At 42.6% G+C, this 71,666-nt stretch overlaps 3 protein-coding genes and 7 non-coding genes across 11 annotated transcripts in view; 6 read left to right on the top strand and 4 right to left on the bottom strand.

The window, feature by feature from the left end:
• The window catches only part of LOC142385902 (zinc finger protein 862-like), a 2,162-nt gene extending 690 nt beyond the window's left edge, over positions 1 to 1,472 (top strand). Inside the window, exons 1-2 of the mRNA XM_075472586.1 lie at positions 1 to 577; positions 1,039 to 1,472. The exon at positions 1 to 577 is cut by the window's left edge and continues 690 nt beyond it. Coding sequence (XP_075328701.1) covers positions 1 to 577; positions 1,039 to 1,472 — 1,011 coding nt within the window. The remainder of the gene's footprint in view (positions 578 to 1,038) is intronic.
• LOC142385539 (uncharacterized) overlaps positions 1 to 4,735 on the top strand; it is a 12,076-nt gene extending 7,341 nt beyond the window's left edge. Inside the window, exon 2 of the mRNA XM_075472154.1 lies at positions 3,540 to 4,735. Within this exon, the coding sequence (XP_075328269.1) occupies positions 3,540 to 3,911 (372 nt within the window). The 3' untranslated portion in view covers positions 3,912 to 4,735. The remainder of the gene's footprint in view (positions 1 to 3,539) is intronic.
• Positions 4,736 to 5,083: 348 nt separating this feature from the next.
• LOC142385535 (uncharacterized) lies at positions 5,084 to 23,539 on the top strand. 2 transcript variants are annotated; one of them, XM_075472150.1, is made up of 4 exons: positions 5,084 to 5,183; positions 16,305 to 16,403; positions 16,938 to 18,887; positions 22,261 to 23,539. In XM_075472150.1, the coding sequence occupies exons 2-4, from the start codon at positions 16,386 to 16,388 to the stop codon at positions 22,630 to 22,632; spliced, it is 2,340 nt and encodes a 779-aa protein (XP_075328265.1). In that variant the 5' UTR covers positions 5,084 to 5,183; positions 16,305 to 16,385; the 3' UTR covers positions 22,633 to 23,539. The 2 variants fall into 2 exon arrangements, with proteins under 2 accessions (XP_075328265.1, XP_075328264.1); XM_075472149.1 differs by lacking the exon at positions 5,084 to 5,183 and adding an exon at positions 7,160 to 7,328.
• An 8,822-nt stretch (positions 23,540 to 32,361) lies between these two features.
• On the top strand, positions 32,362 to 32,433 carry trnae-uuc (transfer RNA glutamic acid (anticodon UUC)). The gene has a single exon. It is a non-coding gene; the product is annotated as a tRNA-Glu (tRNA).
• Positions 32,434 to 35,244: 2,811 nt separating this feature from the next.
• On the top strand, positions 35,245 to 35,317 carry trnam-cau (transfer RNA methionine (anticodon CAU)). Its single transcript has one exon. It is a non-coding gene; the product is annotated as a tRNA-Met (tRNA).
• A 571-nt stretch (positions 35,318 to 35,888) lies between these two features.
• trnam-cau (transfer RNA methionine (anticodon CAU)) lies at positions 35,889 to 35,961 on the top strand. Its single transcript has one exon. It is a non-coding gene; the product is annotated as a tRNA-Met (tRNA).
• Positions 35,962 to 39,521: 3,560 nt separating this feature from the next.
• Positions 39,522 to 39,594, bottom strand: trnak-cuu (transfer RNA lysine (anticodon CUU)). The gene has a single exon. It is a non-coding gene; the product is annotated as a tRNA-Lys (tRNA).
• Positions 39,595 to 40,311: 717 nt separating this feature from the next.
• On the bottom strand, positions 40,312 to 40,422 carry trnal-caa (transfer RNA leucine (anticodon CAA)). Its single transcript has 2 exons — positions 40,385 to 40,422; positions 40,312 to 40,357 (listed from the first exon to the last, which is right to left on the bottom strand). It is a non-coding gene; the product is annotated as a tRNA-Leu (tRNA).
• Positions 40,423 to 43,499: 3,077 nt separating this feature from the next.
• trnan-guu (transfer RNA asparagine (anticodon GUU)) lies at positions 43,500 to 43,573 on the bottom strand. Its single transcript has one exon. It is a non-coding gene; the product is annotated as a tRNA-Asn (tRNA).
• Positions 43,574 to 63,613: 20,040 nt separating this feature from the next.
• trnag-gcc (transfer RNA glycine (anticodon GCC)) lies at positions 63,614 to 63,685 on the bottom strand. The gene has a single exon. It is a non-coding gene; the product is annotated as a tRNA-Gly (tRNA).
• Positions 63,686 to 71,666: the final 7,981 nt, after the last annotated feature.

Raw genomic sequence — 71,666 nt, 5'->3', positions numbered from 1 at the left:
CGCCAACTTACAGCTGAACTCCACGACGAGGACATGGTCAGCCTCAAGCAGCCTTGCGCAGTGCGCTGGCTATCCCTACACAGGGCGGTGAAGGCCATGAAACACAACTGGCCAGCTGTGGTCATGGAGCTAACTGAAGAGGCCTTGAGAGGAAATGCAAAAGCGCAAGGACTGCAAGGTCAAATCCAGAGCTACAGCTTCATAGCCCTGACTCACGCATTGGCCGATATGCTACCTGTGATGACCAAGCTGAATTTAGTGTTTCAGAAAGACGACGTCAATCTCTCCAGTATCCGACCAGTAGTGCAAGCATCTGTCGCGGCATTCACACAGTTCCGAGATGCCCCGGGTCCAGAAGAGGAAAATTTCCTGGCAGGCTATGAAGACGGCAAGTACATGGATATAAAAGTGACCAACGCAAGCGAGCGCTCAATCCAAGCTTTCAGAAAAGTCAGAGAACGGTTTGTTCAACATCTGATAGATGCCTTACAAGACAGATTCCCCGAAGACTGCTTGGATCTACTTCACTGCTTCGACACCCTCCTCAATCCTCGTAGATATCCTCCATCACAGAATGGTAAGAAGGAGCTATTCTATATTATATTATATTATTATATATTATATTATATTATATTATATTTATTATATTATATTATATTATATATTATTATTATATTATATTATATTTTATTACATATTATTATTATTATTATATTATCATTATTTATGTCTGTGGCATGCGCTCACTTAACATAGGCCTACCCAGTCCTACAATAACAAGATATTTACAGTTGGTTTATTAAAAATACTTTTCAGTAAAAGTTAACAACAATAACTCTCATAACAAATGATAATTTTATTAAAAATGTATTCATTCAAAATGCTTAAGTTAACAATTCCTGTAATGAATGAATAGCACAATGAAAGAAATAATGTCTCATCTTAACATTCCTCACTTACCGTAACAACAAAAGTTCTAATAACTCATCATTGTCTCCTATTTGCTTCTTATTCTTTCTTTTTTTTTTCTTTTTTTAGCTCTTCAAGAATATGCAGAACCAGCGATCAGAACGGTTGTTTCCCATTTTACAACTGTTGAGTCTGCAGACACCACTCCTCTTATTAATACCATTGCCCTGCGACGAGATGCCCTCGCTGTGATGACAGCGCTCCGTGGCTATGGGGGATTGCAATTCGCCACAGCCTGTGAAGTCCTCATTCGGGACTTCATCGAAATCTATCCAGAGTGGGCCAAGCTCGCCAAAATAGCTTGTGTGATCCCAGTTTCCAGTGTTCCCGCAGAGAGGGGGTTTTCGCTGCAGAACCGAATCAAGACCAAGCAGCGAAGTCGCCTCTCAGAGCACAAAGTTACGCGCCTTATGCGCATCGCCAGCTGCGGAGAGACATTACAAACTTTCAATTTCTTGTCGGCAGCTGATAATTTCAACATGGCCAAAAAACGTAAAAGGTAGTGATGTAAACCAATGAATAATTTGATGGCCTCATGCCTATTCATTTTAAATTTAGGCTACCTTAAACCGCACCATATCAGGTGCACGTCAAGACCGTTACTATAAGTGTTATAAGTCTTAATTGTATGTGGGTAAGGGGGGTTAGTTCATTAAACCACAAAAAAAGTTTATTTTTTATTTTTTTGATATATGGAAGAATGATTGGTTCATCAGATACGTCTCTTAATATTAACTGCACGGGGTCGTTTGCGCAACAGGGGTCGTAAGGCCAATAAATGTGTTGAATTATTTTTTTGTGTCAAATTGTCATTTTTTAAGCTATTAGTCACTTCAAATTTTTCTACACTAGCCTAATTAGGAACGATGGAATATTTGACCGTGGTGTTATCAAAATGTCCGGAAGGTGAAACCTCGGACGGTCACTTTGACCGGCAGGTTTTTTTTCTAACGGAAACCCTGCTTGCCACATACATTAAGTTGTTTTGATGTAATTTGTGTGATCGCATGGGTTGTTGCCTGCTTATCTGTATTTCGGGGTGCTCAATTTCCTCTCCTCTTGGGCTCTCTTTGGGTTATGTTTCTTTGGGAGTTTTTAATGCAGGTTTGCGTCCTCCCACACAAAAGCTGCAGGTTGAGTTGCTGCCCCTTCCAACGCGGATGCATCTTTCAGCTTTCCCTCCAGTTGATCTTGGTTTATTCATGGTGTTCAACCATCCTAATGATGGAATTCCCTGGCGAAGAAAGGTTATCATGGTTGTAACGTGCATCTGTTGATACTCTTGTATTCATCATCAGTGATAGTACCTTGGGTCAAACAGGGTTTTGGGTCTTTCAAGTTAAACCCCATCCTCCAGGACCACCTGTTTCAATGTTTTTGCAAAAAGCATAACGTCCAGTCTAAGACTTTTCTGATGTCCTTAGTAAATCTGAGCTGCTTCCCCAGGTCCACCCGCATCTGCTTGAGTATTCTGCCAGGAGCTGGGATGTTCTCCTGTTCTAATGAATGTTATCTGGTGTGATGATGGTTTGAAGAGTTTCCTGTTGTTGATGGCACTACAAATGGACTCAATGACCACATCCAGCAACTGGACAGACACAAATCAAGATAATATGTGGTTCTGATGCCTATGCTGACCTCTAATGAGCAACACAGCTCCTAGGTTTAGAACTGACTGACGTTTAAAATCAAGAATCTGTTCTGTATGTTTGCCCCATTCCCGCCCACAAACAAATGCCCCAGGTGTTGAAGGCAGTTGCAGAAGCAGTCACCTCAGCTATTCTCTCTAGCAGACACCGCCCCAGGAAGAGTCCCATCCCCTTTCTTAGCGCTGGAGAGAAGCCCCCATCCCACCCGCAAACAAATGCATGTTGGCTGTCCACAGCTTTAGATTGGCAGCTGAAAGTGGACCTTGGAAAACAGTTAAAGGTCCCTGAACACATCACCCAGACAAGACGAGACTGACAGACTTGGATATCCACTCAGATGCCACCAAGCGGGTGACCATGTCGGAGCTAACTATGACCCCAGGAAGATCACTGATGATGCATCCCAGCGCATCCTAGAGATGTATCTAAATTCCTGGACGTCTTTGGACCGTGCTGCTTTCATATCTCGATCTCGACTAAAACACCTCTTCAAGCGGTCTCTGTTTGCTTGTTTGGTTTGGTTTAGGATTTCGATGCCAGATTATTGGCACTAACAGAGCAGAAGCACCACAGTTTGTTTTCATTTAGCTAAATCAGTAAAGTAAACACAGCCCAAAGTGCAGAAATCAGGACATTTCCTCAGAAGAATTGTGGAAAGTATTTGTTCTTTGTGCTAAGAAGGAATTTGACTTCATCAGGCATCAAACTGTGATCTGTTTTCTAACTGAATGCTCCCAACTTCTAGTTTTAACCTCCAGATATTAGACTGAAATTAAACTCCTAGCTTTCAGTTTCCTACAACATTGGCAGATTTCTATCTTCTTCTTTGGTGGTATTGGTTGAGTTCAGAGCCGGTGTGTTCATTGTAAAAAGCAGCAGGAAACCCTGACCTTCCCTGTCTTTGTGTCTTTGTTGTTTCAGAAGCAGAGCGGCTCAGATGGAGCCAGTTCTGAGCCCTGTGGGCACCGTCCCAGTGGTGAACAGGACTGTTGTCAGCAGGGTGGCTCATCATTCACCACAGCAGCGGACCTCAGAAGACACCAAACAGTCCAGAGCAGACAGAAATCATTCAGCTGTGGACAAAGTGAGAAAAGCTTCCCATCAGCAGGTCAGCGCACGCTTCATGAGCGTGTTCACACTGAGGAGCAGCTCGGCCGCGACACCAGTCGGTCCGCTGCTCAGAAGCCCTCCCACCCTGAATATGAACTGTTCCACTGTTACCGGTGTGCTGCAGTGTTCGTCTCAGCATCTGCTCTGTCTAAACATCAGCAGGATCACCAAGAGCAGGAATAATTCCCAACATGAAATGGCTGCAACGCACTCGCTGCGTCTGAACGGACAGAGAGAGCCTCTTCTGGTCCAAACTTTAAAAGCCACAGTTCAGAAATTAATTTCCTCTGAAAGTTGTAATGTGCCACAATAACAAGAATCTGTGAGAAAAAATGATTAAAAACTGTTTCTATTAGTATCTGGAAGCAAAGCTGGATGGACAGAAATGGTGTTATTACTGCAGGAAGAAGCATTTCTGACTTCTTCCCAGCAGAACGCTCGTATTACACAATGTATACAGATGCAGTTTGGAGTTCCAGTGAGATGACTGCTATCTCCAGCTCTGACCACTAGGTGTCAGTAGTTCAACAATGTTACCTGAAGGTTTCTCAGCATCAGGTTGTCTTTTATTTTCGTTGAAGTTGAAGTTGAATTTGACAGGATTTAACATGAAGTAAGTTCACCAGGATAGTGGCAAAGAGTTTGTTTTCTGCTTTTATTTCTTTTTCAATTTGTCATAGTATACTAATTAAAATTTTTTGACTTAAAAGTCTAAACAGTCTCACCATGACATTTAGAAACAATATTAATGATAACATCTACTGTAAATACATCCATACAATGATAATAGAAGTTTTTTACTGGATGGCACCATTTTTGTCCTTTTTATTTGTATTTATCTTTATTTAGTCTGACTATTCTATGATTTTTAAGTTGATGCATTTTAATATTTTGTTGTCAGATCATCTTCATTTGAATACATTTCTGTTTATTTCCCTTTGATTTGTTTTCATTTCATTCCTTTTTCTCGTCATGATTTTTATTTCTTTGTTCTATCCCTGCATCAGGTTGTCTTTTATTTTCAGAAATTTTATTTCAATATATTACATTTTATTCTTTTCTTTTCAATTTTCTTTTTATTTCATAATCTTTGAATAACTGTCTTTTTATAGTCATAAATACTTTAAATTTTACATTATTTCATGTCATTCTTTCCTCCTCTTTGCCATATCTCTTTTCAATGAGTGACTTTTGACCCTTGTAAGGCACCGTCTTGCAGCAAAGATCGTGTATTTGTAGAAGGATGTCTTTATATTGACGGTTCCACCTGGTTCCAACAAGCTTCCGTTCCTCGGATCGTGAAAATAACTCAGAGTGAGACCTCTTCATCACTCAGAAACGCCTGATTCATGAAAACAACATCATCGAGCTGGATGCAGACACGGAGTCTTTAAAGGATATTTAACGACATTTATCACCGCGCAGCTCTTGGTCGTTGAGTTGTATCACATCAAGGTAACTATCAAACAGTTTGAACACCGACAGCAACCGATATCAACATTTAGCAGCTAGTGAGCTGGAAACCTGTCATTTAGCTCGTTAGCCAGCTGGCGGCGCTGACACCGAGGCGTGGGGAACTCTCAGAGGAATCTGAAGGGACCCAAAGTTAAACAGCAGAAGATTTGGAATCCCTTATTTCTAAATAATGATGTTTCAGACTGGGTGGAACTCAGTAAATTTTATTGTCAACCAGGTCCGTATCAGAATGACAGAATGATGCATCAATCTGGAGAGGATCCTTCATCCCAAATCTCCCAGAATCTCTGACTTACTGTGGGGGGGCTTTTCATTAAGTAGAATCTGCCTGTTTTGGTGACCTTGAAGATGTTGCATGTTTCCCATCAACAGGCACAAAGCCCGGATACGGAGTGTGCGTATCTATTGAGCCTCCTCTGGACACACTAACTGGGGAGTGTGTTGTTCTCAAAATGTCCTAATTTAGCCCGAGACCCCCGACACAGCTGGTGGTTATCAGTCACTACATATTTCTTATCGTTTCCTAAAACTCCTTTGCACAGTTGGTAAGTATCAGACTCTTCATAAAGTATTTTTATGAGCCCTGGATAGAAGCATTTTTGAACAGGGAAACGTAACATCCTGTATTAATGTTAAGACCTTTATTTTATAAGCCAGACAGGAAGTGGTTCTGTGGTTGACCTGGAAGTGAAGGTGAGGATTAAAGGTTAAAGGAGCCAGCCAATGTTGAACGCCACGTGTGGTTCTTTTGTTTTCTTCAGTAAATAAAGTCAAGACGACCCTCGGTTACATTTTTAACTTTTTTATTAATTCATCTATAAAATACACGGCTTACATCATCTTATATACATTTTAAAGGAGCATTTTTACTTTGTATAATATTAAGGGGCTTTGGTAAAGGAAAGAAAATCTTTATGAAATACAAAAAATCTGGGTTTTACATTCATATATTTACATTTCTGTATGAAATATTTTCTGAATAATACTATGTTATTGACCAGAAAGTCCCATTCACTATTAACCATCATAACACCATAAATAATGTATTTTAGGGAGAAGGGTTGGAGACGGATCCCCGTGTGCAGCCAGTCATGTACATCAATCCAGAATGTTGAAAACATACAATGAAAAAACAAGTGATCAGAAGTTTCATCCTCTCCACAAAACACACATCCATCCGATTCACAACCAAATCTCCGTCTCAGTAGCTCTCCGGATGGATATACACCATTTAGGATTTTAAAGTGAATTTCTTTTACTTTGGGATTAATGGGGAATTTTAAATATTTAGAACGCAATGAATATATGTCTTCTTTGGAGAAACTTTGTTTAATGGAGTTACGAAATGACAATAAAGGGTGCGTGACGTCATCAAATATCTTTCTAATTGTTTTATTAGGAATCTTAATAGTCTTAAAATGACAATTTCCAACAAGAATAAGTGGAACATTAGGAGTGATGGGAGTGGGGTTGGAAACAATCCCTTGAATTAAATGTAAAGTAGGTTTAGGGATGGCTTTTATTATGGATACAAAGAAGTTTCGATTGATGATCAGATTATATTTGAGGCAAAAATGTTCATATGTCTACGTGACTTCCGCATTCCTTTCTTTCTTTTTCTTATTTTTTATTTATTTAAACATGTCACATTGACATTGGCTTGAATTGGACTTTATTATTTAAGTGCCTTAAGATGACATTTGTTCTTTTTGGCGCTATATAAATAAAACTGAATTGAATTGTCTTGCCTTGCTGCTCTGTTGTGGTGCCTGATGTTCCCTGGTGTTTTTGCTGTGTTGTTGGGGGGGCGGGGTTCTTTATCATAGAAAAAAAGGGCTGATGCCAGTATTGTTTGTGGTTGTTATAGTAACCGTGCCTCGCTTCCGTTTGTCCCGGTTGCTATAGTAACCGTGCGTCACTTCCGCTGTGGTTGTGTCTGCAGCTGTTGTCACTAAATGCTGGCGCGCTGCTCCATCTGCGCTGTGTGATTCATGTGTATCGTCCTCCATTTTCTGGCGCTGTGCTGAGCCAGCGGGGGTTGAACGCCTAAACGTCTAAAGAGCAGAAGACCACCAGAGACTTTTGTCTTCTTGGTTTTTATGGAGCTTTGAAGCAGCTCCGCAGGTAAGTTTTCCATCTTCATCGTTAGGACGGTTCGGCTCCGGTTCAGTCTTCCTGTTTGGAGCGACACGGTCCACACGAAGCAGTGTTAAAAACACCGCCAAAACCAAAAAATGCGCTGTGTTAGCCTTCCATTATCGGCATGTTTCTGATAAAGATGGAGGTCTCCGAGTACAAGTGTTTAATGAGGTTAATATATCCAAAGTGTTTGTTAATCTGGTTGAGTGGCATCTCTTTAGCTGCAAACAGCATTTTATTTCTGTTTCCCTCCTTCTATCCAATGTTCTGCTGTTTCTGCTCTATAAGAGTTTATCTGCAGGGTTAGAAGCTGCTTCTCCTGCTGATATATTGTTCCACTCGTACGGCGCTCTGCTCACTGTGGCTGTTTTTAAATGCGCCATAAAAACAAACCTTGACTTGTCTTGTTATGACTCAGTCTCCCTGCAGCTGTCTTTTTGTTCATCTCCTAATAATCCAACTCATTTAAAGCTCTCTATAAAGCACTTTGCTGCTTTGTTCACAGAGCATATTCATTGTTTCATAGATCTGCTGCAGTTAAACAGTTCAATGATTTAGTTCAATACTACAATGGCTTAATGAGATCAAATCTAAATGTTGATGGTAACTATTAACTCAGAATTGGTGAAAAGAGGCAGAGGAGAAATATTTAGAGCAGCTAAATGTTTAAAGTGGTGTTAATCTGATCTCTAAAAGGATAAAGGCTAACCTTTACTGCTTTAAGATGCTAACAAACTGTCTGACATCTGACTGTCTGGCCTTGCTGTTAAATCCTGATAGTTTAACATATGTCATATGGTCTGACTGTCTGATCTCAGTCCTGCTTCAGGTGGAAATCATAAAGTCTCAATCTGTAGAACATCTTCTGTTCAGATAGTTTTTAATGAAAGGAGCAAATATTCTGACCGCTCTGCTTGTGTGTTTGACTTTAGCTCTTTAAGAGAGCTGTTAAAGCTTATTTCAGCAACAACTTGTATGAATGTCTCGTTTTAAACATCGTGTTCTTCCTGGATTTATTTTATTGGACATTTTATTGCTTCTTATCTCTTCACTGTGATTCTTGCATTGAAAAGCTGTTTTCAGATTATTTATGCACTTTGGTATCTCTCCCAATCATATGCGTGTTAAAATAAATAGATGAATTAATAATAATTGCTCTAGTACAAAACTAAACTTCCATTATCATTGTAAACTCACCTACTAAATAACTCTATGTAGCTCTGTTGCTGTTAAAGTGCCGGCCAATGATCACTCAGAGTCTGTAGAGGTGGTGGGTTGGACACGGACTCAAAAGATGTAAAAAGCAAAACTTGGTTTATTAACAACTTAAGGTGAGACACTACAGGTGAATAGGATAATATTTTAAATTAATAGATATCACCATGAAACTTCCTCAGTTGATTATTTATACAAGTATGAAAAAAATGAAAAAAAGAATAAATAAAAAAAAAGATTGTATGTTTAATTATGCAAATTAGGCATTATCTCATTAAATTTGCGTATATGTCAAGAAGCTAGATCTGAAGATATGATAAAGCTGGTGCAAAATTCTTTTTTCATTTTGTTTACACACAGAATGAAAAGAAAATTACAGAGGGATTTCAGAATATCTGCTTTCATTTACTAGGAAATCAAAATCTACTCTCCATAGCCTAAAAAACATTGATTTTCGCCGTATTTTTTTTATTATAATGTCACATAAATCTGGCCAGGAATGATTTATCAACAAATCCTTCTTTAGATATCTTCAGAATACTGCTAAGTGTATAACTGGAAAGTTTGGTGTTAGTAGGTGGTCCATAGTCTGAGATACTGGAAAAATACAAAATACTGATTTTGAGAAAACGGCATTTAAATAATTAAATAGGGGAATTCAATACATTTGTATTAGAAACAATTGCTCAAAAACGGAATAAATGCTCAGGCCCTTAGTAATACTAATATACAATAAAATAATCGTATTAATAAAGAATACAAGCTCAATACAATACAATAAAAGAGCGACATGTATGAGCAGCCGCTGTCATCAACTCGGTTTCCTAACGACAGTTTACGGTCAGCTGTGCTGCTCCCAGATGGTTCATCAGCTGATCTGATAGATTTTCTTTTATTGCATCTTGCAAAGCACAATTGTTGCTTTTTTTTCTTTGAAAGTTGCGGTGTTATGGGGCATTTTCAGAGCGTCAGAGTCCACCACGTGATGCGTCTGAGCGAATCCCGTTAGCAGAAACTAGCAGTAGCCAATGAGATTTGGTCATTAGCTATAAATCTGCCTTTAGACATTCCTGATTGGTTACTGATAGAAAGGAAGTGCCATTATTTGGGTGACATATCATTGTGCAGGAGACTCGGAGCTTTCCGGCTATGACAGACTTCAGTAAATAGACGAGGCTCGGCATGGCGCGTAGGAATGCTAACTTTTTGGTAAATTCGGGCGAAACATGCTATAGCAAGTAAACAAAATCTAATAAAATAAACATTTTAATTAATGTTTTCAACGTTTTCTTTATAGCAGGTTGAAAGAACACATGTCTAAGGAGTAGACTGGCCCAAAATCTCAAAATTGATGTCTAATTGATGACTAAGCAGCAAGAGGAGGAGTTCAGCTGGCGTAAGATGTCCTCCAGGTCTTTGCTGTTAATGGCTTGGAACTGTGTCACGGTGTTTAAACGGGTTTTCGGTGGAGACGGTACATATGCTGAACCTGCTGCTGATGGACCAACTGCTTGTCTAACATTTTGGATTTTGTCTGTGAAGAATTTGGCAAAGTCATTGCAGGCCATGGTGGAATGAAGTTCAGTTGCCACTAACACAGGAGGGTTTGTTAGCCTGTCAGCTGTAGCCAATAAGGCCCGAGCATTAGCACTGTTTTTGGTGATGATGTCAGAGAAGTAGGACTTTCTTGCATTCCTCAGTTGTAAATTATAAGAGTGAAGTTTCTCTTTATAGATATTATAATGAAGCTGGAGATTTGTTTTTCTCCATCTGCGCTCAGCTTTCCGACACTCTCTTTTCCCATTTTTCACCAGTGTGGAATTTGGCCATGGAGACTTCTTCCTTCCAGAGATAACCTTCACCTTAATGGGAGCAATAGCATCCATAACATTTAACATTTTAGCAGCGAAGCTACTGACGAGCTCATTGACTGAAGCCCCGGACAGGGCAGGTGTTAAAGAGAAGACCCGGTTAAAGATCTCACTGCTGTTTTCAGTTCTACACCGTTTAGAGATCACTGCTGCTGAGACATTTGTGTGCAGTGAAATCGTACTCTCAAAGAAAACACAGGAATGATCAGACAGATGAGGCCTTCAGCTGTACAGCCACATATTCAAAGGACTGAAAACTTCCAGGAGATAACTGCTTCCATTGAAATGATTCATTAAATAAGACTGCCCCCCTCCTCCTCTCCTGCTCACTCTGGCCTCGCTGATAAAGCTGTAACCAGGAGGGGTCGACTCAATGAGAACAGCAGCACTGTTATTTTGCTCTAACCAAGTTTCAGTTTATCTGGTGGGGGCAGATGGAGTTCCTCCTCAGGGTTTCTGCTGGGCTTTGTTTGTTCCTCTCTATGAGATAACTCCTGGTTTATCTCAGTCTTGGCACCGAGCACAGATGGATGACGTAGGAAGTAAAATAAGTTGGAGGTGAACAGTTTCACCCCTGACTTGTTCAAATTAAATCCATTTGCCTTAAAAAGATGCCTGCGTTCCTAAAAAATGTTAAAATGATTAATAAAATGCACTAAGTGGTCAGCACATGCTGATAAAAGCCATTTATTCAGAGCCAACACCCTGCAGAATCTTTGCTCTCCTCCTCTGACGGGTGGTACAGGTCCACTGATGAATACAGCTGCATTCAGCGAGCTCACTGCGTTTAATAATCCAACAAAGTCCCGTTTCACAACCTCAGATTGTTGCTGGGACACATCGTTTGACCTTGTATGCAGAACGATGTTTGTCACAGATGGATATTCATCTGCAATTTCAGGAATTCTCTCCTTCATATCGTTGACCATATCCCTGGGAAAGCAGAGGACCTCAGTGTTCTTACCGCACATCCTTTGTACATCATTTACAGCAGAGTCAGCCACAATCAGAGTTTCAGGCCCAGCCTTTAGCTTTCCCTGTGGCCTTTTACTGTCTGACAGGTTTTCAGTCCTTGCCTTGCTGCTTTGGGATGGATGGTCATCCAATAGAGATCCAGAGTCCTTCGATAGTGGAGCAAATCTGTTCTGCAGTTTCACACTCGGTTGTTTTGGAGGTTTGTTGTTAACCTTCCCATTCACGGATGTCCAGTCCTGTTTCCTCCCATGTGCAGGGGTAGAAGAGCTCCTCTGTGTGGTGGGAAGTAGGGCTGAACGATATGGACAAAATTTCATATCTCGATATTCATGCCAGATATCTCGATATCGATACGATACGATATGACTACGGGTTCGGTGAAAACCAAGCATTTTTCAGAAAAATAAAAACATCATAAAACAAAAGAGTGCAGTTTTATTGATTAGAACTCACTGCCATCAAGCATAGTTTGCTTGGGCCTCTTAAGGGATGACGTAGAGGTCCCCGATGTTTCTTTCAATGTCATACACTCATCGTGCAGCACACAGTGGTGTTTTTTCAAGTGGTGAAACAAGTTGGTTGTGTTCCCTTGCTTTGTCGCAATTTTCGCCAAGCACGACCTGCACAACACCTCGCTCTGGTCAACATCATCCTTTCTAAATCCAAAATACCTCCAAATAATGGAGGATGATTTATGTTTTGGCACAAAATTAGATTCTGCACTGCCACCGGCCGAAATATCTCCTGCGCTCATGTCACTTTTCTTTCGTTTTGATTTCATTTGGGAGCTAATGTGCCCTGTTAGCACTTAAGCACTTCGTGGATACTACTGAAACGTGAAGATTGTGACAAATTTGTTTTGTTTAGATCAACCACTGTCAGAGATCGCATGAAACACAGATGCCGGTGCCTTAGCTCTGTGTTTTGGTAACCCAGCTTGACCGTCGGAGCCCAGTCCACTGACTCCGTAGCCAACAACGCGCTGGGGCAGCCTTCAAAACAAAGCCCAAACGTAGCCCGTATTACATTACTGTTGATTGGCATTTAACAACATAATACTTTACTGCACTACTACTAAACAGTTAGATTTCGCACATACCTTTGACGAAGTGGTCACCGCAGACACGAGCATTTGCAGATTCAGCCCCTCCAGTCTGTAAACGTAGGTTAGCTATCCACTTTTTGCGGCGTTGTTCTGTGAGTTTTTTCCATTTCCCACCTCTATGGGCGATTACCTTAGGTACTCGATAGTAACCCTTTCCCTTCTCTCGGTTAGACCGATTGCAACATCCAAAAACGGCACAAAACTGAGGTATTTTGGGCAAAAAGTGGCAGACAAAACACAGTGTTTTCAATGGGCTCCAGCTCAGGTTGCCCACCACCTGGGTTTGCGCGCTTAGAAAAATACGGAAGTGACGTCAAGTGAAACCCTCCCATTCCCCGTGAATGTGTGTGGCTGTGTGCGTCTCAGTTTACTTCTCCCTCACTCCCACCCTCCTATGTTTGTCATTGGTTGGCTTCAGCTGTCGATCCACAGCAAGTGTGAAATAAGCTTTGTGGTTGGCTGGCGGTGGGGTGCGTTCAAGCGCAATCTTAAAAGTAATGTTTATGGTGACTGCCGGAGCTGTATAAGCAGGGCGAGCGCGGGGGAAATATATTGTTTATATCATTGCTTTTTCGAAATTACTTTCTTGAATGTTCATATCTCGATATAGATACGATAACGATATATCGTTCAGCCCTAGTGGGAAGTGAAGGCCAGTAGGTTTCACATATTTCAGCTCGCTGTGCCCTGCCTGTGATACGTCCTCCCACTTCCAGGAGACATGATTTACTTTTTGGTTTTGCACCGAGACGGTTCCAGGGAGGATTATTATTGGATGATTTATTATAGTGCACAGAGTCTACTTTCTTGGTCGCGTTATCTGTGCTTCTTAGCTGTGTGTTAGCTTGCTCGTCTCCACTATTCTGAATCAATGGCAAGGTTGTTTCATTTCCACACAGTCCATTTACCTCCACATTTACTTCTAAGCGATGGATTTTTGTCTCCAGTACTGCAATCTTCTGCAGGAGGCTCTAGTAGTCATCTGTGGAGAAGGGAGGCATCTTGCTGCTAGTTAGCCTAGCGCTTAGCACCTTTCCAGGCTATTTAGCTTTAGCTGAGTGCTAGGTTCCCGGACACTGTAAATCAGGCTTCAGCTGTGTGTAGGCCACGCACACGGAGCGCTGAAGATAAAGGACTATAAAAAATATTGCTGTTTCTGTTAAAAAAACTTTAATCCCAGAGATTTATAAGTGTCCAGAAGCTATCGCAGATAGGCTCATATGGGAAAAAAAAGGGGAAAAAGCACGATAAAATCAATAAAATAAGCAAAGCAAGCAGAAAGCAGGTAGAGTAAGCGCCCGCTTTAAGCGTGCATCTGCTTTCCCAGACTCTTCATCTAACCCAGTTATTTAGTCCCACTATGTCACCTTGAAGTCTTGGACATACATTGTGTTTATATGAGCAGTGGAAAAGTACAAACTAGGAACATAGATTATTTAGTAAAATACAGAATGTGAATTCATAATGTCTAATAACAAAGCTAATTTTAACAGTTTCTGCATTAAATCACACAGCAGATGTCCAGCTGTTGATGGCAGCTAACGCAGCTAATGCAGCTAACACAGCTAACACAGCGTAAAGCTTTCAGCATGGTTGCTGCGATGGCTCGCGTGAGTAGTGTTGATGACGTCACGGTTTCGTTCCGGCCATTTATAGTGGCGCGAGTCGATGCGCCAGTAGTTGCAGTTTTCTCGTCACAGAGGTGTCGCTGCTACAAGAAGGTTACCACTAACTACTCTACAAGGAGGAAAGTGGAGAAGAAAACAATACCACTGTAGCACTGTCAGCAATGATGCTGCTGCTTAGAACCTTACCGGCCAAAAGGGGCCAAAGAGAAAGATTATTTACATAATAGCTGATGAGCCTGCAGAAGTTGATATTTCAATAGATGTGTTCTCACCATTATAGTCTGATATAGTACTTAGAATATTGTTATAGGACTTTTAAGTGTATTGTGTTACCCTTTGTTTGTTTGTTGTTTGTTATGAAATAGTGTGCTTCAATGGACACACTTGGGAATTATCGTTACCTTTCAAGATGCAACAATAATAATAACTAGAGAATTTCTGAAGAAATTTATATGGGTGCCGATCTACTGCCCGCCCTATCAACAAACCCTTTAGTTCAGTTAAAGTTGAGAGTCTCCTGTCACATATACACTTTGAATGAGGTCTCTCTGATGTCATATGGCTGAGTTATGAGGCCTCCAAAATAGGGCAGTTTTTGGTATTTTTGTGCCAAAAAAGTGCTTTTATATCGATTGAGGCCCAAAATTTCTAAGACAGGTATGATGAAGACAGTTATGTCATTTTTATCAAGGTCCTGTTTAAAACAGAGCTTTTATGGCATTTTCAAAATGGCCTCGGTAAGTGCTTTTCAATGCATTTTCCCATTGCATTGTGGGTATTTTCAAACTTCCCCTCACTATCAGTTTAAAGGAGAAACGCATATCAGATTTATAACATGAAGCTGTTATAACAGGGCATCCATCTTGGCTCTGCTCTCATAAGCAGTCTTAGAACAGAGCAGGCTCCTAATGCGTTGCTACGGAGATGGAACCAGCTGTCTATGTTAGACAGAGAGCAAACTGACATATGTGCACACACTATGGCTTCTTAAAAATGACTATAATTTTGACTTCAGCCTCGAACAAACGGTCACTGTTGCAAAGTAAAAAATTGTATCCGAATAATTCTTGAACCGTCAGCGCCCCAAGAGACGGCAGTTTTTAAATAATTTTTCACCTGAATTTGAAACCCTTTGGTTCAGTTAAAACCAAGAGTCTCCTGTCACATATAAACTTTGAATGAGGTCTTTGTTATGGTTTATGGCTGAGTTATAAGGCCTCTAAAAAAGGCCATTTTGACACTCGTTGAGCTTGCTGCTAGACTAGTAGCTAACCGAAATTCATGACGGAAACGGAAAAGTAATAGTCCAGCACAGGAGTAATATGTGTGTCTAATGCCTTCGGCATTGGCACCCATAATAATAGATCGGTTTAATATAGCGTTTAATACTCAAAGCCGCTTCGAGTAAATGAAACAACAGCAAATTCCTAACGACATAAATTATTTACAAATAATTGCACAAAGTATTTTACATGACACAACCGTCAGCCGTGAGCCTGTTTTCCAGTTGGTCCATCCGGTTTGCCTTTTCAAGCCGCGGCAGGAAAGGGGGGGGGGGGGCAGGATGAGTACATCCTCCGTCTCCTTCTTCTGAACAGAGAACTGATGAATCTGAAATATCAGTTAATAATTGTCCAAATAAGAATTTGTCATAGTTTAATGTATAACTTTTTTCAGGTTAGAGTTAATTTGACATGAGATTGTTGTGTTGTTACGGTTCAGAAACAGGACTTTTATGATTCTAAGGACTAACTTTGTTTCTTTGCTGCTTCTTTGACCTTTGATCCCCAAAAACGACGCCTATGAAACATCTTTCTCAGATACTCTAGTTTCACCAGTAGATCTTAACACCAGTGTTATATGGAGAACTGCGTGTCCATCAGGGGAACGCTAACAGCTCAATAAAGGGAGTGGACTGGTCATTTGATAATATATGAGGTCCCAACTGGACATGTTCCCTCCACAACCTGACCTCCACTGAGTGGAATGTAATGGATTTATGTACTTTATCCTTAAAATAAGGAGAGTGTGCTTTTTCACTTTATCTTATCTGTCCCAAAGGATCTTGAACTTAAAGGTCCTCTCCCAGACTGTCTTTGTCAAACATACTGTTTTGGCTGATGAACATGAAACAATGATGGGGGCTAATGAATATCTGATGCTACAGGTGCTCGGTGGGATTAACAGATGACGAAGGAGGAACATTGGTAGACATTTGTTTTCTCAACTCAACCACTACGGATGGAAAATGGCTTCTTCAGAAGAGGTGAGACGGTTTCATTATGATATAGTTCCCAAAAATGTATTCTGGTCGATTACATATCGGTCACCTGTGTTAGTGCTACAGACCTCTGAAGAGGGAGAATGTTTAGGTTTCGGAGTTGAGGATGAACCCATGATGCTCTGATATCCCTGTTTCTGATCGGATGATCTTCAGTTATCAATATTTAACAGATTGTTTACCTGCCTTAGTGTTGTAGTGTCCATCAGAGTCCTCCTGATGGCAGATCTGAATGGAGATATGTGCAGTATCCCACTGTGTAACTACAAATTCATTCAGTATTCAGTTTGACTCTGTTACGGGATCAGTTAATAATCTATATAAAGATATTACCAAAGGTATATGAACTCAGGATATTTCCATGTTTGTCTGGTCAATTTCAGTCATATTGTGTCATAGATCTGTTATTACAGAGGTGTTTCTTTCTAATAGCAGTGAGAAGGAGTTGGCTCATGTTATTGAGATGCTAAATAAATATACACTTTGTTCTTCATGTTTTTTTTTTTTTTGTCTCTTCAGGAGTTTAAAAGCCCAAACACAGTGGAACCTAATTCCCTTCAGGATAATGATGAAGATCTGTCAACAACAGCAAACAGAGATAAACCATACAGCTGTGACCAGTGTGGGAAGGCTTTTAATCATAAAAGTGACTTTATAAGACATCAACGTATCCACAGTGGAGTTAAACCTTTCAGTTGTGGACAGTGTGGGAAGGCTTTTACTCAGAAAAGTGCCTTAATAAGACATCAACGTATCCACAGTGGAGTTAAACTTTTCATTTGTGGACAGTGTGGGAAAGGTTTTTCTCATAAAAGTACTTTAATAAGACATCAACATATCCACAGTGGAGTTAAACCTTTCAGTTGTGGACAGTGTGGGAAGGCTTTTGCTCGGAAAAGTGCCTTGATATCACATCAACATATCCACAGTGGAGTTAAACCTTTCATTTGTGGGCAGTGTGGGAAGGCTTTTACTGATAAAAGTGCCTTAATAACACATCAACGTATCCACAGTGGAGTCAAACCTTTCAGTTGTGGACAGTGTGGGAAGGCTTTTACTAATAAAAAAGCCTTAATAAGACATCAACGTATCCACAGTGGATTTAAACCTTTCAGTTGTGGACAGTGTGGGAAGGCTTTTACTAATGAAAGTGCCTTAATAACACATCAACGAATTCACAGTGGAGTTAAACCTTTCAGTTGTGGACAGTGTGGGAAGGCTTTTACTCGTAAAAGTGACTTAATAACACATCAACGTATTCACAGTGGAGTTAAACCTTTCAATTGTGGACAGTGTGGGAAGGCTTTTACTCTGAAAAGTAATTTAATAAGACATCAACGTATCCACAGTGGAGTTAAACCTTTCATTTGTGGAGAGTGTGGGAAGGCTTTTACCGATAAAAGTGTCTTAATAACACATCAACGTATTCACAGTGGAGTTAAACCTTTCAATTGTGGACAGTGTGGGAAGGCTTTTACTCTGAAAAGTAATTTAATAAGACATCAACGTATCCACAGTGAAGTTAAACCTTTCAGTTGTGGGCAGTGTGGGAAGGCTTTTACTCAGAAAAGAGCCTTAATATCACATCAACATATCCACAGTGGAGTCAAACCTTTCAGTTGTGGACAGTGTGGGAAGGCTTTTACTCATAAAAGTGCCTTAATAACACATCAACGTATCCACAGTGGAGTCAAACCTTTCAGTTGTGGACAGTGTGGGAAGGCTTTTACTCAGAAAAGTGCCTTATTAAGACATCAACGTATCCACAGTGGAGTTAAACCTTTCAGTTGTGGACAGTGTGGGAAGGCTTTTACTGATAAAAGTGCCTTAATAACACATCAACGTATCCACAGTGGATTTAAACCTTTCAGTTGTGAACAGTGTGGGAAGGCTTTTTCTCATAAAAGTGACTTAATAACACATAGACGTATCCACAGTGGAGTTAAACCTTTCAGTTGTGGACAGTGTGGGAAAGGTTTGTCTCACAAAAGTTACTTAATAACACATCAACGTATCCACAGTGGAGTTAAACCTTTCATTTGTGGAGAGTGTGGGAAGGCTTTTACTAATAAAAGTGCCTTAATATCACATCAACGTATCCACAGTGGAGTTAAACCTTTCAGTTGTGGGCAGTGTGGGAAGGCTTTTACTCAGAAAAGAGCCTTAACATCACATCAACGTATCCACAGTGGAGTTAAACCTTTCATTTGTGGACAGTGTGGGAAAGGTTTTTCTCATAAAAATACCTTAATCACACATCAACGCATCCACAGTGGAGTTAAACCTTTTGGTTGTGGACAGTGTGGGAAGTCCTTTGGTTACTTCTCTGCCTTAAAAAAACATCAGCTTGTCTGCAATGGACCACAAGCATGCAGTGATTCCCAGTGCGATGAAAATGTAACGACTCCACGTGGCTTTCACCAACAAAGCCACGGCAGAAAGAGACGATCCAAGAAGAATCACTGTGAGGTATGTACATCAAACACTTATTTTCCCATCTCCTGATGAGTTTAGGATTTAACTGAGCAAGTAGGCAAGAGGCTCCCATTGGAGAAGGACAGCGATGTAGGAGTTTTTTAATCCTAACATATTCAGTGAGTTGTTTCTCCTTAAACAGCCATGTCAGAAGTGTTCAATGCCATTTAAATGTTCGATGAAATCAAAACCAAAGGGAATGAACAGTATAAGTAAGGTCATGTTTAAATGTGAAAGGAAGAGCATTATCAGATACTGTGTAGAGAGAATTTAACATGTCGTGACCAAACAGCTGTGTAGTTTGAAAAACCACTAATTAATTTGTTAGGGAGCATAAATAGCCAATCCAAACCATCTACCCATTTTCATCCACTTATCCAAGGTCGGGTCACAGAGCAAACGGGTCCAGGAGTTAACCCCAGCTCCTGTATATTCTGGACCACATCCCACCTCGGTTCCCCTGGGGAAGGGCAGTTCAAAGAACGAAATTCAAGGTGGACCGTTCTTAGAACGATTCTGTCCGAGTGAGGCTACAGTCTTGACTCTGAATGGCCCACTGGCTTCTGTGCCCTCCCCTTTCTCCTGGGCCTCACTTATATGGAAGGTTGTTAAACTTTGTGATCGCTGGACTTCTTGTACTGGAGCGCCTCCTTTTTTCTGCTTATATTGATCTCTTCTTTGATGGACCAGCTCCCACCTGACTGCTGAGGTGGAGCATCAGCTTGCTTTTGTTGCCGTATAAGGCGATACTCGTACCACTCTTTAGTTAATCCACAGTGGAAAGTCATACCAGCAGTGAGCACAATTTCTTGAGTAAGATGTCATGTTGGTATATCCAGGCTTTAAATTTTCTTTGAAGGCCAGAATTTTTGTTGCTTCTGGTTATCCCTCCAGGTCTTGGTTGACATGGTCTCTGCCTGACTACCCACTGAAGGACCACCTTTCCTCAGGATCTTCCACAGATGCACTTATGGTTTAGAACACCTCTTGTACATCTGGTATAGCAGTCCATAGGGTTCTGGCATTGAGCTTGTTCTAACAGTCTTGACCACTGATTGGATTTCCTTTCAGTTAACTCCTTTGATATTAAAGTCTGTGGTTGGTGCAGGTGGACTGATCAGGATGAGGTCTTTCTCCCTAGTTTAGTTTCTGTAGGTGGTGTTGAGATTGTTGTCCATCCCCTATTCTGGTGAGGCGATGTGTCCCCCATGTCACTGACATAGCATCTGTTTGGTAAATCCAAAAGCAGCCCGATTTGTTTTTATTTTTTCCATTGTCCGGTTCTTATGACAGCCTGCTCATTGGAGGGTCAGGAGTTTATTCCTCAGGATGCCTTGTAGTTCGGATTTCTCATCTTTCCACCTTCCACTTGAGCTATTTCCTCAAAAGCAGTTCTTGTTTCAACTGGAGGATTTGTTCTTGGAATTCTGTCTTTTGATCCCTCCTGTACCAAACCAAACCTTTTTGTGGCAATGCTGACAGTCGTGTTTGTCGTTCCCTGGAGTTTTCTGTCTGCCATGTCCTTCTTGGTAGCTTCCAGAATACCATCCAGCTCATCAAATTTGTTCCCTTCCTTCCCTTTGCCACATGGAAGCCCCTTTAACCATGGCTGGTGTTTTAAAGCACCTGTTGCTTGAGCTTTCAGGGCTTGGGGGTTCTTGCTTTTCTAGCGAGATTACCGGCACGGCTCCTCATGTCACCTTTCCCTGCAATTTAATCTCGGCCTGGTGGATTTCAGGCTTTGGGAGTGTTTGGAGATCTTGCCACAGACATTAAGTTGTTTTGATGTAATTTGTGTGATCGCATGGATTGTTGCCTGCTTATCTGTATTTCGGGGTGCTCAATTTCATCTCCTCTTGGCCTCTCTTTGGGTTAGGTTTCTTTGGGATTTTTTAATTCAGGTTTGCGTCCTCCCACACAAAAGCTGCAGGTTGAGTTGCTGCCCCTTCCAACCCGGATGCATCTTTCAGCTTTCCCTCCAGTTGATCCTGGTTTATTCATGGTCATCAACCATCCTAATGCTGGAATTCCCTTGCGAACAAAGGTTATCATGGTTGTAACGTGCATCTGTTGATACTCTTGTATACATCATCAGTGATAGTACCTTTGGTCATACAGGGTTTTGGGTCTTTCAAGTTAAACCCCATCCTCCAGGACCACCTGTTTCGATGTTTTCGCAAAAAGCATAACGTCCAGTCTAAGACTTTTCTGATGTCTTTAGTAAATCTGAGCTGCTTCCCCAGGTCCACCCGCATGTGCTTGAGTATTCTGCCAGGAGCTGGGATGTTCTCCTGTTCTAATGAATGTTATTTGGTGTGATGATGGTTTGAAGAGTTTCCTGTTGTTGATGGCACTACAAATGGACTCAGTGACCACATCCAGCAACTGTACAGACACAAATCAAGATAATATGTGGTTCTGATGCCTATGCTGACCTCTAATGAGCAACACAGCTCCTAGGTTTAGAACCGACTGACGTTTAAAATCAAGAATCTGTTCTGTATGTTTGCCCCATTCCTGCCCACAAACAAATGCCCCAGGTGTTGAAGGCAGTTGCAGAAGCCGTCACCTTAGCTATTTTCTCAAGCAGACACCGCCCCAGGAAGAATCCCATCCCCTTTTTTAGGGCTGGAGAGAAGCCCCCATCCTGCCCGCAAACAAATGCATGTTGGCTGTCCACAGCTTTAGATTGGCAGCTGAAAGTGGACCTTGGAAAACAGTTAAAGGTTCCTAAACACATCACCCCGACAAGACAAGACAGACAGACTTGCTTTTTCACTCAGACGCCACCAAGCGGGTGATCATGTCGGAGCTAACAATGACCCCAGGAAGATCACTGATGATGCATTCCAGCGCATCCTAGAGATGTATCTAAATTCCTGGACATCTTTGGACCGTGCTGCTTTCATATCTCGATCTCGACTAAAACACCTCTTCAAACGGTCTCTGTTTGCTTGTTTGGTTTGGTTTAGGATTTCGATGCCAGATTATTGGCACTAACAGAACAGAAGCACCACAGTTTGTTTTCATTTAGCTAAATCAGTAAAGTAAACACAGCCCAAAGTGCAGAAATCAGGACATTTCCTCAGAAAAATTGTGGAAAGTATTTGTTCTTTGTGCAAAGAAGGAATTTGACTTCATCAGGCATCAAACTGTGATCTGTTTTCTAACTGAATGCTCCCAACTTCTAGTTTTAACCTCCAGATATTAGACTGAAATGAAACTCCTAGCTTTCAGTTTCCTACAACATTGGCAGATTTCTATCTTCTTCTTTGGTGGTATTGGTTGAGTTCAGAGCCGGTGTGTTCATTGTAAAAAGCAGCAGGAAACCCTGACCTTCCCTGTCTTTGTGTCTTTGTTGTTTCAGAAGCAGAGCGGCTCAGATGGACCCAGTTCTGAGCCCTGTGTGCACCGTCCCAGTGGTGAACAGAACTGCTGTCAACAGGGTGGCTCATCATTCACCACTGTAGCGGACCTCAGAAGACACCAAACAATCCAGCGCAGACAGAAATCCTTCAGCTGTGGACACTGTGAGAAAAGCTTCCCATCAGCAGGTCAGCGCACGCTTCATGAGCGTGTTCACACTGAGGAGCAGCTCGGCCGCGACACCAGTCGGTCCGCTGCTCATAAGCCCTCCCACCCTGAATATGAACTGTTCCACTGTTACCGGTGTGCTGCAGTGTTCGTCTCAGCATCTGCTCTGTCTAAACATCAGCAGGATCACCAAGAGCAGGAATAATTCCCAACATGAAATGGCTGCAACGCACTCGCTGCGTCTGAACGGACAGAGAGAGCCTCTTCTGGTCCAAACTTCAAACTTTAAAAGCCACAGTTCAGAATTCATTTCCTCTGAAAGTTGTAATGTGCCACAATAACAAGAATCTGTGAGAAAAAATGATTAAAAACTGTTTCTATTAGTATGTGGAAGCAAAGCTGGATGGACAGAAATTGTGTTATTACTGCAGGAAGAAGCATTTCTGACTTCTTCCCAGCAGAACGCTCGTATTACACAATGTATACAGATGCAGTTTGGAGTTCCAGTGAGATGACTGCTATCTCCAGCTCTGACCACTAGGTGTCAGTAGTTCAACAATGTTACCTGAAGGTTTCTCAGCTCACATGGTTACATTTGAAGTGCTGTCTTTGATGGTCTTTGTATTCTTTGGTCTGATGAGGTCCCCGTAAGTCTTGGGGTGCTGCAGTGAGACTGTGATGGTGGACCAGGTAAAAACTCGACTGCATGGATCAGAGCAGAGGTCCACAGATGAGATGGAGCAGAAACCTAAAGAAGTTGACAGGATTTAACATGAAATAACTTCACCAGGATAGTGGCAAAGAGTTTGTTTTCTGTTTTTATTTCTTATTCATTTTGTCATAGTATACTAATTAAATAGTTTTTGCTTTAAATACCCACAGCTGTGCATCATGGGCGTGTGTGCTGGCTGGAAAAAACCTTTTTGTCTTAAAAGTCCAAACAGTCTCACCATGACATTTAGAAACAATATTAATGATAAAAATCTACTGTAAATACATCCATACAATGATAGTAGAAGTTTTTTACTGGATGGCACCATTTTTCAATTTTCTTTTTATTTCATAATCTTTGAATAACTGTCTTTTTATATTCATGAATATTTTAAATTTTACATTATTTCATGTCATTCTTTCCTCCTCTTCGCCATATCTCTTTTCAATGAGTGACTTTTGACCCTCGTAAGGCACCGTCTTGCAGCAAAGATCGTGTATTTGTAGAAGGATGTCTTTATATTGACGGTTCCACCTGGTTCCAACAAGCTTCCGTTCCTCGGATCGTGAAAATAACTCAGAGTGAGACCTCTTCATCACTCAGAAACGCCTGATTCATGAAAACAACATCATCGAGCGTTAAGATTAACTCTCTTAACTTTTCCCATTCATTTTCAATGGGAGTTCTTACACCACGGATGCATTGCACTCTTTGGCCTCTGGGGGATATTTTGGCGCATTTACAGGTAGACTCGTTTGGTTAGCCAATCAGAATAGAGTACGGCAGTTGCTAGCCAGAAAGAGGCAGACCAGACCAATTTGTTACACGGTATTGCTAGTCATAACAGTATTTCATTTCTACAAATGTTATATATGTATGTGTTGTATGTCTGTTATACATCTCTTATTACAAAGTATTAGTTGAGAAACGGCCATAGATAACCGGGTCGCCAGGCTGCTGCTGCCACTAGCACTGTTCATCATCATTCATCATCTGATTAATTACTGAGGTAAGTAAATAACGTCAACAAGTCAAAATGTGTGTTTTATGATGGTATAACTTTACAAAGCTGTCCGGTACATGCAAGTACCGTTTCCATTCGGCGTGTTGTGTGTCAAACTATTATATCAAAGACGACTGTAATGTAGAGGCTATCTTAAAGTTCATCACTAGCTGTGTCTTTGGCTGCCCTAAAACAACTGCATTGAAATGACAATTTATGTGCAGTAGATGATGATTTTAATACACGTGGTACTTTGATCTTGCCGTAGCTTTGGTATACATGAGCATATTTTGTCTGCCTTTGGCTGTAAATATTAGTCGTAAAAGTAGTGTATAAAAGGCGGACATCGTTTGTTGTTATTGTTGTGTGGATCGTCCTTGGTCATATATTCCCACGGTGACGTTACAAGGGCTATGTTTGTTTGTTGTCTCTCTCTTTCTAAACCTACTCCCAGCTCTGTGTTCCCTGTGTTGTTTATTGTCTGTCCATTTTCTAAACCTACAGGTAGGAGTGTGACCTGTCCAGCTCTGTGCTCCCTGTGTTGTTTATTGTCTGTCCATTTCTAAACCTACAGGTAGGAGTGTGACCTGCCCAGCTCTGTGTTCCCTGTGTTGTTTATTGTCTGTCCATTTCTAAACCTACAGGTAGGAGTGTGACCTGGCCAGCTCTGTGTTCCCTGAGTTGATTCAAATGATGTAACTATTTCCTTTAGGTAAAGGAAACACAGTCTTGGGATCATAAGAATAATAGATACCTACTGTATATCTACAGGTGGATGGTGGGAAGGAGTTGTTAATATGACCCTGTGTGTTGTTAATATGACCCTGATTGTACAAACTTGAATGTCAGTGTTAAAGTGTGTTAAAGTGTGTCGCTGTCTCAGATCACTGGAAGGATGCGTGTTGTATATGCTCTTTGTCTCTTTTTCTTTTTTATGTGTGTGGGTATATGTGAGTTTATGTTTTCTGTAGGTGGCTGATATTAGAACCAAAGCTGAGGCGAGGGGGAGCTATGGAGAGTCAAGGACAAGATGGAGGGCCTGGACGAGCGCACGCACAATGACTTTTGATTAGATATGAAAACTGTGTTAGTATAAACACCTGTTTTGTGGAAGAGTAGTACAGTTCTGATCCTCCAAATTGACAGCCTTTTTGTTGGTGAAGGCAAGATGATCAAACACAGAGCTCTGCATGCTATATTTACTGTAAGACACTAATATATTATTAGGTAAATTCGCTTATTAGATGCCAGAAATGGATGTCACACTCCCAGACTCTCATTCATAAAAGAACACACAGGATTTTCGGCAAAATCATAGAAAGCTTTAAGATAAAGGTAGAATGGAAAAATATAACACTGTCTATTTCTAAAGTGACAGGTTGAGGTATAACCTGTCCAGCTTTGTTCTCCCTGTGTTTGTTGTGTGTTCATTTTTAAACCTACAGGAGGAGGTGTGACCAGAGGTCCGTTTCACGTAGCAGGTTTAGTGAAAACTCTGAGTTTATTAACCCTGAAATGAGGGAAACCCTGAGTTTTCCGTTTCACAGAGGGAGGTAACTCAACCCCGAGAAAGAGGGGTAGCTCTAGCCTGTTTCACAAAGAGAGGTAACTTAACCTCTCGGTCAGTTACCGGAGTAACAGACTCTCTGAACCTAACCTGGTCGGGACCAGGTTTTATTCAAGAAACCTTGAGTTTCTTTCTGTCTCCGCCCTCTTTCAGCCACACACGCCATTTGATTTCCTCATTCGTTCAGTCAGCAGAGCGAGTTCTTCTACTTCTAGAAGTCCATTAGGCACAGTAGGAGGCAACTTTTTTCACAAACATGTCCTTTTGACAATGATCCCGTGGATGAAGGTGCAGCATTACTGCACAGAGAAATAACTATTCGTCGGAGATGGTTATCAGGCCGCGCACAGATTTTTGCATTTAAAGACAATTATCTTTTTGAGCGGGACCATCAGAATGTGTTGGGACAAAAGAAAGAAAAGACATAAAAGACAAATATTTGTATGAATAGGCTTAAAAAAGACATATATAGGTCTATTATATTTTATAAAGACACTCGTGTCTTGGGGGTGGACTCCCTCAGCCACTGGCCTCCCGTTAGAGGTGGCGGTGCTGGGCACCACCCGTTTTACGGGCATCTGCCTTCTTTCTGTTGGCTCAGTAGAAGTCTGTGTTAGTTTAAATAGGATTAATTATTTAACAGAACATGATATAGATGGTGACTAAATTGTCCTTCTAAGTGACTGTGAGTGTGTATGGTTGTTTGTCTCGTTTGTCTCTATGTGGCCCTGTGATGGACTGGCGGCCTGTCCAGGGTGTACCTCGCCTCTTGCCCATTGACCGCTGGGATAGGCTCCAGCCCCCCCGCGACCCGAATGACGGATTCAGCGGTGTATAGATAATGGATGAATGGATGGTATAGATGAGAAGACATAGTTTATGTGTGTGAAAACAGCATTATGTTGGGAATAAAATAACTGCACAGTCAAATAGCCACTTAATATTTATTTTACAGTGTAAAACATGATCAAAATGAGGTACCTCCATGCCGAGGTCTCACCTGTTTGAACAATGTTTTTATATTTCATCTTAAACTGCTGCCAAGTGCGCTTCTCCCCCGCGGGATTGCACCTAAATGAAATAAATGAATGGGCTACCATTCAAGCAGTTTCCCTGTAATATTATTGTGATTGCAAAGGACTACATTTAAACTTACACTTTTGTGTTGCACTTATTTCTAAAAACGTATTGAAACTCGCCGTATGAGCGCATTAAGATTTCCAATTCGAGGTTGGTGAAAAACGTAGCCCCTCCTCTTCCCCGTTGCCAAGGTGACTCGTCAAATCGGGGCTCCATTGATGCTGGCTTTTTAAAGTTGTGGTGCACGCGCTAAACTCAAGGTGAACTTACTCAGAGTTGATTAACCTCACTCAAATCAGCGTTTGTGGAACCGAAAACTCTGAGTTTTCTATCTCAGAGTAGATCAACTCAGAGATCAGGAATAGACTCAGAGTTGGTTGAACCTGCTACGTGAAACGGACCCCTGGCCAGCTTTGTTCTCCCTGTGTTTGTTGTGTGTTCATCTTTAAACCTACAGGAGGAGGTGTGACCTGGCCAGCTCTGTGCTCCCTGCGTTGCTGCTTGCACCACATCTTTGCATTAGTGATATACAGTACACTGTCACATTACTGATTTGTCTTTTATTCTTTAAATAAACATGTACTGGTTCATTTGCACAACTGTGTGTGGTCTCCTTCATGTTGATACTCCTACGAGCCAAGTGTTTTTGTAAAAGGGAAAAAAAACAAGTATAGATAGGAATGAACAAATGAAAAAATAAATCAAGCACCGTCTCAATAAATGAAGCCCAAAAGGGTTCTTGACCCTCATAACATGAATATGACAGTGGGTACAACCATGTAAGTGGCAGTTGCAATAAAACAGTGATTTTCCAACACCTTCCTCTATTATTTTCTTTATTTCAGAGTGCTCCTGACGGGATTCGAACCTGCAGGGTTATGAACGACATAATGACATTAATTATATGCAGGACTGAAAAAAATGAGGGAACCAGGATTTGGCACTGTGAGTAGCGTAAAGCAACGACATTTCTGCTGTGTTTTCCAATGACATGACTAGAATGTCAATTTAATCTAGCCCTGTGACAAATTCAATAGGACGTTGGTTTGTAACGAGTCATCCTATGCGCACCACTTGATGTGAAATAACACTTTACAGCCAGCAGATTTACTACTTCTCTTTAGGGAAGGGCTCGCTTAACTCTTTCCAGCAGCTCTAGGACCATTGTGGCTTTTAAAAACTAAAAGAATGATCAAGTTTTTCTGCTACTTTGATGTGTAACACGGTGCTTAATAACATTTTGAGCAGCAAAGACAAATGCTATTTGTCATTAAATGACATGGGCATCCACGAATGATACGGAAAAAGAGAAATTTCATGGTCTATTGTCGGACAAAATGTTTTTGTCCCCGGACTTGGACCATTTGGTGATCTGGCAGGTGCTGGCCGTACATCCGTCCGTCCATCTTGGATCGAGTTTGAGGGAGGCCCGTTTTTTGTGTCGTACGGCACTGTGGAATCTAATCTTCCCCACTTGCTTCGTAGAGGAGGAACTTAGAATGCACATGAGAAAACAGATCATCACTTTAACTGAAGAGTCATAGCAAAAAATGCTTTCTTGGTTGAAGTGTTGCTAGAGTGCATTAGCTTTAGACTGTGTTTTCCCTACAAGCCAGCCATTGTCTGAACAGAGGTAGAGATAGCAAGGTACATTTGAAAGCTGATTATTCAAGGAGCAGAGACTGCATTGGCCGGGAATCGAACCCCGGTCAACTGCTTGGCAAGCAGCTATTCTCTCCACTATACCACCAATGCCCTGACAGATCTTTATTTAGTCATCTATCAACTGTTTTTCTTGCTGGGCTATGACACACTCACTCTTACTCAGGAATCTTTCTATTTCTCCCTGAAATAAGAGAGAAGTCTAAAGCGTGAAACTTGTGCTTGCTTGGATTCATTCTCCAGATGCGCACAATTGCTTTCATCTAAGGCTAAAATGTTCACAACTTCAGTACAATGCACTATGCCAATTAATTTGCCAGTTAGGAATTAGTTTACCACAGTCTTGCAACCTGTACCGTGTGCACTGCTTTCGGGTCCCTGACGGTCTAGTGGCTAGGATTAGGTGCTCTCACCGCCGCGGCCCGGGTTCGATTCCCGGTCAGGGAATGAGGGAACCAGGTTTTGGCACTGTGAGTAGCGTAAACCAAAGACATTTCTTCTGTTGTTTTCCAATGACATGACAAGAATGTCAATTTAATCGAGCCCTGTCACAAATTCAATAGGACGTTGGTTTGTAAGGAGTCATCCTATGCGCACCACTTGATTTGAAATAACACTTTACAGCCAGCAGATTTACTACTTCTCTTTAGAGAAGGGCTTGCTTAATTCTTTCCAGCAGCTCTAGGACCATTGTGGCTTTTAAAAACTAAAAGAATGATCAAGTTTTTCTGATACATTGATATGTAACACGGTGCTTAAAAACATTTTGAGCAGCAAAGACAAATGCTATTTGTCATTAAATGACATGGGCATCCACGAATGATACGGAAAAAGAGAAATTTCATGGTCTATTGTCGGACAAAATGTTTTTGTCTGCGGACTTGGACCATTTGGTGATCTGGCAGGTGCTGGCCGTCCATCCGTCCGTCCGTCTTGGATCGAGTTTGAGGGAGGCCCGTTTTTTGTGTCGTACGGCGCTGTGGAATCTAATCTTCCCCACTTGCTTTGTAGAGGAGGAACTTAGAATGCACATGAGAAAACAGACCATCACTTTAACTGAAGAGTCATAGCAAAAAATGCTTCCTTGGTTGAAGTGTTGCTAGAGTGCATTAGACTGTGTTTTCCCTACAAGCCAGCCATTGTCTGAACAGAGGTAGAGGTAGCAACGTACATTTGAAAGCTAATTATACAAGGGGAAGAGTATGCATTGGCTGGGAATCGAACCCAGCTTGGCAAGCAGCTATTCTCTCCACTATACCACCGATGCCCTGACAGACCCTTATTTAGTCATCTATCAACTGTTTTTCTTGCAGGGCTATGACACACTCACTCTTACTCAGGAATCTTTCTATTTCTCCCTGAAATAAGAGAGAAGTCTAAAGCGTGAAACTTGTGCTTGCTTGGATTCATTTTCCAGATGCGCACAATTGCTTTCATCTAAGGCTAAAATGTTCACAACTTCAGTACAATGCACTATGCCAATTAATTTGCCAGTTAGGAATTAGTTTACCACAGTCTTGCAACCTGTACCGTGTGCACTGCTTTCGGGTCCCTGACGGTCTAGTGGCTAGGATTAGGTGCTCTCACCGCCGCGGCCCGGGTTCGATTCCCGGTCAGGGAATGAGGGAACCAGGTTTTGGCACTGTGAGTAGCGTAAACCAAAGACATTTCTTCTGTTGTTTTCCAATGACATGACAAGAATGTCAATTTAATCGAGCCCTGTCACAAATTCAATAGGACGTTGGTTTGTAAGGAGTCATCCTATGCGCACCACTTGATTTGAAATAACACTTTACAGCCAGCAGATTTACTACTTCTCTTTAGAGAAGGGCTTGCTTAATTCTTTCCAGCAGCTCTAGGACCATTGTGGCTTTTAAAAACTAAAAGAATGATCAAGTTTTTCTGATACATTGATATGTAACACGGTGCTTAAAAACATTTTGAGCAGCAAAGACAAATGCTATTTGTCATTAAATGACATGGGCATCCACGAATGATACGGAAAAAGAGAAATTTCATGGTCTATTGTCGGACAAAATGTTTTTGTCTGCGGACTTGGACCATTTGGTGATCTGGCAGGTGCTGGCCGTCCATCCGTCCGTCCGTCTTGGATCGAGTTTGAGGGAGGCCCGTTTTTTGTGTCGTACGGCGCTGTGGAATCTAATCTTCCCCACTTGCTTTGTAGAGGAGGAACTTAGAATGCACATGAGAAAACAGACCATCACTTTAACTGAAGAGTCATAGCAAAAAATGCTTCCTTGGTTGAAGTGTTGCTAGAGTGCATTAGACTGTGTTTTCCCTACAAGCCAGCCATTGTCTGAACAGAGGTAGAGGTAGCAACGTACATTTGAAAGCTAATTATACAAGGGGAAGAGTATGCATTGGCTGGGAATCGAACCCAGCTTGGCAAGCAGCTATTCTCTCCACTATACCACCGATGCCCTGACAGACCCTTATTTAGTCATCTATCAACTGTTTTTCTTGCAGGGCTATGACACACTCACTCTTACTCAGGAATCTTTCTATTTCTCCCTGAAATAAGAGAGAAGTCTAAAGCGTGAAACTTGTGCTTGCTTGGATTCATTTTCCAGATGCGCACAATTGCTTTCATCTAAGGCTAAAATGTTCACAACTTCAGTACAATGCACTATGCCAATTAATTTGCCAGTTAGGAATGAGTTTACCACAGTCTTGCAACCTGTACCGTGTGCACTGCTTTCGGGTCCCTGATGGTCTAGCGGCTAGGATTCGGCGCTCTCTCAGCCGCGGCGGGGGTTCAATTCCCGGTCAGGGAATGAGGGAACCAGGTTTTGGCACTGTGTGTAGCGTAAACCAAAGACATTTCTGCTGTTGTTTTCCAATGACATGAATAGAATGTCAATTTAATCGAGCCCTGTCACAAATTCAATAGGACGTTGGTTTGTAAGGAGTCATCCTTTGCGCACCACTTGATTTGAAATAACGCTTCACAGCCAGCAGATTTACTACTTCTCTTTAGAGAAGGGCTCGCTTAACTCTTTCCAGCAGCTCTAGGACCATTGTGGCTTTTAAAAACTAAAAGAATGATCAAGTTTTTCTGATACTTTGATGTGTAACACGGTGCTTAATAACATCTTGAGCAGCAAAGAGAAATGCCATTTGTCATTAAATGACATGGGCATCCACGAATGATACGGAAAAAGAGAAATTTCATGGTCTATTGTCGGACAAAATGTTTTTGTCCACGGACTTGGACCATTTGGTGATCTGGCAGGTGCTGGCCGTACATCCGTCCGTCCGTCTTGGATTGAGTTTGAGGGAGGCCCGTTTTTTGTGTCGTACGGCGCTGTGGAATCTAATCTTCCCCACTTGCTTTGTAGAGGAGGAACTTAGAATGCACATGAGAAAACAGACCATCACTTTAACTGAAGAGTCATAACAAAAAATGCTTCCTTGGTTGAAGAGTTGCTAGAGTGCATTAGCTTGAGACTGTGTTTTCCCTACAAGCCAGCCATTGTCTGAACAGAGGTAGAGGTAGCAAGGTACATTTGAAAGCTAATTATACAAGGAGCAGAGAATGCATTGGCTGGGAATCGAACCCCGGTCAACTGCTTGGCAAGCAGCTATTCTCTCCACTATACCACCAATGCCCTGACAGACCCTTATTTAGTCATCTATCAACTGTTTTTCTTGCAGGGCTATGACACACTCACTCTTACTCAGGAATCTTTCTATTTCTCCCTGAAATAAGAGAGAAGTCTAAAGCGTGAAACTTATGCTTGCTTGGATTCATTCTCCAGATGCGCACAATTGCTTTCATCTAAGGCTAAAATGTTCACAACTTCAGTACAATGCACTATGCCAATTAATTTGCCAGTGAGGAAGAGTTTACCACAGTCTTGCAACCTGTACCGTGTGCACTGCTTTCGGGTCCCTGATGGTCTAGTGGCTAGGATTAGGCGCTTTCACTGCCGCGGCCCGGGTTCGATTCCCGGTCAGGGAATGAGGGAACTAGGTTTTGGCACTGTTAGTAGCGTAAACCAAAGACATTTCTGCTTTTGTTTTCCAATGACATGACTAGAATGTCAATTTAATCTAGCCCTGTGACAAATTCAATAGGACGTTGGTTTGTAAGGAGTCATCCTATGCGCACCACTTGATTTGAAATAACACTTTACAGCCAGCAGATTTACTACTTCTCTTTAGAGAAGGGCTCGCTTAACTCTTTCCAGCAGCTCTAGGACCATTGTGGCTTTTAAAAACTAAAAGAATGATCAAGTTTTTCTGATACTTTGATGTGTAACACGGTGCTTAATAACATTTTGAGCAGCAAAGACAAATGCTATTTGTCATTAAATGACATGAGCATCCACAAATGATACGGAAAAAGAGAAATTTCATGGTCTATTGTCGGACAAAATGTTTTTGTCCGCGGACTTGGAGCATTTGGCGATCTGGCATGGGGGAAATTTTGGGTAAAAAAAATGTATATAAATATGAACGAATTTAGAAATGTATATATAATTAATATAAATATAAAAAAATCTTTCCTTACGCATTATACACGCTCCTTGGCAAAATATTTCTCCAAGGGTGACAACAATATTACTGGGCATGTATTGTTGTAATGTTTTAAATACTTGAACGCAGTTTTTCTAGAGAAGATAATTGCTTTGTATTTGGGAGTATCGTCCATTGACTCTTTTGGGCTTTCACATGCGCGAGCATACAAACAACAGGTAAGTGACATGCTGTTTATAAAGTTGTTTTGTAACGTCCCCATACCAGTAATGTGAGAACCATGCATATGGTTTTGATGGTAAGGCTTGTGACTTTATTGTCGGATCGTTTATAAAGTGGTGTGACGTTTCTGCAGTGTGCAAGTTGTTGTTTTACATGGAAGGGTTAGCACTTGCCCCTTAGCCACCACGTATTAGCCTCGCATGACAGGCTGCGCAAACAGCGCAATATCCGCACAGGGAGCGCAGATTTGCACCTGTCTGTGTCCTACTATCAGTATTTGACAACCTCTAGCAATGGAAACGCGCTTCAAATGCCCCGGAGTTCCCCTTTAAGTGCAGTGTAATGCATGACTCAACCTGGAGGCTCCTCTGTCTTTTGTCAAAATTGCACAAGCAAAGTTAAAAAAGAACCTTTTTGTCATATTGCTATGAAAGTCACACACAAAACAAAAAAATTTCAAAAAGCCTGAGGGACCTAATGAGGGAACCTGGGAAAAAATTGACATCAAACCTCTTTCTTTAACAAGTCAGACCAGGAAGTTATTGACTACTTGTTGTGTGCTACTTTACTTGTTACCTACTCAGCAGATATCAACCTTATGACAAACATAAAGAAATCGAACACACACTCTGATGATGGGGTGAGAGGTGGTAATGATCGAGGCCACGCCCACAGACAGCTACAGCAAGTCTCTGTGGCGCAATCGGCCAGCGGGTTCGGCTGTTAACTGAAAGGTTGGTGGTTCGAGCCCACCCAGGGACGAGTGTGTGCACCAACAAATCTACCGGAGAGCTATAGGTTGTAGGTTGGGTAGCAAATCAAAAGATGTACTGGTTAATACCATGGCTCTTTTACGCTAGTCGTCCATTGTTCCGTCAACGCAAGCCGTATCCAACGCATTCAGTTAATTTTCAATGAAATCCGGCCGATCGTTGTCGCCGTGCTCGCAAAGCATGCTGGGATTCTGACACAGCGAGCTGGGGACCTGCGGCACGTCAAAAAGTTGGGCTCGCTCGAAGTTTATGCAAATTTGCCACGGCAGACGTAGTGCGTTACCCAATGACAGTAGATCATGTATTTTTTTTCCCTTTGTTTATTCACCACTGAACATTTCGGGTATTGCTCATGTCATTGCTATTGCGGGCAAAATGAACAGCAGCAGTGGCCAGAATGGCTGTGCTAAAACGATTGTAGGCGAATAAACACACCTAAAACATCAGGCAATTGTGAGCATCTCCACTTTTGCAGTAAAGTAATGACCATCAAGGAATAGAGGTTCAATCCAGTGCATCAAATTCTTTCATGGGCAGAGGTGGAGTAGTGGATTAAACGTTATCAATAATTGTGATAGGCATTCATTTCAACAAAAGAACCAAATCACACCCATGGCCATGTTTTCACAACATGTCTTGTTCATGTTTCATTTTCAAATCAGAGAAAAGGTGCAGGGACAGGAGATGCAGCGAGAAGGAGATCTCCTGTGTCGCATCAGCAGCACAATAGCAGCTCTCCTCGCTCGCAGATCCACATCCATGGTGCAATATGAAATAATGTTCCATTGCTGACGATTTATACACATTAATTTCCCCCCGAAACTCCGAAACTTCGGTTGATTAAAATCACAAGTTATTTACTTTACCCCGGAGCCGTTCTACCGTATGTTCTATCTACAACTTCGTATACACGCCCACTGTAGTAGCAACACGGCGACACTAGGCATCCAATCCGGCGAGTTAAGTTGACGTGACGGAACAATGGACGACTAGCGTTAGAGATGCCTTGCAATCAGATATTTGTCGCCTTTCAGTTTCTGCTTCCTTTATTATCTACTTAAACTTGTCATGTCAGACACATTTTTCTTCGGTTTTGCCGTTCTCGCCCCCCATAGATGTCACAGGGGGCTGCAGATTAGAAGATCTTATATCCTACCATCCACTTATTTGATTGCCATGCAATCCATGTGAGCTGGGCAAGTGGGCATCACATACCTTTAGCAAAGTCTGCAGGACCAATGAATGGGTGTGTGAAAGTGAGCCTAGGCTGACAATACATGCATATTTATATTTTGCAGGCCTCGTTGGCGCAGTAGGCAGTGCGTCAGTCTCATAATCTGAAGGTCGTGAGTTCGACCCTCACACGGGGCAATCTTTTTGATGTGGTGTTTATAGCACTTCACCTCAGTTACAGCTGGAAATTTGCTGGGCACAAGTGGCTCCGATTATTCTCTGTTGGGGCTGCAGAAAGCCCACTCGGAAGCTCACTCACTACAAGGTGTGGAAAGTGTCAAACGCAACTTATGGGCATTCGAACCATCTCTCTTTTAGAAAAGCAAGTTGCACCCTGGCCAAGACCCATGACAAAGGATAGGAAGTTCATCACGCTAACATAATAGAATACGCTGTGTGACAAAAGCACCTTTGCAGACTCTCCTTCTCTTGACATAGACTGACATGGGACAATTCAGTCAAGTTTATCCCACGTGAAACTACCTCTTTTGCAACTTTCCATAAACTTTCAAAATGAGAATGAAAGCCAGATAAAGAAACTTGTGAGTTGATTGTTTAACCTCTAGTCCAGACAACAGGTCTTTTGAACAAGTAGCTACGTGCTCAACAAGCCATGTCATCACATATTTTAGCAAAGTCTGCAGGACCAATGAATGGGTGTGGGAAAGTGACCCTAGGCTGACAATGCATGCATATTTATATTTTGCAGGCCTCGTTGGCGCAGTAGGCAGTGCGTCAGTCTCATTATCTGAAGGTCGTGAGTTCGACCCTCACACGGGGCAGGTGTTTTGATGTGTTTATAGCACTTCACCTCAGTTACAGCTGGAAACTTGCTGGGCACAGGTGGCTCCGATTGCTCTCTGTTGGAGCTGCAGAAAGCCCACTCGGAAGCTCAGTCACTCCAAAGTGTGGAAGGTGTCAAACACAAGTTATGGGGTTTCGAACCATCTCTCTTTTTTAAAAGCATTGCAATCAGATCTTTCTCGCCTTGTGTCAAACCCAAGTTATGGGGATTCGAACCATCGCTCTTTTAGAGATGCCTTGCAATCAGATATTTGTCGCCTTTCAGTTTCTCCTTCCTTTATTATCTACTTAAACTTGTCATGTCAGACACATTTTTCTTCGGTTTTGCCGTTCTCGCCCCCCATAGGTGTCACAGGGGGCTACAGATTAGAATATCTTATTTCCTACCATCCACTTATTTGATTGCCATGCAATCCATGTGAGCTGGGCAAGTGGCTATCACATACCTTTAGCAAAGTCTGCAGGACCAATGAATGGGTGTGGGAAAGTGAGCCTAGGCTGACAATACATGCATGTTTATGATTTTTAAGCCTTGTTGGCGCTACCTCGCTCACGTTAGCCTGCATCTCCCCTCCAATAGGCTTCGCACTTCTCCATTCTCACATTGAACGGTTTAGCCAATGTCGCACCGACTCACAATGAACCGAGCCTATCAACGCCCGAGCTCACAATGGAACTCGGCCAATCAAGGTGAAGCCCTAACTTGGAGTTAACCTCCCTTCCCCTCCCGCTCCCCCTCCTCCAACAAAACCAACAAAAAAACAAATTAAAGATTTTGTTTTCGTTAGGTTAGAGGATTATAAAAGTTAGCCGTTACAGAAGAGGGATTTTTCATCGAGCCGTTGTCTCTGCCGACTTAAAAAAACAGTCTTACAGTAAGTATCAAGTTATATTGTTTCTTATATATCCCTCCATTCAAACAAACGTCCTATTACAGTTTTTCTCTATTGGTTTGGCTCATTTCTTGAAACAGAAATTACATTCTCAAAACTCTAAGATCATTTGGCATAACACTCTTATAGTTCAGCACAACACCATAGCTAACCTGCAAAAGCACATATCTCTCCCAAAACTGTTCACCCATGCTTCAGACCTAATTTCTTTCCCATGAAAAGAGTCAGTGCCACCCAAATTGCAAAGATCTTTCTCAGTTGCCGAGGCTCATTTCTTGAAACAGACCGAACGTTTTAAACACTCTTTAGTACTTTTTGCAAAACTAAACTGAATGGTTAAGCAAAACACCATGGTTCACCAGCAAAAGCTCATATCTCACCCTAAACAGTTCAGCCATGTGTCAAAATGAAGTTTCTTTCTCATTCAAATAGTCAGTGCCCCAAAATGCATTGTCCTTTTCGCATTGTGTGAGCACTACAAGTCAAACTGTTTAGATGTTTTGTCACTATGGCATAGGACTACCTAACAGAATACAATAGTGTATAAAACTGAAGGAAAAAAGTTTCACAGTAAGAGTAGCCTCAAAGCACACACAATACACTCATACCAACCATTTTTATTCACACAAATACTGTGAAGTACGTAACTTCCATACAGTATAGTATTGTAGAAGGAAAAGAAAAATATACATAGCACACATATACTGTAATATAAACACAAACAAAGAAAACAAGCAAAATTATGTGGCTATGAATGATGACATGATCTATAATTGTCGCCCGAATTTCATCTGGGACGGCACGGTGTCTTCGTGCTCCTCGGCCTCTTCCCCCTATTCAAACACTGCGCATCATCACTCCTCCTTTTCTTCTTCTTCTTCTTCTGCTGGTGAGAGGAGTGTGAGCGGAAGAGCTGAGAGAAAGGCTAAGTGTAAAGGTGGTTTTTCTACCCTTTATTCGCTATCCTTGTTTTCTCTGTTAAATGTTTCATTAGTTGTGTTAGTTCTGTGTACTTTGTGTAGTCTTGTGAGGTTAATTTCGAGGTTTTTTTCGCATTTGTTTGGTGCGCTTCCCGGCCGCAATGGCGTCTGGCGGCTTCTCCATGCTGTCCCGGAAGCGCGGCATCAGAGTCGGTGCCGGCTCTCCGTGCAGCGTGGAGGAAGTGGCGCTGGCCGTGGGGCAGGTTATCGGGCACGGTTCGGTAAAGTCCGCTGCCCGCATGAACAGTGCGGTGGTTTTATTTCTAGCGAAGGTGGAGCAGGTGCACAGCCTGGTGGAGGCGGGCATCACCAGGGGCGCCGCCAGGCGGGGAAAGGTGGTAACGTTTCTAAGGGCCCAGCGGCCTGGGGGGCCCTAAGAGGTAGTGATAGTATAATATTAATATTGTTGCCCATTCTTAGAATTTTCTAATGAATTACAACATTTTTAATGGAAAATAAACTAATCAAACACAGTTTTCGATTTCAATAACTTTTCTTTAGTTCTTTGGCATATTGACATTTACTCGGCCCTCCCCCTCTTGCAAAATGGTGCGGTCCAGTTCTGATCGAATTGTAGTTGAACGCATCCGAAATGCAGGCAGGTGTACGGAGCGGCTGTCTGAAACACATGATGGACGGTGAGCTGACTGAAATAATCTAGAATGAAGTCGGGTTATCAGAAGCGGAAGGAAAGACGGGAGAAAGACGAGAGGGCCAGTAGAGGCAGGCAACTGATCACTCAGTTTTTCTCAAAGAAAGGTAAGTTCACTCACTGACTTTGAGCTTTCAAACACTAGATGTTAGCGAATGGTAGGCTAACATATTAATATACATCTAACTTGGATGTATAACTGAAACCTGCATGCTTTAACCTTTTCCTGTATTAACTTATCTTGCATTCATCACTGATACAGAGCCAGGCTCCACATCAGGCAATGTTGCAGCGGCCAGTGACACCACCACTGCTGAAGTGCAGGAGGACAGGACGAGGACCAGCAGTGAAGATGGTGAGAAAGTAGCAAAGAGTACCATGTCACTTTAAAATTGATTCACAATAAGATGTTTCCCTTCTTTTAAGGGTTACACTTTTACAGCTATTAAGTATGGAGTTAATTTGATTGCATGCATAACTGTAACTTGCATGCATTTAACTTTTCTATGCATTAACGTCCATGCATCACTAACCTGCATGCTTTAACTAAACTCCATTTGAATCCATGATACAGAACAAAGCCCCTCATCAGGCCATGGTGACGACAACAGGGCCAGTGCCAGCAGTGCAGATGACAGCGCAGCACAGAGTAAGGAGCAAGAGCAGGAGGGGGCAGGGTTAATGGACATTTGCCAGTCTGAAAGTGAGGATCTACTTTCAAATGATCCAGGGTTGTGGCCAGTAAAGCTCATGGACAGTGACAGAACTGGTATTGTCAGGAAATTGGCTACTACAGAGTCAAAGCAATTCTGAAGGGAAATCTTTTCCAGAGTACTTGAGGTACACAAAGGCAGCAAATGGCAGGGAAAGAATGTTTTTTATTCATATTGTGCATTTCAGGAGGTTTGTGATCATTCAAAGAGGCACCACTGAGAACGCTGTGATGGTGGTAACAGAGCTGAACTTTGACTTTAAGTGCTGGATCAAACATCTGTTGATTATTGAAACTACTACATCCAACGTGGGGCTCGAATCCACGCGCCTGAGATTAAGAGTCTCATGCTCTACCGACTGAGCTAGCCAGGCTATTCACATTTTATAAAACATGCCTTCCGGAAAAAAAAAGAAGAGATAAAAAAAGCCAAAGTCAACTTTCAGAGATTTCGAATGACATGGGAACACATTCCTCCCTTTTCAACCTCTACCTACTCCACTCGACTGGATCCCACTCAGCTGTTAGGGTTTTCCAAGAGGTAATACCACCTGGCACAAGGTGGAACATTTTTAGCACCTACTCGGTCGGGGTCGAGTTGAGTCCAGCCGAAAATGTGACATTTACAGACTGCAGGCAACTGATTGGCCAGGGAGTGATGTCACTGGATGAGTCATGAAAGCCACTCCTTAACAAGAACCCGGCAACAGCAACAGTTGGATTTGATGTATTCTGTGATCGTCAACGAGGTGGATTGCTAGACGCAAAGACATAGACCAAGTAGCAGGTATACCTTCGCCTTGATGTCCTAAATTGTTGTGTCATGTTTTGTCCAATAAAAGTGACAACACAGGACTTTTGGACCTCCTTGCTATAATGACCCCACCCACATTGAGGTGGTTGTGAGTAAGTACGAGTGGAAAAGAGCTTAATGTAGCAGGAGAACTGCCTCATCGCACAGCAGAATTGTGTATGTTGATGGGAGGAACTGAAGGCCCGTCTTCAGAGATAAATGCCCTTTTTCACCATGGCCTTACATGGCTTTCTTTACGGTCTTCTAATAAGAAAGTAAGATTTAAGCAAGAAATTAGTGTCAGGAGCTGGATTTGAACCCACGCCTCCTTTTGGAGACCAGAAGTCCCTGTCCTAAGGAAGGAATAAAGCCTTGAGTCTGGCACCTTAGACCACTCGGCCATCTTGACACCATTACTTCCCTGCCTGTGTAAAATATGAGAAACGTGAACCAAAATGCAAAACGCTACTCCACTTGACTAAATTCGACTCGGGTTTTAGGGTTTTCCATGAGGTAGTAACAGCTGGTAGCAGCTACATTTTTAGCACCTACACGGCAGGGATTCGAGTTGAGTCCAGCCGAAAATGTGACGTCTACAGACTGCAGGCCACTGATTGGCCAGGGAGTGATGTCACTGGATGAGTAATGAAAGCAAGAGAGGGCCAGAGGCCATGGGTTGTTATTCAGATTTTCCTTCTTTTGTTTTAAAGTGAATGATCATACTTGAGCAAACGGGGAATACAGAAATGACATGAGCCCAAAGAAAGGTCAAAGTAATGCTCTTGCACAAGTTTGAATGTTTTTTACTCATATTGTGCATTTCAGGAGGTTTGTGATCATTCAAAGAGGCACCACTGAGGACGCTGTGATGGTGGTAACAGAGCTGAACTTTGACTTTAAGTGCTGGATCAAACATCTATTGGCCGTCCCTCCTCACGCCATATCCTGATCCAGGAACAAGGGCATGTGCACATGCACATGCACATGCACATGCACATGCACATGCACATGCACATGCACATGCACATGCACATGCACATGCACATGCACATGCACATGCTAAAACAAGGGCACGGATAGAAATGACCTTTGGCCAAATTAAATACAGGTTCATTGCTTAAAATTCTCAAGCACCATAGCTGACTTCTGACAGAGCCATCTTAAATTAATAGTATACTTCATATTTTATACATTTTGTCTTGTGGACAACTTTTCAGGCTGAAGTCTGAGTCCCTGCAGGTTCTAGTGCCTGAAAGGACTCAGTTTCTCCTGACACAGTGAGGGACCTGTACAGGGACACATATTTCCTTTGATCCTTATTGTTGTGACCTTTGAGTTAGAACTTATTTTCATAATTTAGCATTGACACAGTAGCAGTTTAAGTCAGAGCAAGTGTAAGAAGGCTAAATGGACAGAGATGATTTATAACTTTCCACACGTTTAGCTCATTGCACCCCACTGTGAATATAAATGTAAAAAACACATTTCTAACACTTTGCATGAATCGTACAATAATGACAAGTTTGAGTTCAAGTTGTGTTGAATTGTTTAATTATTATTACATGTTTCTCAAGCTGTGGAGAGAAAACAGAATTAAATACAGTTCACAACACGAAATTCTCCTTTATCTGAATTTATACTAACATCCCTCTCCAGTTTCATAATCTCGAGCTTGATCTTTTTTATTTTCAGTTTCTTGTATTCCATATCTAGTTTGGTGCTCTCTTTATTTGACAAACACATTTCTTCAAAGGCTACTTACCACTCTGAAATATTTTCCTGTGCTTTACCTTCACCTGCTGACAGGTACGCTTTTGGCTGTTAAGATAGCTCCTGTTGAGATGTAACAGTGAAAAAATTAATATGTGGGTCACACACTCACGATAATATAGTCACAAAGTATGATGATGCGTGTCGATTATTGGGTTATTAATAAAGTGAGCAGGGCCAGTATACTTGTGCTGTACATCTCATACAGAGACAATTCAACATGCTTTATGTAAACACATTATAACACAAAGAGGAGAGCATAACTACATGAGTACAGTAAAATAAATGTCTAACAATTGAAACTTTCAGAACTTAGGCGTTTAGTCTGTCTGCAGTTGTTAGTCATGCCGTTTCTTCGCTTTTTTGATCGCAGCTGTATTACCATTTCTGGTGATGACACTTTTAAAATCCTCATACAGCTCCATCAGCATTATTTATTCAGCTGCCGAAAAAATTAGAGCTGTTGTCTTGCTCTCCTTTTCTGCCATCTCCATTTTTCCACCATCCACTCGTCAGGGCTTCTTACGTTCCTCGTGCACTCACACTTAGCTAGGCTATGTAAGCCTCGCTTGGATTAGCCTCGCTGAGATGCAGCTGAAATGTCTTTGTGGAGCAACTTGAGGCTTAATTGGGAGATGGTGCTAGTTCAAGCGACGATTTCTGGCTATAGCCTGGCTTTCTTTAGCTACTTTCGAGGAATACCCCCCTGGTTGTTGACCAGTGGATTTGTTGGTATACACACTCGTCCCTGGGTGGGCTCGAACCACCAACCTTTCGATTAACAGCTGAACGCGCTGGCCGATTGCGCCACAGAGACTTGCTGTAGTTGTCTGTGGGCGTGGCCTCGATCATTACCACCTCTCATCCCTTCATTAGAGTATGTGTTCGATTTATTTATGTTTTTCATAAGGTTGATATCTGCTGTGTAGGTAACAAGTAAAGTAGCACACAACAAGTAGTCAATAACTTCCTGGTCTGACTTGTTAAAGAAAGAGATTTAATGTCAAATTGTTTCCCAAGTGCCCTCATTTGGTCTCTCAGCCTTTTTGAATTTTTCTTGTTTGTGTGTGACTTTCATAGCAATATGACAAAAAGGTTGTTTTTTCACTTTGCTTGTGCAATTTTGACAGAAGACAGAGGAGCCTCCAGGTTGAGGCATGCATTACACTGCACTTAACAGGTCACCCTTGGAGAAATATTTTGCCAAGGAGCGTTTATAATACGTAAGGAGAGCGTTTTGGCAGCAGAATGTTTGCTTTAACTCACGTAATACGCATGTGTCAGAACACCCCTGGGTGGGCTTGACCCACCAACCTTTCGGTTAACAGCCGAACGCGCTAACCCATTGCTCAACAGAGACTCTGCCTGGCTTTTGTTGGCAGTGGGCGTGGCTTCGAGCTTGACTGCTCCCTCATGGCGGTAGATGCAAGCGTTCTGTATTTTTATGTGATGAGACTCGAGTGAACTGCTGCTGATCTATGTCAAACTTGAACCAAAAAGTAGGAGGTGCTATACAGCAAGATTACCAGTTACAATACAATTGTAATATCTCTCATCAAACAGCTCAGAATGCCTTGGCACCTTAACTCTTCTCAACCAAATGACTTAAAGGATAACTTGTGGATTCAGTGGGACAAGTTACCCATTACAGCTATCGATTTGCTACCAAACCTACAACTGGTTGCTGACCGGTAGACTTGTTGGTACACACACACTCGTCCCTGGGTGGGCTTGAACCACCAACCTTTCGGTTAACAGCCGAACGCGCTGGCCTATTGCGCCACAGAGACTTGCTGTAGCTGTCTGTGGGCGTGGCATTGATCACTACCACCTCTCATCCCTTCATTAGAGTATGTGTTCGATTTATTTATGTTTGTCATAAGGTTGATATCTGCTGTGTACGTAACAAGTAAAGTAGCACACAACAAGTAGTCAATAACTTCCTGTTCTGACTTGTTAAAGCTGCGGTCTGCCACTTTTTTTTAGTCATATTAGCTTGAACTGTCATGGGATTCTGGAAGTAGAATATTAAATAGTCTGTTTAGGAAAAATAATGAAATCTGTAGCTCCCTCTGAAGCCTGTAATCATGCTTGCAAAAACCGAGCGCTCCCGACTGTTTTTAACCAATCAAGTTAGGGTGGAGGAATCCTACCTGTCAATCACAGCTTGTGCACACGCTGCTGAGCGTGAGTCTGCACACAGCTTGTGTGCGCTCACACTGGTGTGAACTTACGTGCACAACCTCGTCCACAGAGGGGGAGGGGTTTGGGGGGCGATTCGGAGCTTGTTAGAGGTTCGGGGAGGGACCTGAAAGTTGTATCAGTTCGAATTTTCCGACTTTAGACTCTTAATTTTGAAAACCTGCCGACTGCAGCTTTAAAGAAAGAGATTTAATGTCAAATTTTTTCCCAACTGCCCTCATTTGGTCTCTCAGCCTTTTTGAATTTTGCAAGCATGTCAACCAAATGACTTAAAGGATAACTTGTGGGTTCAGTGGGACAAGTTACCCCGTGAATCTTTTGATTTGCTACCAAACATACAACTGGTTGCTGGCCAGTGGATTTGTTGGTATAAAAAATTGTCGCTGGGTGGGCTTGAACCACCAACCTTTCAGTTAACAGCCACACACGCTAAAAGATTGCGCCACAGAGACTCTGCCTGGCTTTTGTTGGCAGTGAGCGTGGCTTCGAGCTGCCCCCTCATGGCGGTAGATGCAAGAGTTCTGTATTTTTGCGTGATGAGACTTGAGTGAACATTTGACTGCTGACTAAATCTATGTCAAACTTGAACCGAAAAGTAGGAGGTGCTATACAGCAAGATTACCAGTTACAATACAATTGTAATATCTCTCATCAAACAGCTCAGCATGCTTTGGCACTAGAGCTGGGTCAAATACTCGACGTATTAGACTTATTCGACGTCATAAATTCGTCGACATGAATAATTTGCAGGTCCCATGTTTGCCTAGTTTAAAGCTGTTAGCGCTACCAGTCCCGACATGTTTCTTCTGTGTTATCTATTTGCTAACACCGGACGGTGGATTTTATACTCTGCCATTATGTAGTTCTAGTCTACCTGTTGACTGTCGAAATTCCACGATCTAGTAGCAACCAGATCCAAGTAGTAAACACGCATTACAAGTTGACAATTTAAATTACATAAACAATTTTTTAAGTTGAGCCTCTGAGATGGCTGTAGTATAGCCTACTGTTAGCTAAATGTATCATAATAACAGCAATGATGTGGACGATGCTATATTTTTGATTTGCTGCTGTGAATATTCATGTACTTTATGTTTTTTGCCTTTACAGGAGTAAGGAAAGCAGTGTGGCGGACCTTTTTCATAAAAAGAACCAGGCACCTTGTACACCCCAGGAGGCTAGTGTGTACACAAACAGGATCGTCTCTATGATTGTGAAGGACATGAGGCCCCTTGCGATTGTTGAAGGTGAAGGCTTCCGTGAAATGATAAACACTTTCCACTCAGGATACACCCTTCCATCCAGGCGCCACTTCACTGACTTAATGGAGAAGAAGTATATGGTTACCATGGACAAAGTGAAAAGTGAACTAGAAAAAAGCATTTCCAAACTATCCCTAACAACTGATGCTTGGACCATTCTGGCCACTGAGGCATATTTAGGTGTCACCTGTCATTTCATTAATGAAAATTAGGAGCTGACCTCGTTTAGCTTAACTACAATGCCGCTTGAGGAGCGCCACACTGCTGAAAATATTGCCTCTTGGGTTGAGATGGTGGCAGATAAATTTGATTTCTCCCTTCGAGATGATGTACTGGCGATTGTACATTATAACGCAGCAAATGTTGTTGCAGCTCTTCGCATCCTAGAGGAGAAACATGGGGTAGCATCACATCGTTGTGCCGGCCATACGCTTCAGTTGGTGGTAAATCATGCCTTGAAGAACAACCCCATGATCGACAGGACACTCGGGGCTGCACGGTCTCTTGTGAAGCATTTCAAGAAAAGTGAGCCGGCTAGCAGCAAGCTGAAACAGAAACAAAAACAGTGGGGTACAGCTGAGCATACCCTGCTCCAGGATGTGTCTGTAAGATGGAACAGCTCATACTACATGATGAGTCGCCTTTTGGAACAACGGTGGCCGGTGGTCGCAACACTTTCTGACCCAGACGTTACACAGCGTGGGAAGCAATACATGGATTTGAGGAATGATCAGTGGATCTTACTAGAGGAACTGGAGCAGGTCCTCAAGCCTTTCGAACAGGCCACTGTTTTTCTCAGTGGAGAGTCCTATGTCACAATATCTGTTTTACCTCCACTGCTGAAGGGTCTCCATAAGTCTACAAAGAAAACCACATACGGGTCTGCTTCTGTGAACTCTTTTTAGATTGCTGCAGACCAAGAGATGAAGGCAAGGTGGGAGTCTGAGTCTGCTTTCAAAGAGAATGGACAAAATGTGGCCATCATTGCTGCTGCCCTTGACCCCCGCTTTCGTAGGATGAAGTTCCTGTCACCCGAGGATGCTTTGAAGGTACAAGTACAAATTCAGGCTCTGATAATTTATATCAAAAGAGCCAAGCAACAACTGGAAACGATTGAGCAGGAGCACTCGGCCAGTCCCCAGCAAAAGAACACCTCTTTGCTGGACATTCTGCTTGGCTCTGCGTAGTGTGACAGGATGAGGTCAATCGCCGCGTGCAACTGCTTCAACTGTGCGAGAGCCTCACGAGCGGCGACCAGGATTTCAAACAAGTTTGATTTTCATCCGAACGATCGGGAGGTGGTCGGGAGGGCTTATCGTTTGTCGTTACCCCATGTATACCACACGATGCGAGACGCACGATTGAGCCAAAACTTGGTCCGATCTCCAAAATAGTCGCACGAGTGAAAGTCTTGTCGACATCGGGCCAAAAATTGCACAGTGCATGTCCAGCTTTAGGAGGCCAGTGCCTTATCCACGTGACTATTCAAAATAAAAAACACAACTTAAAGCTGCAGTCTGCAACTCTTTTTCAAGCATAATGCCTGGAACTGTCCGGGGATTCTGAAAGTAGTACATTAAATACCCCAATACAAAAAAAAATGAGTTCTCTAGGTCCCCTATATGTCCTGCTAGGTCCCTCCAAAGCCAGCAGGTTTGTTTACAAAATTGCAGACCGGACCGGTAAAAGGTAACCAATCAGGTTTACGAGCTGGGCTCTGCTGCCTGTCAATCACCGATTGTGCACGCGCGATACAAGGTAGGCTCGTCCCCACGCTTATTTATCTAGACTATTGAACTTCATTACGGGCTAGTCTACTTACTGTGTCTTCCATGATCACAAATGACAGGTGAGTTGATGAATGAGGAGTCGTGTAGACGCATCTGGCGTGCACGTAGACGTGCACGAGTTCTCATGTGTTTTGAAGGGGCGGGACAGGAAGTTGAATAACTTTTTATTTTTCGGTTAAAAAATAAGCATTTCTTGCATTTTGCGACTACGGAGGTCACCGTTTTCAACTTCAAGCGTTCTGATAGATCATGTAAACTCTTAAAATGCCAAAAAGTAGGACTTTACATATGACAACAACAAATCTTGCAGACTGCAGCTTTAAAGAAATGGGGTAAACGATCCTCTAATCCATTTAACAAAAGTGAAAGATTTCAGTCTTTTGACAACAATAATTATTTTTTCTTACTTATATCAGAAAAGTGGACTTTGGAGAACACTCGTGAGCACACCAAACTAGTTTTAATTAAGAGTGTGTAGAAAGGTTTTCAGAGTTGGTCAAGTGTCAACTGTGATGCTATGAGTGTTACATCATCTTTTCCAGGTTTTTTAATGAGAGATGTTGAGTTTGATTTGAAAATGTTTACATAGCAGAGGATGGTTTTGGTCTATTGACCTCTGGGCTATGGGCCCAGCACGCTTCCGCTGCGCCACTCTGCTACACACCTCTGATGGGATTTTCGGCTCTTTTTCGAGATGCGGCTCTAATGGCTCTTCTTACTGTGGAGAGCCGGCTCTTTCGGCTCCCAAACGGCTCCCCATATATATTTTTACATTATTAATTAATTAATAGCTTAAACCTAATTTTATAACATTTTGTTTCATTATTGACATTGTTAAGCACTTATGATGAGTAAAAATGTTGCATAACAATGCTTTATAAATAAAAGTTTTATTATAACCAATTAAATTATCACAAAATAGCACCACTTCCACAAAAATAACTTAAAATAAATTAAACAGTTATAAATACAAACACCCACCACAATACCAAAACGTATCAAAGCAGCTTCATGACAAAAAAGGTGCCACAATACAAATATCAAATACAGTTCTATTAAATTATAGTATAAAACTATGAAGGATAAAAAAGACCATGTGAACAACACCAGTTTTTAACTAATAGGCCCAGAGATGGAGAACACCTCCATCTGCGAGGTACCGAAGGAAAAAAACTGTCGGCTCTGTGGCACTTCCAGAGCACAAGCGCAACGACAGGGAGGCAGAGAGACAGCGAGATACTGAAAAAAAAAAAAACGGCTCCCAAGGAGCCGGTTCCTGTCGTTCACTTCAAAGAGTCAGCTCTTAGAGCCGGATTGTTCGCGACCGACACATCACTACTACACACCTCAGATGGGACTTGAACCCACAATCCCTGGCTTAGGAGGCCAGTGCCTTATCCATTTGGCCAAAATTGGGGCAAAATACAAAACAAGAGTGGAAAAAGCGGGGAAAGAGAGAGAAAGAAAAGGAGGAGCACGTACACTTTATATTCTTTTTATCTACTCTTCTATCTTCTCAACATTGTTTACACACAGTTCTGCACTTATTGCAAGGTTTATCATCACTTTAATTGTCATGTCTCTTGCGGGATACATATCACTTGCATCTTAGCTTGCGCTCTCGTCTCGCAATGTATTTTGGGTAATGTAGTCATTTTTAACACAGAAACTCTTTTTCCATACAAATCACCAAAGTAATAACCCTGTGATTATGCAATTACGCACATGAATGCATTTAATATGATGAAATGAATATGATACAAAATTAAAATTATTAACTCAAATTGCCATATGCTACATTTAAAGTTAAAACAGTATTAACAATCTATAACTGTAAATGTAAATAACTCCCCATCATGTTTCCCCTCCTTCTTTATTGTAATCTCAATTATTTGAGAGACTACATCTGTGCAGCACAAATGAATAAAACAAATTCCAGATTGAGCAGCAAAGAGTGTTGTGTTTTGTGAATAAATGTAAATGATTCTGGCTTTGGTTTTCACAATCACATTCAGTGGATGACACTCACTGTCCTGTTATTCAAGAAGATTCTGTTTTAAAGTTTAAGTCCCTCCTGTCTCACTGAAACAGAACCGAACCGAACAGAACAGAACTTTTGGAACTCTCTCACACGCACACACACACGCACGCACGCACGCACGCACGCACGCACGCACGCACACACACACATACACACACACACACACACACACACACACACACACACCTCAGCTCTGGCCCTGTCATATCCACGCCAACAGACAGACAGACAAACAACAGAGAGAGCGAAGTAATGGTGACTATAGGCCTCCACTCTTCCTCCGGTCATCCAGGGTCTGTCCTGACTCTGGACAGTACCACCGCCCCTTTAGCTGGGTGTGTCCAGTCTGCTTGTTTTTGTCCTGGCCACACACTTTGCAGGTGTAGTGGTATTTCTCCTTTTTCAGCCTCTTCCGTGGCTGTTCCCCCCTTGCCATTCGCTCCTCATCCTCCTGGGCAGCTTTGTTCAGCCTCCAGGCAGGTTGCCTTGGCTGGGCACCTGGAAGGCACTCTGGAGGAGCTTGTGGTTGAGGAGCCTGAGAAAAAGGAGGAGCATGTGTGGATGGAAAGTGGGGAAATGGGGGAGCATATGAAAAGGGAGCTTGCTGGAACGGAGCTGGCCCAAATTGTGGAGGGAACTGAGGAGGTCAAAGGTCATCTGTTCGTGTGCATGTTGCACAGGGGCAGCCGGGAGAGTGCTGATTGGAGGGAGAGGCTCCTTGGCCAGGTGCAGCTGTTGAGGGAGAACAGTACCTTTCAGCAGCATGTTACCGTCCTTCCTCTTGTCCCTCCTAAGCAGCTTACAAGACAAACATTCATTATTTTATATGTGTAAGCCTATCCTCCCTCCCTAAGGTTATTACATACAGTGTATTACATATTTTCTAACAAGCATGCAGGTGGAGGGTTTTCTTGGTTTTTCTTGAGGTTAAATATTTATATACATGTATATACAGTAGATACTGTCTTAGCTGTATGGGGAAGGTAAATGAAATAACACATACCATGCAGAGACCGTGGTGTTGTTCACCGGCACCAGAGCCAGCGTCGTCTGGACCAGGACAACCCTGCTGTCCTCCAGCAGCTGTCTAATGTGGCTGTACACACTCACAGTGGACTGAGGGATGGGCAGGGTTTCCCCTTCATGTCCTTGGGCCTGTTGCGTGACTGCTGGAACTCCTTGGCCAGTCTGAGGCAGACACACTCACTGACCCTGTGGACTTCGGGGTCCCGGGCTGCTTGGCCGTGAGTCATGTACAGTCTGTGGGAGAGAAGTGTGATATGATCTGGACTGTGAACAAGGTTGTAAAGCCACAAAGAACCAAGTGACAATGTCAGTAGGGATTGCAATAAAGTAATTTACACTTAATAACATGTGCTGTCTCTTAGTCAATGATTTGCATTGAACCAAAATGATAGAAAGCACCTCTCTGCCGCCTGCTGTCCAGGAGCAGAGCCACTCGGCTTCCTCGGTGCTCTCCACGGTCCTCCTGATGCCCGCGCATTCTTCCTAGCCTTATGGGTGTAGCTAAATGGTGAAAGAGACATCCATATTCTTCATTCAGCCCATGGAGTGTATGTTTAATTCTGGTGCACAAAATAATTACTATTTTGTACCTTGAAGGCTTCTTGTCCATGGCATGGAGAGCTGTGTAGAGGTGGACTATTTCCTTCTCCTCCTTGGCTGACAAGGCTGTGATGGTGCGATTCAAGTCTAGTAGGTAGGATGCTAGGGCATCAACTGCCTCCCACCCTGCAACACCTCTCCAGTCACATTGACTGGTCTAAAAAGTGAGAAAAAGAATAACCAAGCAAATAAATGTACACTCTTGTTTCTAATATGTGAGCCATGTTGATTTTACATTCATTTATCTTATTAAAATGTAACCACATTTACTTCAGTTAAATATTATGTTTTAGAGTAAGGTGTTACAGAAAGTGTTATTGAGCTCTGTGACGAGGGGTCCGGGTTCAGCGTCACCCATCACAGCACTCAGAGGATCACCAGCCACTATCGCAGCTGACTGGCCCACAATGTCAGGCGTGCTGATGGTGTCATCCGGCTCCTCCTCCTCCTCCAGCACCTGCGAGGGGACTTCAGGGACCTGCGATGGAGCCAGGAGGTCACCTCTGTTGGTCTGGGCCAATAAATATTCCACTCCTATGCGCTCGCCTGTAACCAGTATAAACACAAAAATGAAGAAAGGACATGCATACACATCCATCTCCTCCATGAGTAGCACAATCATCCCACAACAGAAATGCATGTCCTCTGAGTAGCAGGTAGCCTAAGGAAGAGAGGAGGAGGGGACGTAATACTCTGGTCAATCAGTGTTGCTTAGTTTGTCGTGTCACCATGTCTGCTCTCCCTGCCTCTGTGTCTCCTCTCCCTGTCTCTGTGTCTCCTCTCCCTGCCTCTGTGTCTCCTCTCCCTGCCTCTGTGTCTCCTCTCCCTGTCTCTGTGTCTTCTCTCCCTGCCTCTGTGTCTCCTCTCCCTGTCTCTGTGTCTCCTCTCCCTACCTCTGCGCTGACTCGGACTCGACCTGCCTCCATCTGAACCTCTGCTGCCTTACTGGAGCCAGCGGCTAATGACAGATGTGCTGGCTGGGGGGGGGGTTACAAAAAGAGGGCCATGCTACATGCAACTCAGAATCCTACACCCACAGTTTTCTCCAGAATTGTGCAGATATATATTGTTCAATAAATAAATCCACATGCTGCAGTAGCTTATCAGGACTTAGTAAATCATTTCACCTACCTTGTGGAACCCACAGGAGCACAGAAGGCTAATTCCCCCGAACAGATCCTTTGTGTGGTTCTGCAGGGGACAAGCATCAATTTTCTCCAGGGCTCTTTTCCACTTCTTGGCCCCTGGAAGTTTGCCAGTAGAGAAGTGGTATTGTCCCTGGGCATATTTTACACAGATGTCCCTCCAGTAAGCATCAGGTTTCCCTGTCTTAGTCATCTGCAAACATTAATAAAACAGGTTAATGTAAAGCTAGGCTATGTGTACAGAGGGTATGAATTCATCCCCCTTTCACAAAAATAGAATCATTATTATCTAAATGTGGTTTCATGTAGGGATGTTTGAGGTTGTTTGATTTAAAATTGGGCGAAACAAAAGCAATTGCACTTAGGACAAGTCAAATTTAGGGTTGGGGTTATTACAATCTCTTCAGTATATACCCAAATGTGGAAGGCAAATGAGGTCAAATTATAAAGGGCTTGCTTTCCAGGTAAAATGTGGCGGGATTTATGTCCACACTCCTCAGAAATCTTTTAGGTGCTCTTCTGGTGAGAGGCCTTAAACATATCACAGAAAATAATAATGGACTTACTGTGCTTTCTATGTTAAAATTCTCAGAATATTCCTTCCCTATTCTCACTTGTATTTTTCTTCATTCTAAATTTTTTTTAATCCATTTAAACATACAACCATTTATACCCATTCTTCTAATTTTAACTAATAACCCTTCTCTCCACATCATATCATACGCTCCTTCAATATAAAAAAATACTGCTACAACACTCTCTTTATTTACTTGAGCCTTTCTTATTTCATTCTCTAGACATATTACTGGATCCATTGTACTCCTCCCTCTCCTAAATCCACTTTGATAATTTGATATAAGTCATTTACTTTCTATATAATATAACAATCTTTCATTTATCATTCTCTCCATTATTTTACATATATTGGATGTTAAAGCTCTTGGTCTATCATTTTTTATTTTTGGTTTTGATTCATCTTTTCCTGGCTTTCTAATTGGTATAACCACAGCTTCTTTCCAACTTTTTGGTAATTCTCGCTCCTCCCAAATTCTATTATACAATTCCAATCAAATATTTTTAGAAAATTCACTTAAATTACTTATCATTCCATAACAAATCTGATCTTTCCTGGAGCTGATAATTTATATTTTTAAACTGCCCTATTCAATTCCATTATTGTAAATGACATATTCAATAAATCTTTTGATTAGACCATTTTCTCCAATAACTCCTTATTTTCCAGAATTGTCTTTTCTTGCCCTACTACACTGATATTTTCAGAACTATGAATTCTAACAAACACTTTTCTCAACATCTCTGCCTTATCTTTATTTTTCACTGCTGTTGTTTCTCCATTATTTAATATTGGACATCCATTCACTCTTTTAATTCCTTTCATTCTTTTAATCACTTTTAACAGTTCTTCTTACCTTCACTTGCAATTTTTTGTATTCATTCAAATTCTGAGGGCTATGATTTCTTTTTAATACTTTAAAGGCTTTATTTTGTTTCTTCAATAGCTGCAGTACATTCTAATGTCCACCATGGTACCAACTTCCTTTCCTTTTTCCCACCTTTTATCCTTATACTTTGACTAGCCACTTCTACAATAGCATTACATATATAAAGATTAAAATCCTCAATACTACTATTTAAATCCACTTTTGGTATTTTTAATTCACTATTATCTGAATGAGCCCTGAATCTTCTAAATCTAATTATACCTGATGAGCAACAGCTGTGTCACCTCCACGAGGAGCTGATTTAAACCTCACAGGTGGGTTGGGATGTTGTTTGCTGACTGGAACAATGGGAGCTGTTGGAGTCCTGCTGATTTCTGTGCTGACGGCTTGGCTGGCCAAAGGTTTTGCGTTTTGTCTGCTCTTTTTGGTGTTAAGTCCTAAAACTGGATTGTGTCTGTTGTTCTGTCTCACGATTAGCATTTGTGCAAAAATATGCTCTCTCCATAGGATCATGTTGGCCAATAGTTGGGATGAATCATGGAGCTGCCAGTGAGGTTCAGAAAAAGCAAAGCGGTAAGGACAGCTGTAAGAAATGTTTTAAAGCTGTAGGATTTCATAGTAACTCGATGCCTTTTGTGTCATAGACTTGTCTTCAAGGAAACCCCTTGAACTTGTCCAGCCAATGGATTCCATGTTGGGGAAGAACTCAAAAGAAGGTATGCATATTGAGTTTGAGTCTTCCTTGGGTGGTGAAACTTTATAAACTGCGTTTGAGCATTGACTGGAAAATGGTTTTCAGAAGACTTCTGTCTGAACAGTGACCTGTTTCAATCTGCAGCTGTTTACTTGGCTTCTGCATAGTTGTATAGTACGTGTCAGGATATGGTAAAGCCCTTTAAAGCTTTGTCACACTGCAAGAAAAGCAACTAAACTGAGTTTAAGGCCATCTATTGGGGCAGGTCTGAAGTATTTGCATTTTCTGTTTATGGCTAACTTGTCTATATTTCTTAATCCACTTTTGAACTTCTTTGCAGTCTTAATGGAAAGCAAAGAAGTTAAAGCTGCTGCATCCATTGGCAACATGAAATACAAGCAAGCTGAAATCTCACAAGTAAATCTGAAGGCTAAAAGAGAAGTGAATGTTTCTCTGGCTGTCGCCGCCAATCCGACAGAACCTGCCGCAGCAGTGGCGGCCGCCAATCCGACAGAACCTGCCGCAGCAGTGGCGGCCGCCAATCCGACGGAACCTGCCGCAGCAGTGGCGGCCGCCAATCCGACGGAACCTGCCGCAGCAGTGGCGGCCGCCAATCCGACGGAACCTGCTGCCGCAGCAGTGGCGGTCGCCAATCCGACGGAAGAAGCTGCCGCAGCAGTGGCGGTCGCCAATCCGACGGAAGAAGCTGCCGCAGCAGTGGCGGTCGCCAATCCGACGGAAGAAGCTGCCGCAGCAGTGGCGGTCGCCAATCCGACGGAAGAAGCTGCCGCAGCAGTGGCGGTCGCCAATCCGACGGAAGAAGCTGCAGTGGCGGTCGCCAATCCGACGGAAGAAGCTGCAGTGGCGGTCGCCAATCCGACGGAAGAAGCTGCAGTGGCGGTCGCCAATCCGACGGAAGAAGCTGCAGTGGCGGTCGCCAATCCGACGGAAGAAGCTGCAGTGGCGGTCGCCAATCCGACGGAAGAAGCTGCAGTGGCGGTCGCCAATCCGACGGAAGAAGCTGCAGTGGCGGTCGCCAATCCGACGGAAGAAGCTGCCGCAGCAGTGGCAGTCGCCAATCCGACGGAAGAAGCTGCAGTGGCGGTCGCCGCCGCCAATCCGACGGAAGAAGCTGTCGTCTAAGGCGGCTGTCATGAAGCTGTCTAACTTGCCAGCCTGAACCTCTTTTTAAATAAAACAGTGGTATTGTACAATGTGTGCTGCTGAAACCAATTCTTTGGCTCCAAATAATTTATTTATTTGTCTCGATGGAAGGGTGGCTGTCGAAGGCCTAAGGAAGGGAACCAGGGAGAAATATCTTCATGTTTGGAAATGGATTTAATTTGGAGGGAACTATTTGGAGCTGCATATTCTTATAGATGCAGCTACTCAAAATGATGGCTCTGTACAGCCAGTTGCCAGCAGGGTCCTATCCAGTTTTCAGCCAAGTAACACCACCCCCAGCCATAACAAAGTAGTAATGTCCTTAATCAAGGAATTGAGCTGCAATGCCTCTTCTCCACATGGGGAGGAGCAGTGACTGTTGAAGCTAAAACTGTGTACAGCTGTCTCTGTATTAGTTTGGCTCGTGGAGTCATCTGAAAGTAAAATATTATGCCACAACTCCTTTTTAAATGGTGATGAAGATGTAGGCGCCTGCAATGGTTTTTACTTCCTGCTTCTGAAGAGTGCAGACGTCTCTGCTTCCTCCTGCTGCTTACAGCTTTATTCACTTTTAAATAATTCTACTTCTTTCCGCAAGTCTTGGATATAATTTTATTTGAGGTATAATGTGATCGACACCTCCACCTCTCGGTGTCTAATGAATGAGTTAATGCGATAACAAGTTGACTCGCCCAGCCCTGTTTAAAATAATGGATGAAAGTAAACTAAACCCAAATTAATAAATGAAATAAAATTCAGCTGTCAGCTTAACTAAAAAAGGTAGGTATTGAGCCTCTTTTTAAAAACAACAGTCTCTGCAGCCCTGAGGTTCTCTGGCAGGTCCATAATAATGGAACGATGTCTCAACATAAGTTTTTGTTCCAACTTTAGGAACAACTAAAAGGCCGGTACCAGAGGACGTCAGGGTCCGCGAGGGCCAATAATTTAAAAGCAGATCAGAAAAACAAGACCATTAAGACATTTATAAACAACTGAAAGAACCTTCAAATCAAACGGACAGGGAGCCAATGCAGCGGTTTTAAACCTGGTGTCATGTGTTCCCGGCCTCTGGTCCTCGTCAGCACACGTGCAGCTGATTCTGTAGTAATTGTCGGTAAGAAATACTTTTTTTTGGGAAGACCAGAGAGCAGGGCATTGCAATAATCTATTCTACTAGAAATAAAAGCATGCATCAGCACCTCCGTGCTGGCAAGAGAGAGAAATGGGTGAACTCTGGCAATATTTTTAAGATGATAAAATCCTGTCTTACATTTCTATTTCATTCTATTTGTTACATTTCTAATATGTTGGATAAAATCCAGCTCAGAGTAAAAAATCTGACCAGTGATGACATGTTTAGCCGCATGTCGTCCTACAATCATTGGTTGTCTAGATGGTGTCCAGCAAACAACGTGGGCTACAGAGATAATTGGCAATCTTTCTGGAGAAAACCTGGTCTGATGAGGAGAGACGGCATCCATCCCACTTTGGAAGGAGCAGCTCTCATTTCTAGAAATATGGACGAATTTATTTGCCACCCTAAAACATGACAACCCAGGGCTCAGACCAGGATGCAGAGTTGTAGTCTTACACACTTCTCTGCAGCTTCCCACCTGCTGCTACCCACCCAATCAATTAACACAAAAGGAGCAAATCCTCTTGTGCAAAAAGAAATTAAAACAAAAACTTTAACTGAACAAAAACATCAAACTATTAAATGTGGTTTGCTGAATATCAGATCTGTCCTTTCCAAGTCTCTGTTAGTGAATGAGTTGATTTGTGATCATCATATTGATATATTTTGTCTTACAGAAACCTAGCTGCAGCAGGAGGATCATGTTAGCATTAATGAAGCAACTCCCTCTGACTGTTTAAATGTTCACGTTCCTGGAACCACAGGCAGAGGAGGAGGAGTGGCAGCTATCTTCAGATCAGGGTTAGGCCGATTTCAGACCAGAGCGTGGCGTGGCGGCAGCGAAACGACGGCAGTCTTACGCCGGTTATCAGGCGGTGTGTTCAACTTGGCTTTTCACACCGGACAGTCCGCGGCCGCGGTAGTTCTGCTCCAGCCCTGTCTGCATTCCCCATTCATTTCAACGGGACACCGCCGGCCGCCGCCGGCCGCTGCCGTCCAAAGTCCGCTCGAGTTCCATTTTCCAAAAGCAGCGCGAGACGGAGGCGTCTCCGCGCCGCTACCGCCCGACTACCGCCGCGTCGGTGTGCAAGGACAGATCTGTTTCCATGTATTTTCACCTCCGCCGGTGAAAATCGCTTCCGTTCCGCCACGCTTTGCCGCCCTGGTCTGAAATAGGCCTTACTAATCAGTCCCAGACCCAAGATTAGTTTGAGCTCTTTTGAATCTCTGATTCTCAGTTTTTCCCACGCAAGGTGGAAATCCCAGAAACCTCTTGTGTTTGTTGTTGTGTATCGACCACCTGGCCCTTATTCTGAGTTTCTGTCTGAATTCTCAGAGTTTTTATCCCAGTTAGTGCTGAGTACAGATAAAGTCATTGTAGTGGGTGACTTTGATAATCATGTAGATGTTGAAAATGACAGCCTGAATATGAACTTTAATTCTATATTGGACTCTATTGGATTTTCTCAGAGGGTTCACAGAGCGACTCACTGCCTTAATCACACCCTTGATCTTGTGTTGACTTATGGCATTGAGAGTGAACAGTTAACAGTGTTCCCTCATAACCCTGTCTTATCTGACCATTTTCTGATAACCTTTGAGTTTACATTACTTGACTATACAGTTTCTGAGAAGAAATTTACATATAGAAGGTGTCTATCAGAGGATGCTGTAACCAGATTTAAAGAGTTAATTCCATCATCCTTTTCTTCACTGCCATGTGCAGATATGACAGAGGACGACTACCTAAATTTTACTCCAGCAACACTTGACTCTCTTGTTGACAGCACTATAGTTTCAATGCTTACAGCACTGGGCAATGTTGCCCCTCTGAAAAGGAAGGTAATCAGTCAGAAGAGGTTGGCTCCTTGGTATAATTCACAGCTGCGTGCTTTAAAGCAGACTGCAAGAAAGCTGGAGAGACAGTGGCGTTCCTCTAATTTAGAAGAGTCTCAGTTAGTCTGGAAAGATAGTTTAACAATGTATAAGAAAGCCCTTCGTAAAGCTAGAACTGCTTATTATTCATCATTGATAGAAGAGAATAAGAATAATCCCAGGTTTCTTTTCAGCGCTGTAGCCAGTCTGACTAAGAGTCCGAGCTCTGCTGAGCCAGTTATTCCTTTAACTCTCAGCAGTGATGATTTCATGAGCTTTTTTATCAATAAAATTGTTTCTATCAGAGAGAAGATTGATGGAGTCCTTCCCACTATTATCAGTGATGTATCATCAAGTACAGCAGCTTTAGAAGTATCTTTAGAACCTGATTTGTATTTAGACGGCTTCTGCCCAGTAGATCTCTCTAAACTAACAACAGCAATAGTCTCTTCTAAACCATCAACTTGTGTTTTAGACCCAATCCCAACCAGACTGTTCAAGGAGGTATCTATAAAACCAGATGAACCCAATAGGTCGGTCAGACTACAAGCATGTCTTAAAGACATAAAGACCTGGATGACTCAGAACTGTCTGCTGCTAAATTCAGACAAAACTGAAGTCCTTATCTTTGGACCTGAGCGCTTCAGGGAGAAATTGTCTAGCTATATAGTTACTCTAGATGGTATTTCCTTGGCTTCTAGTTCTACAGTGAGGAACCTTGGAGTTATTTTTGACCAGAACTTATCATTTGACTTGCATATAAAACAGGTTTCTAGGACTGCCTTCTTTCATCTTCGTAATATTGTTAAAATCAGGAACATCTTGTCTCAGAGTGATGCAGAAAAACTAGTCCATGCATTTGTTACTTCAAGATTGGACTACTGTAATTCTTTATTATTGGGCTGTCCCACATATTCTCTGAAAAGCCTTCAGCTGATCCAAAATGCTGCAGCCAGAGTTCTGATGAGAACTAACAGGAGAGATCATATTTCTCCAGTTTTAGCTTCTCTTCATTGGCTCCCTGTTAAATTCAGAATAGAATTTAAGATTCTTCTCCTAACATATAAAGCTCTTAATGACCGAGCTCCATCATATCTTAAAGATCTCATTGTAAGATATTTTCCTAACAGAGCACTTCGTTCCCAAACTGCAGGTTTACTTGAGGTTCCCAGAGTTTCTAAAAGTAGAATGGGAGGCAGAGCCTTCAGTTATCAGGCCCCTCTCTTGTGGAATAAGCTGCCAGTAAATGTCCGGGAAGCAGACACCCTTTCCACTTTTAAGACCAGGCTTAAAACTTTCTTTTTTTATAAAGCTTATAGTTAGGAATGGCTCAGGTGATCCTGAAACATCCCATAGTTAAGCTGCTATAGGCCCAGACTGCTGTGGGGCCTCATCTGTCACACCTTTCCTCACTTTACTCTCTTTATGTATATGTGACATTATTGTGGTCATTAACTCGTGTTTCCCTGTTCCAACAGATATCCTTTGAATGGTGTTACAGTGCCCCCCCCCCCCCCCCCTCTCTGTCTTCTCAAACCCCAGCTGGTCGAGGCGGATGGCCACCCTTCCTGAGTCTGGTTCTGCCAGAGGTTTCTTCCTGTTAAAAGGGAGTCGTTTCTCTCCACAGTCGCCTCAGGCACGCTCAGGACGGGAGATTGGACCAAAAAACAAAAAGTTTTCAGTTCAATCTGTTGGTTTCCTTAGCTAGGAAATTGTTTTTGAATTGGCTCTATATGAACGAATTGGATTATTTTATGAATAATTATGATTACAATTAATTGAATTCCAATTGGCTTGAATTGGACTTTATTATCTAAGTGCCTTGAGATGACATTTGTTGTATTTGGCGCTATATAAATAAAAATGAATTGAAAATGAAAATGAATTAAACCCAATGTACCGTCTTCTAAGTGTGCAGCACTGCTTCAACACAGAACTCTTAGAAATAAACTTCCTAATAATTCCAAGTCGGTCTGTGAATTCGTATGTGTAGTCCACTGATAGTGGATTTATGGCATAGCTTCAGGTATAAAACCCTGGATTATACTCAAGGGCAATTCCAAAGCTGTCTATGTATACAGTATATGACTATATAATGAGGTATAAGCAGTCAGCTGTGGTGTAGCTCACAGTATGTATAGCTACAGTACAAAATAAAACCTAAACATAACTAGTAGTTACCTTAAAGTTTACTGCTCTCACACCAGAGGTACTCTTACAGTACATAATAACATGATTTATACTCTCGAAAGATCTATTTGTTGTACTAAATCACGGGACAGTATGACAAATGCGTACTTTTAATGCAAAACAGGATATCCCCAAAAATGAAAACTTCAGACAAAACTAGACATCGAGCAGAGCTGGAACACAAAACTGACAACAAACTCACAAGAAGGGAACAACAACAATGAGGGTCTGGCTATGAAAAAAGGAAACTGAGAGCATTCATATTGAGGAGGCTGATGATTAACACAGGACAGGTGGTGGTCTTTGGCTAACTTAAGCCAGTTTTACAGGCTGAGCAGAAAACAAGAGTATAACTGAGTAAATGGAAGAAGACAAAAGGACACGAAACAGAGATCCAGCATGAGCCAAACGGAACTAACCCAGATTCCTGAAATCAAAATGACCAAGTATCACAAATAGAAGCAAAAACCCACAGGCTGTGACATACAGGGTATATTTTAGAAATACACTAAAACTTTTTTCCTGAGTACACTTAGTAAAATTCGTTTAAAAATGAACGTTCTTTTATTTTGCCAAGGCTTTCCCAGCTTTCTTATCTTACCAATCAGCTGCAGGTTTGACTGAAAGATCTGCAGGAACACACACCAACACACGAGTTTGCTTTCTGGTCAATAACATAGTATTATTCAGAAAATATTTCATACATAAATGTAAATATATGAATGTAAAACCCAGATTTTTTGTATTTCATAAAGATTTTCTTTCCTTTACCAAAGCCCCTTAATATTATAAAAAGTAAAAATGCTCCTTTAAAATGTATATAAGATGATGTTAGCCATGTATTTTATAGATGATTTAATAAAAAAGTTGAAAATGTAACCGAGGGTCGTCTTGACTTTATTTACTGAAGAAAACAAAAGAACCACACGTGGCGTTCAACATTGGCTGGCTCCTTTAACCTTTAATCCTCACCTTCAATTCCAGGTCAACCACAGAACCACTTCCTGCCTTGCTTATAAAATAAAGGTCTTAACATTAATACAGGATGTTATGTTTCCCTGTTCAAAAATGCTACTATCCAGGGCTCATAAAAATACTTTATCAGGGCTCTCAAGTCTCACGCAATGAGCGTGAGACACGCATTTCAACAAGTTCACACGCTCACATGCCACACATGCCATTTCTCACGCTGAGAAATGATCAACTTCGTCGCACAGAAATTCTAATGGCCTATACTATAAACGAATCACTGGCAGGTTACTGTGCGCTTGTACAGCTCAGAACTATAGCTCTGGTACAGCTGTCTTGATTTGGCAACCCATCGGCAAATCACAAAATGGAATTTCTCAGCCAATCAGAAAATAGAATTTCTTGTTGCCGGGTGAGGTCTGAAATAGCTTTCAGCTGCAAGCACGCGTTCCATGAATGCAACTATTATGCTCTGAATGCGTCCAGAAGTTGTAAACGAGCTGGAGGTGGAAGAGAACCGTCAGAATCATCAGCAGGTCATATCTTCATTTATTTTAATCTTTTATTGTTACCATAGTTTTCCTACTCTTTGTAAAAGACCAATACCTGCCGATTAAAGTGTTCGTTGGAGTAATAGGCCTAAATATTCAGCACACACCCTTTGACATGAGCAACTTAATGAAAAATGAAAAATATGTAGGAGTGTAATTAGGCTTCCGTGGTTAATTTTTTTCAAAGGTGTGAGCAGATTCCCAAGGATATCTAGAATTGCCAAATGGTATTAGTTCTGCCGCCCTGAAATGCTGATCCAGAGAGGGTTTTTTCCATGGTGGGGCTCAATAAAACCAAGACCAGGAATAAGTTGGCTCTGAATGGAACTCTGTCATCCATCATGACTGTGAAAATGGCTGAAATTGAGCAGCAGTGCTTTAACTGAAGAGTCATAGCAAAACATGCTTCCTTGGTTGAAGAGTTGCTAGAGTGCATTAGCTTGAGACTGTGTTTTCCCTACGAGTCACCCATATTCTGAGCAGAGGTAGAGATAGAAAGGTACATTTGAAAGTGTATTATTCAAGGAGCAGAGAATGCATTGGCCGGGAAGCGAACCCGGGTCAACTGCTTGGCAAGCAGCTATTCTCTCCACTATACCACCAATGCCCTGACAGACCCTTATTTAGTCATCTATCAACTGTTTTTCTTGCAGGGCTATGACACACTCACTCTTACTCAGGAATCTTTCTATTTCTCCCTGAAATAAGAGAGAAGTCTAAAGCGTGAAACTTGTGCTTGCTTGGATTCATTCTCCTGATGCGCACAATTGCTTTCATCTAAGGCTAAAATGTTCACAACTTCAGTACAATGCACTATGCCAAATAATTTGCCAGTCAGGAATGAGTTTACCACAGTCTTGCAACCTGTACCGTGTGCACTGCTTTCAGGTCCCTGATGGTCTAGTGTCTAGGATTCGGTGCTCTCACCCCAGCGGCCCGGGTTCGATTCCCGGTCAGGGAATGAGGGTACCAGGTTTTGGCACTGTGAGTAGCGTAAACCAAAGACATTTCTGCTGTGTTTTTCCAGTGACATGAAAAGAATGTCAATTTAATCGAGCCCTGTCACAAATTCAATAGGACGTTGGTTTATAACGAGTCATCCTATGCGCACCACTTGATTTGAAATAACACTTTACAGCCGGCAGATTTACTACTTCTCTTTAGAGAAGGACTCGCTTAACTCTTTCCAGCAGCTCTAGGACCATTGTGGCTTTTAAAAACTAAAAGAATGATCAAGTTTTTCTGATACTTTGATGTGTAACATGGTGCTTAATAACATTTTGAGCAGCAAAGACAAATGCTATTTGTCACTAAATGACATGGGCATCCACGAATGATACGGAAAAAGAGAAATTTCATGGTCTATTGTCGGACAAAATGTTTTTGTCCGCGGACTTGAACCATTTGGTGATCTGGCAGGTGCTGGCCGTCCATCCGTCCGTCCGTCTTGGATCGAGTTTGAGGGAGGCCCGTTTTTTGTGTCGTACGGCACTGTGGAATCTAATCTTCCCCACTTGCTTTGTAGAGGAGGAACTTAGAATGCACATGAGAAAAAAGACCATCACTTTAACTGAAGAGTCATAACAAGAAATGCTTCCTTGGTTGAAGAGTTGCTAGAGTGCATTAGCTTGAGACTGTGTTTTCCCTACAAGCCACCCATATTTTGAGCAGAGGTAGAGATAGCAAGGTACATTTGAAAGCTAATTATTCAAGGAGCAGAAAATGCATTGGCCGGGAATCGAACCCGGGTCAACTGCTTGGCAAGCAGCTATTCTCTCCACTATACCACCAATGCTCTGACAGACCCTTATTTAGTCATCTATCAACTGTTTTTCTTGCAGGGCTATGACACACTCACTCTTACTCAGGAATCTTTCTATTTCTCCCTGATATAAGAGAGAAGTCTAAAGCGTGAAACTTGTGCTTGCTTGGATTCATTCTCCTGATGCGCACAATTGCTTTCATCTAAGGCTAAAATGTTCACAACTTCAGTACAATGCACTATGCCAAATAATTTGCCAGTTAGGAACAGTGCTGGGAATAACGGCGTTAGAGTATAACGGCGTTACTAACGGAGCCACATTTTGGGTAACGGAATAATTACTTAATTACTCTATCCATAACTGTATCGCCGTTACCGTTACTCGGGAATTAACGCGACGCGTTACTTTGATAAATTGCGGCGCCAGTGTGCTCCCGGGTGCTGACAAAATGTAGGAGCAAATGGCAACACGGTGCCGCATAAATCTGTACCAAGCCGGCTTTTAATATGCTCCCATTCACCCTTTACATGCATGATCATGATTTGCTCACATTCACCTGCATTCATGATCATGATTCGCTAAAAAAGTTAGGTGGGCGGAGTGTCCATTATCTTGTTACCAGAGATAATGGCAGCATCAAGCCGCAAGGTTGCGTTTTCCAACTGGAAATACCGGAATAATTTCACACTAGTTGATGTCAAAGGCAATAATGTGTATGTGCAATGTAAACTGTGCCCTGGAAACAAAGTTCTGTCCGCATCTGTGTCGAGCAACTCCAATTTGATGAAGCACCTCACAGCATCGCATGGCACACCTCAAGGTATCGCTGCTAACCCGCCCCCTAGCCCGGCCCCTGGTGCAGCTAGTTTGAGCTCCAGCGAAGAGGGAGACGGGGGAGGAGGCACTGCTCTTAAGCAAGCCAGGCTAGATTTTTCAGGACAGACACTAGTGTGTAAGGCTGAGCTCAACAAAATGATCGCCAGGTATGTGGTTGAAAACGTGTTGCCCCTATCCACTGTGGAGTCGGAGTCGTTTAGGGCTCTTGTTGCAAAAATTCCATCTCGTGGAAGAGAAAAGAGCACACCCCTTTCCCGAAAAACTTTCGCTGCATACATAGACAACGAATACGGAAAAATGAACGTGGAACTGAAAAAGTCTTTTGATGATTTGCAGTACATATCCACTACAGCAGACATTTGGACTGCCCATAATAAAAGCTATATGGGTGTCACAGCACACTGGATAGATCCCAACACTATGGAGAGAAAGAAAACAGCCCTTGCTTGCAGACGATTTAAGGGGCATCATACTTATGATGCTATTGCAGTCGAGCTTGACGACATACACTCAATGTATGGCATTACAGACAAAATCACGGCAACAATCACAGATAAGGGGTCTAATTTTGTTAAAGCATTTAAAATGTATCAGCCAGTTGAAAGTGATTCTGAGGGTGAAGATGAGGTCCCCTTTACTGATGTGAATGATGTTCTGCATTCAAATGATGGCCAAGATGGTGATGGTCTGATCACTCTGCCCCCCCACCATAGATGTGCATCACACACGCTCAATCTAATATCATGCACAGATATTGAGAAGTGGCTCCAGTCAAAGCCTGAAACAAAGGCTGCATACAGAAGTGCTGTTGCAAAGTGCACCGCCCTTTGGAATAAGGCTAGTCGCTCAACTTTGGCTGCCGAAACACTTGATGAGGTGATCTCAAAAAAGCTGCTTGTACCTTGCACAACACGGTGGAACTCATTTTACGATGCCCTGGCTCGTATCTCTGAAATATCCATGGCAGAGCTCAATACCATCTCCCTGAAATTAGGACTGGCTGCAATCACAGAACGGGAGCATCAGTTCATAAAGGAGTACTGTACTGTGATGCAGCCCCTTACCATTGCCTTAGACATACTTCAAGGAGAAGACAATTGCTTCCATGGTACTCTACTCCCAACGCTGGAGATGTTGATGCTGAAGACACAAGCCCTTAAAGATGGCCTACAAAAGTTGAGGGATCTTCCTGATGCTATAGTCACAGTAAGTCTTATACATGTAATAATAATAATAATAATAATAATTTGTGTGTATATGCAAACATTTCATGTGTCTATTTACATTTATAATTTCAGGCAATCAAAACAAGATTTGCTGATGTGCTGGGCAGTGAAGAGGCTGTCATTGCTGCCGTGACGCTTCCCAAATTCAAGCTTCGCTGGCTGCGGTCACAAGAATTAAAGGAAAAGGCCAAGGCAAGTTTGCTGGCAGAGTGCCGAAAAATTGCCCTAGAAGAACCACAGCTGGAACCACAGCCAGGTACAAGCACATCTGTACAACACAGAGATTTGGCTAAAGAGGACTCCTTCTTTTCCTTTGAGGAAGACGAGGAGGATACATTCTCTTCAACAGAAAGGCAGGTGGAAGATTATTTAAGATTTCCATCGCAAGAATTCAACACTTTGAATGGATTTTCTCTCATCAAGAAAATTTCAATACGTTTCAATGCTGCTCCGCCATCTAGTGCACCTGTTGAGAGGCTATTCAGTCTGGGAAAGCTTGTCTTCTCCCCAAAGCGAAACGGGCTGTCTGACAAAAGATTTGAAAAGCTTCTCCTTCTTCGCTACAACCTGTGGTTCAGCACTTAGATAAGTATGGTGTAGTGATGCCTAGGTTGTTGTAGGCTACTGTAATTGAATGCTTACAGTAAGCCCCGTTCAGCTCCATGTTAAAAATGGCAATTTATTCACTTATTAGGGACCGAGCAGTGAAACTGCAAGGACCCTATTGTATCTGTAAGGTTTATTAGGGACCGAGCAGTGAAACTGCAAGGACCCTATTGTATCTGTAAGGTTTATTATTATTCTTTCTTTCTTTCTTATTCTTTGCAAAAGGTATGCGAAAACTCAGGAAATTTTGCGAGCGCCACGTGCCGGTCGACGACATGAAAGAATCTAAACTTTATATTTTTGGGAGTCGCTCATTGGCTCTGTAGCGCCCCCTACGATGCTTAAAAATTGTCCCCGCAATAGGATTAGTTTCGCGTGGGACGACGAAATTCGGTACACTCATTCATCATGCCAAGACGCACAAAAAAGTCTCAGGCCGCCATGGTCCCACGTCCACAGGAAGGCGGCCATTTTGGATGGAAAGTGCGTTTTCGTGCCATTTTTGACCGATTCCACGCCTTGCTTAAGATCGAACTTGTCCTACAGATTTCATGCTACAGACTTCAAACTTGGCCAGGTTACTCTTAAGACATGGGGGGGAAAATTCATGGGGAAACTTTTTCAAACCTCAAAGGGTGTGGTCGTGGCGACGCTTCAAAGTTTGATGACTCGCCATCACTCGCCTCAAAAAATTAAGTCGCTTATAACTCCCACATACATTATCCAATCTGTCCCAAACTTCATACGGTGAATGCTGGACCCAGCCTGAATGCGTACATATTATCATAACGACATCCACCTATAGCGCCACCTGCTGGGGGTTGGTAACATCTCTTTTTTTCCACATCTCGCATTTGATCGAACTCGTCCTACAGATTTAATGCTACAAGCTTGAAACTTGGCCAGATTACTCTTAAGATATGGGGGGAAAGAGTCATGGAGAAACTTTTTCAAACCTCAAAGGGCGTGGCCGTGGCGACGCCTCAAAGTTATGACTCGCCATGAAGAATTAATTCGCTTATAACTTCCACACTCATTATCCAATCTGTCCCAAACTTCATACAGTGAATGCTGGACCCAGCTTGAACGCGTACATATTATCATAGTGACATCCTCCTATAGCGCCACCTGCTGGTGGTCGGAAATGTCTTTTTTTGCCACACCTCACATTTTATAAAACTCCTCCTACAGATTTAATGCTACAAGCTTCAAACTTAGCCAGGTTACTCTTAAGACATGGGGGCAAAAATTCATGGAGAAACTTTTCCAAACTCTGAACAATTCGGGCGTGGTCAGGCGGTGAAAATCGTGTGATGGTGTTTGTTATTTGAAAGCCTTATCATCATCACAACGTCATGAAACTTGGCACACACGTCCATCCTGACCACCTCGTACGTATGTGAAGGGTATCGTGTGTGGGCGGAGCAAAGTGGCTCAGTGGCGCCCCCTAGGGTACTTAAAAATGGTCCACACATTGGGGTTAGTTTTGCGTGGGATGACGAAATTCGGTACACTCGTTCATCATGCCAAGACGCACAAAAAAGTCTCAGGCCGCCATGGTCCCACGTACACAGGAAGGCGGCCATTTTGGATGGAAAGTGCGTTTTCGTGCCATTTTTGGCCGATTCCACGCCTTGCTTAAGATCGAACTTGTCCTACAGATTTCATGCTACAGACTTCAAACTTGGCCAGGTTACTCTTAAGACATGGGGGGGAAAATTCATGGGGAAACTTTTTCAAACCTCAAAGGGTGTGGTCGTGGCGACGCTTCAAAGTTTGATGACTCGCCATCACTCGCCTCAAAAAATTAAGTCGCTTATAACTCCCACATACATTATCCAATCTGTCCCAAACTTCATACGGTGAATGCTGGACCCAGCCTGAATGCGTACATATTATCATAACGACATCCACCTATAGCGCCACCTGCTGGGGGTTGGTAACATCTCTTTTTTTCCACATCTCGCATTTGATCGAACTCGTCCTACAGATTTAATGCTACAAGCTTGAAACTTGGCCAGATTACTCTTAAGATATGGGGGGAAAGAGTCATGGAGAAACTTTTTCAAACCTCAAAGGGCGTGGCCGTGGCGACGCCTCAAAGTTATGACTCGCCATGAAGAATTAATTCGCTTATAACTTCCACACTCATTATCCAATCTGTCCCAAACTTCATACAGTGAATGCTGGACCCAGCTTGAACGCGTACATATTATCATAGTGACATCCTCCTATAGCGCCACCTGCTGGTGGTCGGAAATGTCTTTTTTTGCCACACCTCACATTTTATAAAACTCCTCCTACAGATTTAATGCTACAAGCTTCAAACTTAGCCAGGTTACTCTTAAGACATGGGGGCAAAAATTCATGGAGAAACTTTTCCAAACTCTGAACAATTCGGGCGTGGTCAGGCGGTGAAAATCGTGTGATGGTGTTTGTTATTTGAAAGCCTTATCATCATCACAACGTCATGAAACTTGGCACACACGTCCATCCTGACCACCTCGTACGTATGTGAAGGGTATCGTGTGTGGGCGGAGCAAAGTGGCTCAGTGGCGCCCCCTAGGGTACTTAAAAATGGTCCACACATTGGGGTTAGTTTTGCGTGGGACGACGAAATTCGGTACACTCATTCATCATGCCCAGACGCACAAAAAAGTCTCATACCGCCATGGTCCCACGTCCACAGGAAGTCGGCCATTTTGGATGGAAAGTGCGTTTTCGTGCCATTTTTGACCGATTCTACACCTTGTATAAGATCGAACTTGTCCTACAGATTTAATGCTACAGACTTCAAACTTGGCCAGGTTACTCTTAAGACATGGGGGGAAAAATTCATGGAGAAACTTTTTCAAACCTCAAAGGGCGTGGGCGTGGCGACGCCTCAAAGTTTGATGACTCGCCATCACTCGCCACAACAAATTAAGTTGCTTATAACTCCCACATACATTATCCAATCTGTCCCAAACTTCATACGGTGAATGCTGGACCCAGCCTGAACGCGTACATATTATCATAGTGACATCCACCCATAGCGCCACCTGCTGGTGGTTGGAAAAATCTTTTTTTTTCACACCTCGCATTTGATCAAACTCCTCCTACATATTTAATGCTAAAATCTTCAAACTTGGCCAGGTTGCTCTTAAGCTAGGGGGGAAGAAAACTCTTGTGAAGCTTTTCCAACCTCTGAACGGTGTGGGCGTGGCCAGGCGGTGACAATCGTATGATGGCGTTTGTGATTTGAAAGCCTTATCATCATCGCAACTTAATGAAACTTGGCACACACGTCCACCCTGATGACCTCGTTCGTATGTGAAGGGTATCGTGTGTGGGCTGAGCAAAATGGCTCAGTGGCGCCCCCTAGAAATTTTCAAAAACCCCTCCGCATTGGATTTATTATGTGCTCGTACGTACGCAGAGGGTATTGTGTGTGTGGGCAGAGCTGCGGCTCCAGCGTCCAGCGCATGCCCCAACGTGCGCACATCCCAACGTACGCACACCCCAACGTACGCATACCTCGGTCCCGCTCACAGCTGCTTGCAGCTTTCTAGTTAGGGACCGAGCAGTGAAACTGCAAGGACCCTATTGTATCTGTAAGGTTTATTATTATTATTCTTTCTTTCTTCTTTCTTTCTTTCTTTCTTTCTTATTCTTTGCAAAAGGTATGCGAAAACTCAGGAAATTTTGCGAGCGCCACGTGCCAGTCGACGACATGAAAGAATCTAAACATTATATCTTTGGGAGTCGCTCATTGGCTCTGTAGCGCCCCCTACGATGGTTAAAAATTGTCCCCGCAATAGGATTAGTTTCGCTTGGGATGACGAAATTCGGTACACTTGTTCATCATGCCAAGACGCACAAAAAAGTCTCAGGCCGCCATGGTCCCACGTACACAGGAAGGCGGCCATTTTGGATGGAAAGTGCGTTTTCGTGCCATTTTTGGCCGATTCCACGCCTTGCTTAAGATCGAACTTGTCCTACAGATTTCATGCTACAGACTTCAAACTTGGCCAGGTTACTCTTAAGACATGGGGGGGGAAATTCATGGAGAAACTTTTTCAAAACTTAAAGGGCGTGGGCGTGGCAACTCCTCAAAGTTCGATGACTCGCCATCACTCGCCACAACAAATGAAGTCGCTTATAACTCCCACATACATTATCCAATCTGTCCCAAACTTCATACGGTGAATGCTGGACCTAGCCTGAACGCATACATATTATCATAACGACATCCACCTATAGCGCCACCTGCTGGTGGTCGGAAACATCTCTTTTTTTCCACATCTCGCATTTGATCGAACTCGTCCTACAGATTTAATGCTACAAGCTTTAAACTTGGCCAGATTACTCTTAAGACATGGGGGGAAAGAGTCATGGAGAAACTTTTTCAAACCTCAAAGGGCGTGGTCGTGGCGACGCCTCAAAGTTATGACTCGCCATGAAGAATTAAGTCGCTTATAACTTCCACACTCATTATCCAATCTGTCCCAAACTTCACACGGTGAATGCTGGACTCAGCCTGAACGCGTACATATTATCATAGTGACATCCTCCTATAGCGCCACCTGCTGGTGGTCGGAAATGTCATTTTTTGCCACACCTCACATTTTATAAAACTCCTCCTACAGATTTAATGCTACAAGCTTCAAACTTAGCCAGGTTACTCTTAAGACATGGGGGCAAATATTCATGGAGAAACTTTTCCAAACTCTGAACAATTCGGGCGTGGTCAGGCGGTGAAAAACGTGTGATGGTGTTTGTGATTTGAAAGCCTTATCATCATCACAACGTCATGAAACTTGGCACACACGTCCATCCTGAACACCTCGTACGTATGTGAAGGGTATCGTGTGTGGGCGGAGCAAAGTGGCTCAGTGGCGCCCCCTAGGGTACTTAAAAATGGTCCACACATTGGGGTTAGTTTTGCGTGGGACGACGAAATTCGGTACACTCATTCATCATGCCCAGACGCACAAAAAAGTCTCATGCCGCCATGGTCCCACGTCCACAGCAAGTCGGCCATTTTGGATGGAAAGTGCGTTTTCGTGCCATTTTTGACCGATTCTACACCTTGTATAAGATCGAACTTGTCCTACAGATTTCATGCTACAGACTTCAAACTTGGCCAGGCTACTCTTAAGACATGGGGGGAAAAATTCATGGAGAAACTTTTTCAAACCTCAAAGGGCGTGGGCGTGGCGACGCCTCAAAGTTCGATGACTCGCCATCACTCGCCACAACAAATTAAGTTGCTTATAACTCCCACATACATTATCCAATCTGTCCCAAACTTCATACGGTGAATGCTGGACCCAGCCTGAACGCGTACATATTATCATAGTGA

The sequence above is a fragment of the Odontesthes bonariensis genome, chromosome 8 (assembly GCF_027942865.1).
Source record: "Odontesthes bonariensis isolate fOdoBon6 chromosome 8, fOdoBon6.hap1, whole genome shotgun sequence".
NCBI classification, from domain to species: Eukaryota; Metazoa; Chordata; class Actinopteri; order Atheriniformes; family Atherinopsidae; genus Odontesthes; species Odontesthes bonariensis.
This window is presented reverse-complemented; position numbering and strand designations above follow the sequence as displayed.

Coding starts and splice junctions, on each gene's coding strand:
- LOC142385535 (XM_075472150.1), top strand. Junction 18,888..22,260: donor CCAAGAAGAATCACTGTGAG/GTATGTACATCA, acceptor TTGTTGTTTCAG/AAGCAGAGCGGCTCAGATGG.